The sequence below is a fragment of the Telmatherina bonti genome (genome assembly GCF_933228915.1).
Source record: "Telmatherina bonti genome assembly, chromosome: 16".
Classification (NCBI taxonomy): domain Eukaryota; kingdom Metazoa; phylum Chordata; class Actinopteri; order Atheriniformes; family Telmatherinidae; genus Telmatherina; species Telmatherina bonti.
Window position 1 is genome coordinate 24,051,830 of NC_136614.1, and position 72,089 is coordinate 24,123,918.

General features: G+C 37.7%; 4 protein-coding genes and 1 pseudogene across 5 annotated transcripts; 3 read left to right on the forward strand and 2 right to left on the reverse strand.

The window, feature by feature from the left end:
* The first annotated feature begins 14,004 nt into the window (after positions 1-14,004).
* On the forward strand, positions 14,005-20,047 carry mrps18a (mitochondrial ribosomal protein S18A). Its single transcript, XM_079255926.1, has 6 exons — positions 14,005-14,162; positions 14,727-14,758; positions 15,550-15,654; positions 15,890-16,013; positions 19,391-19,463; positions 19,565-20,047. The coding sequence occupies exons 1-6, from the start codon at positions 14,015-14,017 to the stop codon at positions 19,707-19,709; spliced, it is 627 nt and encodes a 208-aa protein (XP_079112052.1). The 5' UTR covers positions 14,005-14,014; the 3' UTR covers positions 19,710-20,047.
* Positions 20,048-20,203: 156 nt separating this feature from the next.
* On the reverse strand, positions 20,204-23,725 carry rsph9 (radial spoke head component 9; the record flags this gene model as incomplete). Its single annotated transcript, XM_079255126.1, has 5 exons — positions 20,204-20,364; positions 21,901-22,047; positions 22,276-22,405; positions 23,259-23,421; positions 23,499-23,725. The coding sequence occupies 5 exons, from the start codon at positions 23,723-23,725 to the stop codon at positions 20,204-20,206; spliced, it is 828 nt and encodes a 275-aa protein (XP_079111252.1).
* A 10,002-nt stretch (positions 23,726-33,727) lies between these two features.
* On the reverse strand, positions 33,728-48,579 carry tmem63a (transmembrane protein 63A). The gene is made up of 23 exons (XM_079256037.1): positions 48,396-48,579; positions 46,135-46,324; positions 45,800-45,879; positions 45,565-45,643; positions 45,243-45,280; positions 44,976-45,118; positions 44,660-44,711; positions 44,421-44,529; positions 44,049-44,119; positions 43,832-43,912; positions 42,248-42,365; positions 41,906-42,039; positions 41,405-41,548; positions 40,577-40,730; positions 40,384-40,490; positions 40,207-40,293; positions 39,785-39,850; positions 39,237-39,399; positions 38,757-38,862; positions 38,444-38,611; positions 36,102-36,217; positions 35,970-36,020; positions 33,728-35,495 (listed from the first exon to the last, which is right to left on the reverse strand). Exons 2-23 carry the CDS (start codon positions 46,297-46,299, stop codon positions 35,355-35,357), a joined length of 2,373 nt encoding a protein of 790 aa, XP_079112163.1. The 5' UTR covers positions 46,300-46,324; positions 48,396-48,579; the 3' UTR covers positions 33,728-35,354.
* On the forward strand, positions 48,371-53,689 carry LOC306767203 (G-protein coupled receptor family C group 6 member A-like; annotated as a pseudogene). Its single transcript has 4 exons — positions 48,371-48,375; positions 51,430-51,587; positions 52,509-52,614; positions 52,917-53,689. The product of its transcript is annotated as a G-protein coupled receptor family C group 6 member A-like (transcript).
* A 2,300-nt stretch (positions 53,690-55,989) lies between these two features.
* On the forward strand, positions 55,990-56,802 carry LOC306767204 (G-protein coupled receptor family C group 6 member A-like; the record flags this gene model as incomplete). The annotated part of the gene is made up of 1 exon (XM_079255127.1): positions 55,990-56,802. One exon carries the CDS (start codon positions 55,990-55,992, stop codon positions 56,800-56,802), a length of 813 nt encoding a protein of 270 aa, XP_079111253.1.
* Positions 56,803-72,089: the final 15,287 nt, after the last annotated feature.

Consider the following 72,089-nt stretch of genomic DNA (forward strand, 5'->3'; position numbering starts at 1 on the left):
ACACAGGCTACAATCTGTTTGCTCTACAGCAACTCTTAAGGGAGAAGTATCCAATACAACTTCAAAATGCAAAACAATTGTGATTTGTGATTAGGTGTGTTACAGCAGAGAAGCTTAGATGCTTCATAGGCCATAGGGCATTGTCTGCAAAAAAGCAGAGATGTGATGATGTTTTTACTTAACCAGCCCCTATTTGCTCCATTGTGACAAGAAACAAAGCATATAGTATCCATGTAAAATGTAAATTTAATCAAACAAATGTCAGATTATTTAAACTAACTTGTTTTATATTTCCTAATGAAGCAAGGAAATAAACCTATTAATGGAGAGGTTGATATGTTTAGAGATCAATAATGTATTTCTATGTAAGAACACAATCTTGCTGTTTCTGTAACCAATATGATGATCTATAGCTTTCATTCCACAGTTCTTCCTATAATAAAATATTCCAACAAGCTAACTAAAACATTCATATTGTCTGTTTGTTTCTGTCTTTTAATACACTTTATAATTCCATCCATTAATGTACGGCCTTTACAAGTAACATGCCTCATATGCCTGTTCAGAAAAGAAAAGAGGGATAGTTGGATGGCACAGTCCCCTTTTAACAGAGCTTACAACCTGCAGGTAAGCCTTTGTGAGATGAAAGATCAAGATCAAACATACAGTCTGTGAGTGACACAATGACAGTTCTCATTTCCTGGTTTCCCATGATCATCGACACCATTTCACAGATTGCCAAGGTTAGAATCAAACTTTGTGATTTCCTGGTGATCTTTAGGTGTAACCTCACGGCTAACCTGAAATACAATCCTTTCACCATGGAACCATCTTTTTAATTGCCATTTTATCCTTAAAAAACAGATGCAACCACTGGAAGATGTGGGTATGTGTCTGAAAGAACAAAAACCACAGTTACTGAACTAGTTACTGAATCATACTGAACACTTTCACTGAAAATAAATTTCCTTAATGTCAAAGGAGAACATTTTTCAATAATCACAGCAAACATAAAAAGTATGTATATGGTATCATCCAGACCATAAGTATTTTTGCAGTTAAATACATCAATTGTTCTGTTCTTCCGCCCATTTCACCTAAAATGAGAACAGATGCTGCATTAAATGGTCAAGTCTCATATTTCATTTTAGTGTACAGTATGTGCTCAAATTCCACTTAAACAGTAGACTTAAACCGCATGGTAATAACTATATAAACTATTTAGAGGGTAAAACTGCTAAATCCAAGATGTAATTAAATGCTTGCTGACAGCCAAATGCCATTTCAGTGACAGAAAAGGGTTTGAGATTTGACACTTCATTCTTGCTGTATGTCTTAATAATTGCAATGTGCATCCCTTTAAATGAAAGCACATTATGAATTAAGTTATTATTTTCATCAGTTTATTTAGATTGAATCAAGTTGGCCTTTTGTGCTTTTGACAAAAAAAAAAAAAAATCTTTTGGTGTACAATTCTTCACTTTACTGCTCTTATTCAGCCTTGTTCTCTTCAGAAGAAACTTTACTATTCATTTTCTCTCTTTTTTTATACACTTACACAATAAATATTTTATTATAGGAGAGTAAAAAGATCCCCCTGAAAACCCTGGTAGACTGTCTCCCATCTCACCAACAGCTGTGGGGTCAAAACCATAAAAGACAACATGAAACACATGGGTAGGGTGAGGGTCCAACATCTTTGATGCTTTTGTGGGGTTTTTTTCCCTTTTCTATGAGCATATGGGGAGCCTCTGACGACAGGGTGTACATCGGACATAAAGAGACTCAGATCAGCTGAGAGGACTTTGTGTTTTCTCTTCTGGTACTTTACTGTGTTTCACTGTTCTCTTGCTGTTCACACTCATCTTTAGTCTTTTCATTCTCTCCACCATCACAGCCCATGACGGTCCCTTGTGAGCTTGCTGTGCTTTGGATCATTGTGCTTACCACAACAAAGAGGAAAACATCCCACATTCATAGATGGGCTCCTGCCAGTTGGACAGGTTTTCTCAAACAAGCCTTTCAGTGGGGAGAAGGAAATCAGCTCCTTTTAATCTCGGAAGTAGCAAAGTAGGATGAAACAAAATGTGTGATCCACTAACATCTAATTTAATTGACATATTTTAAATTGTATTGTTTTTCTAAACTCTCTGATGTCAGTGCTCCATATCTGTTTTCAGATTTGAATTAGATTTCTAAAGATTTCAAGTTCTCATGTGGTGTAAGGGGATAACTCAAGCTTGTTTTGTTTTTCTCTTAGTTCTTTCCTCGGACAGTATTCCATTGTCTTATTTTCTGTTATGGGAATGTGTATGGTTTCTTTAAAGTCTGACAGATGTTTGAGATTGAGCACATTTTTTATCTGAACCAAATATGAAAACCTGAAAACAGAATCTACTCATTTCTGTGTTTTGACTCTTGATCTTTTTGTTGCTGTCATGGGATAATTACTCGTAAAAGAACCGCTGCCAAGGCATTCATGCCAGGAGCAGGAGCAGATTTGACACCTTTCCTATGTCTCATAAGGATTAACATTTAATCAAGAAGGTATCGAAGAATCAAAATGACTGTTTGAGGATCTGGCAAGGTTGACTTTGTCTACAGTGCCATTTACCCCAGAAATATACAACACTAATAACAAATGTATAGCATATGGTTTAATCACCAGGTCTTTTTCATAAATCTGAACCATCTGGTTGGCAGTTTATAAACCCTTCACTTCCGAATACACAACTCATCTACAACACTTGTGAGCGTTATGGTTGAATGAAAGAGTGTGTTAAACTGGACTTAGCAACAAATAATTCCCTAATGATCAACGCTAAGAAGCAGTCCAAGGTAAACAAGTTGTGCTTCCAGTTTATAGCCAAATGTTGTGTAACAAGGGTTTGCTGTATGCAATAGTAGAAAGGTGATAGTTCCAGGGTAATATTGACATTACAGGGCAGAGATTTACTTTGAAATTATGTTAACAATTTTACTTTAATTTGTATAAATTTCACAAAAATAGAACTATTCTGTTAATTATGGTAAAACCTGAAATTTCACTCTGTTGCCCACTGAACAGGGAGCTCATGATGTTTTAAACTCCATTCCAATGCACTGTTTTCAGTGTCTGAAATTAATTTAGGATAATGTGTGTTAATTCAATTCAGCTGAATTCAGTTCAATTCAGTTCAATTCAATTCACTTCAACTTTATTTGTATGGCACCACTTCACAACAATGCCATCACAGGACACTTTAATGACACATCAGTTCAAGTTAATTCATAATATAGCCTATCTGAGAGAAGCCTACAGATTACATTGAATCTTGACTTTGATTCAATCCCCCATCTTGAGCATGCATGAGGCGACAGCCAGAAGGAAAAACACCCTTTTACCAGGAAGAAAAACCTCCAACAGAACCTGGCTCAGGGTGGGCAGCCATCTGCCTCAACTGGTTTGGGTGGAGAGGACAGGAAAGAGAGATCAATGTGTACTGCAGTTTTAATCCAGGAAGACTTGCAGAAAAGGGAAAAATATGTTAATGATGTCAATACTGTCATATTGTCACGGGGATGAAAAGAAGAGGGGAAATATAAAGGAAGTGCTCAGTGCATCATGGGACGTCCCCATGGCTCCATGACTAATGGATGGATAGACCACAGCTGTAAGATTTGAAAGAAAGGTCTATATCTTGATCCTAAAGGTGGACCTTAAATTTCTTGTATTTTGATTGTACTAAATAGAACAGAATAGTGCCAGATAAGTTTGCTTTGACAATTTTGCAATGTCATATTAGTATAGCCTCTGTATTATTCTTGGCCACCATTTTCCAACATATTGGGAAGGGTAATGTAACCATCAATTTATCCTATTTATCTTCTAACTAAAGTTTCTTTAGGGAGGGGCATCTTTATCCCTTAATACGCCCCATAGTTCTCCATGAGAGATCTGAAAGTGTCCCCAGGACAAAAGGGTCTTCTCTCTGTTAGATAAAGCAGGAGGCAAAGAGGTATCACAATCAGATCCAAACCACCTCAAGATGAAGTCCGTTGAGCTCAATTTTAGCCTCTAAAATATCTAATAATGTATTATTTACTTGCATATCTGCATTAATTTCTACTTTTATACATTGACTACGTAAGTTGTTCTGTCCCACTATATATATTTTACAGTTCATAGATACAGAGAAACACATGAAAAGTACTTTGTAGAACCGAGAATTTTATTTTGAAGGCGTTATATTAATCTCAACTCTTTTCAATTTCAGTTCTTAGTTTCATGTCAACAGATGGGCCACACTTAATCATATTTCATGTCAGTAAATTTTAATGATCCAGTTTGTCACAGACAATGTGAAAAAGAATTTCTGGAAACCAAGGCAGTAAAAACCTTTTTTTTTTCTTCCTTCATCTCCCATTCATAGTCTCATAATTCATCTGATGTCTTGGTGTAATACTGTAAAAAAGTACTTAAAGCAGCTTGGCAACTATAGCAGTAACACATTTTTTATTAGTAAAAATTCATTCATAGGAGCCCCACCCATGTTTTATCTTTAGAGGAGACAAACTGCTTTTAAAAAGTTTTTTTAAAAAAACTGCAAAATGAACTAAATTAAACATACATAAACAGATTATTTCAACAGTGTCAAAGGTTTTGCCAGTGCAGTGACATCTACTTATTATGGCTAATTTTAGTTAATAGTGGTAAAATAAAGACGCTTATCTGATAAAAGTGAACTTCAATGACTCTTTTCATCATATGTTGTTGTTATTTAACACTTTGGCACTGAACTGATAAATTTATTAATCTTTATCACAAGACTTAAACAAGTCAAACACTTTGCCCTTACAGGCGATACTTATCAAACTGTTTCATGAACAAGACTCTTTGCTCGTGTTGCCAAGAGCCAAATAATCACACAAAGTCTCCAGTTTTATCACATTTCAAGGGAAATTGTCATATGTTTGAAAGTCAGACTGCAAAGTGCCAAAAATCTGAAAGTGGGATAGCAGTGCATGCTTCAAGGTCTGTGATGTGGTTCAGAAAGTTTGCAAAGTGATGATGTCTTCATGCCAGATAACTATAATAAAGAATTTGAGCTAATGAGGGAAAATTCAGTGTGCGGTTCCACTTGCTGCATGAAGTTTTATAGTCAGTGTTGCAAGTAATCTGATTATATGAAGCAAAACTGAAGCGCATAAAATGTGACCATTTATCATGCAGCTGAGGTGAAAAAAAATGTACATGTAGTTCTCTTTTAAATATGATTGTTTACCATGAATGGATTGAATTAAGCACATGAGTGTGCTTCCACTTCATGACAAAGTAGCTCTTGGAAAAAAAAAGCAGCTCTTCCTCCCTGACTGTTCCTGCTCTTGTGTTTGCCAGTGCTGGAATTTTACTGGAGAGTTTGCCTTGTGCTTGACTGCCCAGTCCTTATACATATGAGTGAATGGGAGATGGAAAGACTTCAGATTTGCTTCTTTTCAGCGTCCAGTCTTTTGTTGCATCATGCCTCTTTGTTTGACTGAATGTCTCCTCATTAAACCTGATGCATAAAGACTGGAGAAACTCTTGACTGATTGCAGTTCACTCTATGACTTTTTCTCACTAGGGCAAGATGAACTGAGCACACACACACGCACACATACACACACAGACACAATGAAAGTAAGGTTTTTACATCCTCATTCAGTGGACAAGATGTATCGGACATGGTGTTAAAAACACAACAAAGGAGGCAATAGTTAAAAAAAAAGAGAAGTCAGTCTCAAGTTGTTTTCATGAATGAGCTCCAGCTGGGAAATAAAGAGAGCAGAGGAGACAGGTCATGTTCTCCATCAGGGAACCCACATAACATGTCTCAGACTCAGAGGTGCAAGATGGACTTCTTAGGCTCAAGGAAAAACTATTAAGTGCCTCATTTATAACAGAAAGTATACAGTATGTCCTTTAATCTTACATGTTATATGTACTTCAACTACAGGATTTATAATAAAATTGGAGCCTATTTGGTCGACAGTTTATAAAAAAAAAAATTTAAAAAAGGGTTCCTGCATTTTTGATAGCAGCCGCTGGTTCGTTGTTTAATCTTCAAGGTCTCACTGACTGACTGTTAACAGCAGGGCAACAGCAGAGAGAAGGTGGAGAAGCTGACGTAAGAAGATCAACCTTCACCTGACAATCACCAGTGCCCTCTGCTGGGCTCCACCTGTCTATAATACACCCTTCTTTCTGTTTTGTTTTGTTTTGTTTTGTTTTGTTTTCAAATAGGGGCTTGCACAGATAGAAGGAAACGAAAAGGCTGCGGTGACCTTGTGCTACGATGAGCTGCTTCACAAGTCAAGTGTGTCTTGCATAAAGAAAAATAATACCAGTAAACCAGTAAACACAGCATTATTTCAATAAAATATCAGCTTTAAAAAATGCTACAAATCCTCTTGTGTGTTGTGGTTTGTATTAGTGAGTGAACTAGCTCACTTTTTGTTGAAACACACTGCTATGTTTGGTTGTGTGATGCAGATATGTCCACTGATAAGCAAGATGACATGAAAACTGCCTGATTTCACAACAGAGTTTGACCTGAATTTCTCCCCCATACAAAAGATTGGCACAAGGTGAGCTGAGTGAAGCTGAGATAAGTGAGAGTGATGAAATATGCAATGGTGCAATATGTAAAAGCTTTTGCTGACCACACTTTGCAGAGTAGTGATCTGCAAAGTCTGACATTGAAATTGTCAGCAATGTGCAGGTAGATTTGTGAGCAACATATGTAGCCAGACGCAAGAAAGGTCGGCAGATACCCAAACAAGAGAGTATTCAGAGAAAAACATGTGAGCATGACTCACCAGCAAAAAGTTTAATAGGAGGAGCAATACAGCTAAAACCTTTTTTTCAGTTTACGGATCAATACCTCAATTTTCATTGAAGCAAAACATCTTGGAAATCTGTGTTTTGGTTGTGCATGTAGCGTGAATATTCTGGTTCCCTCCCGCAGTACTCATCTGCTCCGTCTCCAAAACCAGCTGGTCGTCCTGTGGTGGCTTATTCCTGACTGGCATTTCTGACACATCGATGATGATTTACATGTGATTAAAACATCTTTCAAGCGTTTTTGTTTTTAACAAAGCTGATAGGACGAGGCAGGAAGGATAGTTGAAAGTACTGGAAGATTGAATTCTTGGCAATCCCTTCTCTGTCCAGGGTTTCATCAACAATTTTTGATCCAAAGACTGATGTTGTCCACAGAAAAAAAGCTTCACTTTTGCGGGAGGAGGCGGAGGAGGAGGAGGAGGTGGTGGGGGTGGTATGGACAAACAAGAATCTCACCATGTCTGACAGAACAGATAAGAGATGTTGCTGTAGTAATTACTGGGGCTATACTGACTGTATAGCCAGAAATAATTCAGTGTGAGCTGACACTGAATAATTCCAAGTAAACTGATGATAAAATTTGTAATTCCTAAAAAGAAAGAAAAGAAAGAAAGAAACGACACTCTGACAACAGTAGTTACTCTCTAGGCCACATGGAAACTTCCTACTTCTTGTAAAAACAACTGCAGTTAACGGTGAAGATTCTCTGTGTGAGAATGCCGTCACAGGTGTCATGGAAACATGCACAAGCAGGACGTTTGGAGGCATGGTGGGAAACTGGTACAGGCTCTGCTGCACAAATCGGCACAGCATGAGATGGCCCTGTATCCCATTAAAACATCCTTCAGAGCCAGTACGAATCATCAGTTTACGCTGTGTGCACATGCATGTGTTCTTGTTCCCACATGATTTTTGGTTTAACATCATTCTTTCTTTCTTTTGTTCTTTCTTTCTTTCTTACTTTCTAAGATACTGAGTTAGACGAAAAATCTAGTCAGCTGTCTCTCAAGTCTCTTTTTTCCCCGCCTGCTTTCACTGACCTTCATGACACCGGCCACTGGGGGTGACCCTTTCAAAAAGTTGGACAAATACAACCCTCCCAGTGGAGACTGCACAGGAGGTGCGGCTCAGGTCCAAACTAAACTAAAATACAAAGAGATAGTGGAAAATGTTTAAAAAGTGTCACTCAAGAGCCAAAGAGCTGTTGTAAGAAAGACAGTGGAACCTGCATTATAGCTAAAAAAGACTGCATTACTGGACAGCATGTACATGAGAAAGACAGATGTAAGAGATCATGTGCAGGTGTGTGTATGTGCGTGTGTGTACTTCTGGGCAGGCTGAATATGTATGTGAGAGAAGGGATAGAAGCCAGCCCGCTCAGCGTGCCAAGAGGAGGAAAACTGGGGATAAGAGCCTCTTCAAAGAGCAGTGAATTTGTTTAAGAAGTTGGTGCTCTTTAGCACGTACACCCAAATAACAACGTCAAAGGTAGTGTGTGACAGGGCTGAGAAACAAAAGAGGTGGGGAGGATTTGTTGATACTTGGACAGATAAAGATTCGTGTCACTTGCATGAAAGCTTTACCCAACATTAGAGTGGAGTGTCCATCCGCACCTTGATCCTCACTTCCCGGTCCCTGAATTTCTGTTTCCACTTGTCTGCTTTGACGGCTTTCTTTATTCTCATCTCATTTTACAGCAACTCGGGCCTTTAACTACACTCATTCCCTCTAAATAGGCTAATTGTGTTCAGTTGACTTCCTTGGATGCAACAGGCCTTACAAGTTAATCACCCAAGAAAGCCTCTTAGTGACAGCTATGCCTTAATTGCATACCAGACTGTGCCCATCAATTTGAATGCAGCAAATCCACAGATTCCATCTGCATGGGAATCGTATTCCTGCTTTGTGGTTCTCATTAACAGCAACCTGAGACTACAAAGAGCTGCATGAAACATTCTAAAGCAATACAACAAAGAGTCATATTTTGCGATTCAAGTATTTTGATCAACCAACTGCTACTGTTCAGATCCCACGGTTTTGCTATTCTGACCCTTTTTCTGGTCCTCCTTTGTTTAGACTCTTCAGCAGAAGCTATCACCAGGGGCCCTCCCGCACTCACCAAAACATTAAAAGCAAAACAAACGGACCAGTATGACAATAAAAAGGGAATGCCGCGGGGTGGTTTGGATTTGTTTTTGTGTGATGTGACCATGCCCACTCATCTTCACTCCACTCTCATCTCATCTGCTCATTCCATGCTGGGTTGTAGCAGTTTATCCAGGAAAGCAGGGGTGAAGACGCTAACCTTTTCCACACAGCAATAACTTCCCACCATGACATCGAACCAACATTGCTTCAGGGTCCCTCAGTGCTCACTGTGAAAATGTCAGACATGCTCTTTTCATCTGAGGGAAATCCTATCTGATTTACTCTACCCCCTCTTCCTCAGCAGAGGCGCCTGTTTGTACAAGGCCATGTTTCATTTGAATATCAAAGCATGTGAGGAGGTGGCCAGACACTTTAAATGACATTTTTTTGGGCTTCTCTCAAGGAATGTGACTGCTTAAGTGTCTTAGACAGAGGGATCTGATCACTGCTACAAAGCAGTCTTTGTGGTGGTGGGGTGAGCATATTCTCTATTTACCTACTCTCTGTTCTATGGAAAAAAAAATGAACACAGATGTCTATTTGCATCCCAGAATTAGAAGATTTGAGCTTCACAACTTAACTACCACTTAAAAATTGCTCACATTTTTGCCTGTGTAACCAAGGAACTGTGACAATAAAAATGCTTTTGACTTTGCTTGTCCTCAAACTTGCCTCTCCTGTTGGAGAAACACACCAAAACTCACTTAAATATCCGACTGAAATTATACCTATTTTAAACATTAAAATAAGAGTAAAGTTTTTTGTTGTGACTTGTCAAAAATCACCAAGTCTCTCCTTGAAGTCTTAAAAAAACACACTGAATGTATTTGTGCTCTCATAAAACATTTACAAGGTTGATTTTTTTTATGTTTTGTTGGCGCTCTGCTGTGTTACTTGGCACAGCCACAGCAACTGCACCTGCAGACAATGTGTAAAGCAAAAGGAAGCAATTCTAAAAGCTAGCCTGTTAACATTTACTGGCCCAGATAACTTTTACTTAGATATGGCCAAAGTAAAAATGGTGCTTCTGAATTTTTAATGGCACAGAGCCTGGTTGCACACAAAGGCTTGATATTCATAAATCAAGCCATTTCTGTTTCTTATATTTCTTTTAGAACATATAGTGATCTTTTCCCTCTGAATTGTTTGACACAATGAGTGTGTATGTGCACTCCTTCAAAGCATGAAAGAGTCTGTGACAATTGACTCATTCTGTTTCCAACAGATTAGATGGACTTTCTGTTTTTGTTTATTGATTTGTCACACTCAGAGTTAGAAAACAGCATTGAGACCTGAGGAAACATTTGATAGACGTGAGCCTTCAGTGACATGTAGTGCTTTTTCTAAATAGGGGCAAAATTTTGAGCATAGAGCCAGATGTCTTGTTAGCATTCCTGCTGATCAAAGCTGGACCTGATAAAGTCTAAAGTATTTATTGAGAAATCCTTCCCAGGTCTAACAATGGAAGTAATGAAAACAAAAATCAGATAGTTGTGAGCGTGTGTAGTTTATTTGTCCTAAATCAAAATGTGTATGACAGTCCAATGAACAAAATAAGCTCAAGCTTTTAGTCTTCTGAGTAAGAATAAGGGTAAGTTAAACTGGCCAAGAGAACAGCTTGACTTGTTTTGTGTCACATTCGCTCCCAGTAAAAGTTACTTTTGTTTCCTGTTTGTCACACAGATGTATAATATTGTCAAAAAATATGTTTTCAAACTTCTAAACTTCAAAGTCCTGTGTTAAACACTAACAACTGTGTTTGTCACACCAGGGAAAACTGTTAAACAATTCAGCAAAACAATTAATGACTGAAAAATGAACACATAAAGCATTATCTGTATGATCTACTTATACTGAATTTGTTTTTGCCAAATCTTACAAAATGTGAAATCACAAATACACCATAACTGCAAAAGAGATTATCTACATGAAGTGAGTCATGTACAGTGATTACAACGGGCACAAGGCAACAACGAACCATTACTCTCACTGTCAGGAATACATTGCTGGCAGCACTTGATGTTAAAGGGGAATTTGAGATTCCTGGCCGGGCTGAAGGAAAATTGTGAAATAGTCATGTGAGCAGTATATATTTTTGGGATGGAAAAGGACTCAATGTTCATGTGTACAGCACATATTTTTGTGTTTGGTGACAGGGATAAAGATGCTGCCCTCAGTCATTCAGGAATAAGATGTTTTCATGCAACACATTATTACAGAATCAGTTTAAATGCAATCCATAGTTTATATCAATTTCTACAGCTTGCCATGACTTTCCATGGTAACACAATAAGACTGCCACCGCCTCCTCACAATCTTCATAAACCTTTTGAAAAATGAAAATATTATGACATAAACTGCTTAAGTTAATGGCTGATATTGGTGATAGTTCTTTTGTTCAATAATTTCAGCACTTGCAATTTTAGAGGAAACACACACAAAGCTGCTGAGGGATGGAACCCACCGTGCATGGCTGATCAAAGTACGAACAGTCCTGTTACTGAAAGATCCTCAGAAGGGAACAGTCTCATTCATGTATCAGCCAATAACCTGTCTCTCCACAACATGGAAGGTCCTGTCTGGCATCATAATGGCTAAGATAGCTCCAACTCTCAATAAATTATCAGTGCTTTTTGGTTTGGCTCTTCAGTTTGGTTCTTCACATTCCTCAAATATATAAATGAAGAGTCCTAGCTATTATGCTTCTGTTACTACCTGATACGACTTGAATTTTAATTACATCTCCACACGGTCAGCAAATTATTTTCAATAAATTCCACAAAAGTGGTAAAAGAAGACCCCAAAATTGTCGAACTTCAGCCCTGTCAACACTTTCATGAGTCTTTTTAATTCCTTTTTTCTAAACATAGCAAAGATTTTTATGTAAATAAAGGTTTGCTCATTTTATTGAACCTATCCCATCCTGAAGCCCTGGTACTTGCAAGAAACTTGAGGCTCACCAGTTTTTAACTTAAGCATTTTAATTAAGGATGTATATTCGGTAGAAAACAATGTGCTTTTTGTCAACCTTTTAGAACATGATAGACTTTCTGATGTTTGCAGTACAATTTGCAGTGACTAGGTCCCTGTTTTACACATTATGGATTAACTTCATTAAGGCTAGGCAATTATAATAGAACCTGTCCAAAGAAAGAAAACGTGGTTCTGTCAGAAATTATACAAACAGATGAATTAATGCAAAAAAAAAAAAAATGCTAACACATTAATGCTTTAGCACCTTTTGCTTGCTGATTTTGAAGACCCACTTAAAGAAAAATTATAGTAAAATTTTTCCTTTGCCCATTTGTCGTAAGACAGATTTATTCCTGCACTCCAGATTAACAAACATTTTCCAGGACTTCTGCAAGAGGATCTGCTGTTGCAGCTCAGTATTGAATGTCTTAAAGCACTTTTTGCATAAACATACTATAGTTAAAACTCTGAGATAAATGATAAAATAAAGCAAACAAAACATCACAACTGGACAATGGCATAATGTTCTTATGATAACGGTATCAAACATCAGACACTTCATCTCCCTCTTCATCTGTGCACGAAGAGTCTACCTGCATCTTAAACTCTCTGCTAGAGAGTCTTGGCATGTTCTCATAATGGTCCTGTAGGTGCCTCTCATCCTTTCATCTGCTGAGCATAATATGAATAGAAGCATGAACAGGGAGCCTATCTCTGAGCATCTAAAGAAAAGCAACATAAGGATGGGTATACAAAGACACATGTTGCAGGTTACTGTGCAGACTGCTGGAATATTTCTCCCTGTAAAACTTCCTGGCAGACAAATACATTCTGCTCCACTCTGAGTTTCCCTTAGAGTTAAAAAAAAATGTTTCTACGTGTGTGATAATTGTTACTTATGTTGTGAGTTGATATTTTATTACCCTCTGTGTTTTCTGATTGATTGCATTAACTGGATCTAGATCTCAGTTCATATTTTTATTATAGCCAAAAAAATTTTTATGAAGACTAATAAATCTATTAATTATTTTTATTGGACTTGAAGATGACTCCCTTTGCCACAAAACATTTTACTCAAGATCCACAAGTTTTATTACAGGCAATTCACTGTCACCATCAATATCTGGATCAGGGAAACCAAACAGCCGATTTAAGGGGAAAAAATAATTGCAGATGTTTAATCTTTAGGACCTTTTAAGAACTTTCAAGTTTTAATTTGGCTCTATGTTTTACTAATATTGTTAGGCAGTGTCTTCTTTAGAAGAATCTTTGTAACAGTTTAACCCTTTCATGCATAGTGGTCCTATGGTGGACACCTATTTACCAGCTTTTTTTTGCGTGTTTATGAATGAGGATGGTATTTTTGTAAATAAGTCACTTCAATGGATTTTAGTGAGTCATCCAATATGTTTCCACTAACTACATGATTTCCACTCAAATACATGATTTAATTGAACATAATATGATTACACAAGTTTTCCTTTGCGATGAATAGGAAAAGAAAATGACACAGCTATATTTTATTAAATGTTTACTTAATACAATTATGATTATATATCATTTCATAAATATTTTATAGAATACATGAGTATAAATCATAAATTATGATAAGTTTTTATTTTCCCTAATAAACAATTATGCAGATTATCTGTTGCTGAGGGTCTGTTGTTTATAAGTAACATGACCAGAATAATACTTAAAAAAGCGTAAAACAGTTTTCAATACCAGCAGGACATACATAGGCTACAGGGTGTTAACTGAATTAAACAGCAATATCATGAGTAGTTTCTAGTACTTAATCATACAATAAATAAGACAATAATCGCATGATGTTAAAAGGAAAAGGAATGAGCCACAACTACTTTCGACAGTTTAGAATTGTAACTTATGCTTATAAATTTAATATATTTATCATCACATTGTTATTTATACTAAGATCGTTATAGATCTATGCAGAGCCGATAACGCTCCTGCCTATTCTCGCGAGATTACAAAGTAGGAAATGACAAAAGGGAAGGTCAAGAATTAAACATGGCTGCTCGCAGTGTTATGAGGTCCGTGTGGACCTCATTTGCAGGTTTAAAACTGGGTTTTACAAGCTTCAACCTGAGTCCAATTTATAGTCTTAATATTCCCCAACTGTCTGCTTTCACTGTCCAGAGCCGAGGGATTCGTCAAGGTGAGACTTACTAATAAATGTTATGATTTTAGCCAGACAACCGTGTTAGCATGCCGCTAACATATAAGCGTAATATGCAGTTTATACATGCTGCTTGTCATGTTTATCTTTGCTTATTATTGTCTGTTTCTTGCTGGAATGCGAACTTGCTACCCTGAATCAAATCAGCGGTGTATAAAACGAATTAATGAATCTACCGCTGATAAGAGGCAAGAAACAATTTCATTAATAGGCGTTACTACACCATTTTAACCATAAGGTTTCGATATTATATTGCTTCCTTATAAGCCACACAAACTGCGTTAATATGTTAATCTATTTTTTATTTTATAAATGGAGAACAAATCTTAAATAAATTAGTGGTGTAGTACACGTGTTGGTATTGTGGATAAACTGACCGGGTTGACGAGGGGTTCATTGTTGATAGATTTACTCCACATATTCCTGATTTTAAAGATATTTAATGTGATAATAGGTCAACACTTGCTTGCAGAATATTGTAAAGGTAAGTAATAACTTTAGTGCACCCCCTTTAATTAATGCCTGTTTCCATGTGATTCACAGTGGTGGAGAAACAAGATGGCAAGACAACAATTGTAAGTAAAACTAAGCCTGATAAACTCCCCACTATGTTTTATTTTTGTTTGTCTTGGTTGTAAGGTAAGCAGGTGTATCATGTCTTTGCACAGTTGAAGTGTTTTTGTTTTTTGTTTTTTTTAAATGTGTTTGATTAAAACATGTTTCTTTTTGTGTGGATGACACTATAATCCATATTAGCACATACTGACCTCAGTAATCAGCAGCTCGGTTTTGCAGTTGAGTGGGGGGGACATTTCTAAATATTCCATAAACTTGACAATGAATATATTGAGTATGTTACAATTACTTGATTTCACAATTAAATATGGCATTAAATGCCACAATTAAGTAATTGTAAAAGAATTTTCAATATACTCATTTTCCATATAAGATCACCCCTGACCCATAATGGGATCAAAAACTGTCAGAAACTTCAAATAAGGAAGATAAAGTAGTTTATGGTGGGTTCTGTTCACTGCTGATGTTCAACATCAGCTTCTCTCACAAACATGATGGCAAATGTGGATTTTTAATTTGACACGAGTAATAACGTGCGTTAAAAAGATGTATGCGTAATTCCATAAATTAATCTCCCTGCATTAATGTGTAATTCTGAAAGCCCGTATTAAAACTTTAAAAGCTGTAAGGAGCAGTTATTATACATTTTAATCAATAGTAAAATAACAAATGGAAAATATTCATGATATTGATAAAAGCTGGATTGTTTCTTTGACAATAATTGTATTTTTAAAAAAAATCTGCAATTGTGACATCCCTAATACTGACTGTACTGTGTATACTCTTGTAGATTGAAGGACAAATCCTAGATGTTCCTAATGCTCCACAGCCTCCGAATCCCACAGCCAAGTGTCCCATCTACAGATGGAATCTTCAGCACAAATACAACTACACGGTAAATTCAATAAAACCCTTTAAACTTGTAAAAAAAAAAAAAAAAAAAAAAAAAAATTTATATATATATATATATATATATATATATATATATATATATATATATATATATATATATATATATATACAATTACAGTCTGAATATGTCACAGCCCTATAATGTCCAGATTATCAGAAATATTTTGTGTGTTTCTATAAAAGTGTTGGATTTTTCTTTTGTGTGTTTCCCCACCCAGGATGTGTTGTTACTCAGTCAGTTCATCCGATCTGATGGTGGGATGTTGCCCAGGAGAATCACTGGTCTTTGTTTAGAAGAGCATCACAAAATTGCCATCTGTGTGCAGATGGCTCACAGAGCAGGTTTGTGTTCACCTGAAATACTAGTTGACTAGTTTACAGATATCCTGTTGAATTTTTGTTCTGTTGGTACCTAAAATGGCAGAGGTTTTTAATTTGCCTATAAATAGCATTTTTCCTGTATGAATGTTATAGTTGGGATGCCTCTTGAACATTTCCTTGGTGAGGTAGGGAAGACACAGGACACGCTGGAAGGATTTTATCCCTCGGTTAGGGTTGAAACGCCTCGGGATACCTGATGATGGTAGACATGGGTCTACATTTACCGATAAGTGTTTCTTATATGAAACTGTGAAATTAGTTTTGTTTTTCATATTAGTTTGACATCGATGCATCAATTTAGACTGGCAGAATATAAAATGCAAATCCCGTTATCAAAAATTGATAAGGACATAGTTTCAAACTTTTGCAAAATCTGTTTGAGTCTTTTTAGTCAGAAATTTGGCATTTGTTTGAACTAGTTTAGGCTGCAGAACAACATGTATGTGTTCCATTTGTGTTGGTGACTGAAAGATTTTTAATTTCCTCGCCACAGTGTTGCCCTGACAAGGGCAAGTAATATTACATTTCACAATATTTCTCAAATCAGTCAGTAACTCTCAGCAACACTGCAGTCCCATCAGGAAACCCTTTATTCAGAGAGTCTTGTTGACTTCTGATCCCTTCACTTGGAGAGATGTTCCCTGATATCAAAACTTTGACAGAAGTGGTGCTTGTTATTCAAGTCTTCAGTGTGGTGGCAGAGCACGGATTCAGCCTCCAGAACAACATCAAAACTGCCACGAGAAGCCATCTGTCCAAGGCAAAAGCCTCTGCAGCAATCCCACTTGAGACATTTGATCACGCACATGTGAACACGCAATTCAGGTCCATACAGACCAGGAGAAGTGTGAGACTGCGTTCAAGCCAGAGTAGGTGAACTGTTACGTGCAGTCGTTCATAACTACTGGCGCCACAGTTGGTGGTTTTGGTCACTGCCAAGAAAAAGTTATCTTTTTTTATATAATGTATGGTGTAGATTTTCTGTTCACCTTGTTCAGATTGAATTATAACAATAATTAAAATTAAATTATATTGATTTTTTCGTTATCATTAAAAAAAAAAATCAAAACGATGGGAGAAAAAATAGATTATGACAGGATTTCTGTGACCCTGTCAGTCAAAACAACTGACAAAAAAATGTCTAGTGCAGCCTCTGCTGTGGTGTCAGGTTATACTGGTTGGCAACTTGGATACTTAGATTTTAATGTCAGATTGACAACTGAAATTTACAGTTTTGTTGTTAGGAATAGAATCCAGTGTTTCGTCGACCATGAGAGCATTTCATTTGTCTCCTGCTCTCTGTATGCTCAGTGTTCAGCCCACCATTAGTGGACAAACCCTTCAGCTTAGTTTATATGATCATTCCTTGTTGTTCTTTCTATACTGTGTAATGGCTGTAGAGTTGCAGTGATCAGTGAGTGGAGGGTTTTCAGCAGAGTTGCTAAGATATTTGTTAAAATACCTCATTACTAAAGCCTTTTGCTTGATGTACATTAATCCAAGTGAAATATCTTTTTAAGTTTTCTTCATGGCTAAATGGAAACTTGAAAGTGTTTTATGATGCAAGTTATTTACCCTCCACTCTTATGGAATATTTGTACAGAACAATCCTGCAACAAAAACACAGCCAATAAAATATTGTGTAACAAGAACAAACTAACGATGTTGGTCTTATAGGTGTGTCGCTTGTTATTTAGTAATAAAACAACCACATTTGTCACATGCATGTGACACATGTGTGCATGACACTAATAACTTCTGTCACATGCATGTGACGGGTGTCTTATCAGTTAAGACGAGTGTATAGGTTAGCCACGTGACGAAATAATTAGACTGTTGTCACTGTTAGACAACTAAATCCCCTGCAAAATGTGAAGGTTTTTAAACTATTTGAGGGATGCATTCTGTCTAGATTATAATTAGGATTAACATTGTCAGGTAAACTATTTGAGATTATCAAATCAAACTTTATTTGTATAGCACTTTTCTTACAAAAGCCTATCAAAGTGCTAAAAATAAAAGTTTCACACTTAAGAAAAAAAAACCAAAACACACGCACGTTACCCACACAAGCACACAACCCAACCCTTCCCCTGAACATTTATGCCAAAATAACGATTAATAACGTCAATATTCTGTCTATATATCTGGCTTTACACTGCTGCGAAGAAACATCTGGGGAATCCGTCCATGTCAGGAGCCGCCCCAGAATGACCAACAGAGATTAGCTTCTGTATTAAGTCAATGTGTATTCCATGTATTTATGAAACACCAAAACCATCATTTTTACAAACACACTAAAATATGAAGGTAAAAACTGGCAGCCTGCTTACTATTCTTATAGGCCTCACATGTTACCTCTCATTGATATGCAATATATTTCATTCCTTCTTATGTTCTAGACCAGCTGCATTCATTGCAACCTCTAAGCATTATTCACATGCATAAACTTTGAATAAATGCTTTTCAAAACAAATGATAAGTTATCATGTTCAAAGGAACATGTTTAAAATTAATTAAAGCTTTTAGGACATTACAACTCCTAAGGGGTGAATTAGCTCTGTGAGTGTCAAAAACTACCCTTCATTTCTTTCATTTGATGTTCAAGTATTCAGTCTTTTTTTCTAATATTTATATGTTAAGCAATGGTTCTCAAAGCCTTTTGAATGTGTTAAAAATATCATTGGAAAATTGCCTGCTTTTTCTGCTAAATTTCACTGTAAACCTGACAATTTTCAGGGGAAATGTGTTGCTTGTGGAAAATACACTGAGCAACACTGACCTATGAATCATTCATACATGCCAGAAGTGCACCCAACCTAATGGATTAACCAGTGGAACATGAACACACTGGGAGAAAAAACACTTTTGTAATGTTTAAGCACTTTGTTAGTAGCATACTGTCGCAAAGACCAAGACATTTTGTTGTATTTATGAAAAATACCAGAGCTAACACATTTTAACAGGAAGTAAGAAGAAAAAGTATTTATTTTTGTGCCATGAAGGTGATTCTTAATTAAATGTAAGCTAAAAGGAACTTGGCATACCTCTGCATTGTGTGTAGAGGAAACTGGACAAGCATAGGAATTCTAAAGAAAAAACAACAGTTTTATTTTATTTTTTTTATTTTTGGTTTACACAGACTTTGAAGTGTCAGCTGTCAGACTGTGCAATGCCTTAAAAGCATTCAATAATGCTAACTGTAACGATGTAGTCATTTACATTGTCAATTTTAAACTGACACCAATCATTTATTTATTTTTGCAGTTGATTTGGATTAAATTTACTGTTTATTTGTAACACACAATCTAATTTTTATTCAATCTTCTGCGCTCAAGGTCTACTCCCTGATCACAAACCTAAACTTCCAGAAGATCATGTCCCAAAGAGACCAAAGCCAAAGCTTAACAGGTGATGCATAAAGTTGTTTCCATATTTCTCATCAGTACATTCATCCATGATTGATATACTTGTGAGTTGCTTATTATTTTACATCTCTATGTGTTGTACAGGTACCTGACTCGCTGGTCCATTGACTCTGTGAAACCCATCTATAAAAGGGGACTGAAATGGTGTAAGAAACGCATGGATGTTGGCCACCCAGCACTTAAGGACAATGTGCGTTATGGTACGAAGCCCCTGTACATTAAACACTAAAGGAAAGAAAGCCTGACAAATCAGAACAATGGCTGGACAAAGAGTGGGCCCATGTGGAAAAATCCATTTGTGTGGAGTTTACCTGGACTTAAAGCCTCCACCATCTGTATTTATTCAAACTTGTTTATTGAGCTGCATCAGACATTTAATGAATCATGCTCAGCCCCACCCAGGATCATCTATTCTGTCTGTATTAAAAAGGCCCTTGAAGTGAAAACACTGACAACTTAATGTTAGCAACAACTGGGGCGGTGTTACATTTTCAATGTATGTGGTATGTTGACTGTGTAAACTGAAGGCAACACAGATGTTCAAATAAAATTTCTGTTTATTCTGGCTCTCAACATGTGTTTACTCTGTAAGAAAAGCCTTTGTGAGATAACTTAGAGAAGAAGCAGCTTTTAGTAACATTCTATTGACTATTATAGTATCAAAATTTAAAAGACTAACTCAGAATCCTGAGTATTATGCAACTTCAGAAACATATGTATATTTCACACCATGAAAAGAACGTTTAGATTCTTCATCCCATCACCAATGTAGACGTATCCATGGTGCGGGGTCATTGGCACATGGTAGAAAGTCAGCCCAATCCACAGGAGGCTGCGCAGCACACACACTTTCCCTGCACATTCAAACTGAAGACTCCACGAGCCTAAACACAAACACAGATTACGTGTAAACAGTTGATGCAGGAAGCGGCTACATCCTGTTCTCTGCACTGGAGTCGAGTCTGCAATGATCTTTGGAAATGTTAAACTATTCACATGCTAGAAATTGCCAAGGGATACACTAATAAATCATCCATTTGCGCTTTTGATGTCCACCGTCTTAACTCATTTCTCAACATGTTTGGGTGTGACCGTAGATGTCAGGATCATGGGAATTAAGCAAGAACTGGATTGACTACTATGAAAACATTTGATTACACAAAAGGAAGGCAATTCGGATAGATAAGACAGCTGTTCCAACGCTTTTTTTGGTCTTGTCTCAGAATATGATGCAACTAAAAGTAAATCTGCCATTTGACGTTTGTTACGTAAGATGTAAAGTCTGCTGCGAGAAGACAAACAGAGATGTAAATCAGAAGCTGGAAACCGTTAACAGGGTTGTTATGGAACAGAGGGGGTGCTCAGTTTGGGGTCTCAGGACACCTGTCTTGATGGAGATGCATTTGCTTTGTCCCCAGTGTCTCATGTCAAACTTTTATAGTTTTCTAGGAGAGCGTGCAATTTGCGTCAGTGAAGGCCGCAGTGAGTGCAGCACTAAAACAGCTGCGTTCTGTCTGCCAAAGTGACGACACTGCTGAGATCTGCACCAAGTTAAAGAACACACAAGCATCTACACAAGGCCTAAATTGCACATCTGCAGCGTGTTTGCATGTGGGTGCTAAACATTTCTTTCTACGTCAGACACGCACATACTTTTACACCCAAGACCTCACTGTCTGTGTTCACTCTGGTCTGGACTACATCCAGTTACTAACCTCAGAGACTTGTAGACATGACTGTGCATAACTATATTCATATGACTGGCTTTACAGTATTCATGACTTATGTTTGTTAGCTGGTTTTTATTTTTCCATTACATGTAATGCTGTCAGCGTCTTGACTCTGCCACCAGACTTTGAACTTCATACAGTGATTCCACTGACTTAATACATTAACTGTGTAAGTAAATGTACTATCACAGAGAAGAATGACCCATTTCAAGAAAGGAAGTCCCTTCCGGCTCACAAATCTTACTCACTCCCCTCGCATTCAGGACTAGATATCTTAAATCCAACAGAAATCGTCTAAACACTCGATGAGGTATGACAAAGAGAAATTGTTCCAACATTTTCCCAGAAGACCATTCCTATCTCCCGACAGAGATTCACATCAGACATTTTGAAGGTTTAGTTTTTATCAGTTTAGCTTTCTTGTGCAATTTGATGTCAAACTTGCCTCGACATTCAGTCAGTTAAGTCACCACAGTATTATTGCCCTATGTTTTACTGTATTGTGGCAGATCAAACACATTAAATTGAAAGAATTTAACATGTTAGTGCAGTCAGATAAAAGTGATATGTTTAGAACTGGTTGGATGAACTCATGTCAGAGGGTAAAAGACTTCCAGTATGTGTTATAAAATGTTATAAGTTTAGGTCCACATGATGAAAAAACCGTTGGTGTTCGCTCTGTAGCTTCACCTTTAGGGATGTCATCACTTAGGACATCCATGAAGTCAATAGCTGGGCTCCATTCACCCATCTCCTGACTGAATTTCTTGTTTGCATTCTTGGGTTTGCTGAAATGCATGAAATTGTCAAGTTTCCTTGCTTCCATGTCAGAGAGACCTAAAACAAAGATCATAAAATCAGTTCTGACCTGAAATGGAATCTTTTACTCAGGATCTGTATGTTAAACAAAGATGGTTATGAAATATGACTAAAATTATGCTTCAAATCCTTCCACTTGAGATAAGAGTGATTCAGAAGTGGCTCATAGTACCTTTGAGACATGCAAAGGCAAATCTCAACACAATGAGTCACAGGAATGTGCACCTCAGTCTATAGGAAATTTACCACCAAAGCTGCGATTTATCTGAACCATGCCACATGGACTCTTAATGTAGGCGCCACGAGGTACCACAGACACTTCTTCTTCAATGTGGTGAAGTGTCACTGCAAGCCTCTTCTCCTCATTTACTTTGATCTGTAACCAAGAGCAGTCTGTTAATAAGGTAGAAATTATTGACCGCACAATTAACAATTTTATTTTGCCAGACAAAAATAATGGAAAATTTGATTAGAATTTATTAGATTCTCAGGAATAAACCATGTTGCAGATATAGAGACCCAACACATGACTTTATATACTTTTACAGCAGGCCATATTTATCTTTGGAGTACAACAGATAGATAGATATACACTACTCACAAAAATGTTAGGGATTTTTAGCTTGTTGAACGATTCCTGGATTAACCTAAAATCTAAAATAACCTTTACAGTTAAACTTAATTTGACTTTCACGATCATTTTGAATGCACATGTACAACTCTTCAGTGTTTAAGTATTTATTAGACAACATGCTGTTCTCTAACAAGGTGATTAGACACAAAGAATTCAAAAAGTAATGTCTGAACCATGAATCAAACATGACATGTTCTGATTCAATCATATCTAAATCTACATTTCCATCATCCCGTTTACATTGAGACATTTAGACATCATCGGACCAAGACCACAACTAACACATGACAGGTTAATGATGCTTTGACATTTTTATGTTGTGGTATACCCAACACTGTAGTTAGTTTCTGTTTTTTGTTTGTTTGTTTTTTTGTTTAAAAACAAAAGTGGTCTGAAATTATGGAATTACCTTTGCATAATTCTACTAAAGGCAAGAACATACATTCATGATATAATATCAGTATAGCGTGAACTTTTTATATTGTCTGTGTAATCTTCCTACAGAATTGTTTAATGCTTTCTCTGATGCAGCACCATGAAACACGAAAAAAAGAGTGACTTTGATGAGGAAACACTTTGTGAAATGCTCATTTACCACGTCTACCGCTACAGCTTCAGCCTTTTCTCCATGGAGGCTCATCTTATTGCTGTAAACAAATGAAGGGTCTCCAATGAAGCGACCATTTTCGGCTTTGGACACTTCATCGATCATAGAGTCTGTGACAGGAGGGAGCAGGAACCAGTCCATGCAGTTGAAGCTGGAGACGATGCAGCACAGGACATATGAGGACAAGTATATTGCAGGCCAAAATGGAATCAAACAAGTGTTGTTTACCTGTACAGATACTTCTTATCTTCCATCTCATCTTCTCCTCTCCCCTGAGCAATAAAATAGTCCCCTTTTAATCCAAGTATTTTACCCCAAAACAAGACTCGTTGGAACTTGAAGTTTCTTTTCAGGATCACCAGAGACGTCTGTAGAGCGGCTCTTTGTTCAGCAGTTAAAACGTGTCCACTACCAGCGACCAGTTCCACAGAAGAGTACAGTGAACTGCAGTCCATTTTATTACAAATAAGCTAGGTACCTTTTTAATCTATGTAAACGATATCGAGGGGTTTTTAAACTGAATGTTAATTAACACAACAACTAACCAAGGCGGACGTACCCGGGCTCTTCTTCGCCTTGTGTGGTTGCTAATGACAACAAACGTTGTTGCCATAGCTGCCAGGGTTTTATTAATTTATTCATTTTTTTATGATTAGAATAATTGTTTTGACCGTGTTACCAATAAATATCGTACTAAGAAATTATAAAATAGATTTGTTGACGACCTATTTTGGCCGTTTTGTGTTTATAAAATGCTCCAGATCGTGTGCGGATAACTTCATTTTCCACTTACGCAAGTCTGTGCGTCCCAGACGCAGTGAGAGTGGACCGTATAACCACAAGTATGCAGTTACGTTTGTCAAGCAGAGGAAATCCGATGACTGCGTTGAAGTAAAATATTACTCAGCCAAAATCCTTTCACAGTTTATTTGCTTTGCTAAAACTTGGCACCAAACATGTTTCCCTTTGAGCCAAAAGGCTGTGAATGTCAAATCTATTTAAAGAACATATTAACACGCAAAGAGGCGGATAAACACCAGAGATAATTTTTTTTAATGATCTTCTTCTGGGTTGTACATGATGCTCCAGATTGTTCTTGGATTTTTTTCCTGTAGTATTTTATTCCTGCTCTTTAATCTTGCAGCCGGTTATTCATCTCAAGAAAATCTTTTCTAAACAGGCATTTCAACGTTTTATTAAGGAAAGGTAGGCTACTGATGTCATCAATAATGTATGACTCACATGACTCCTTGTCATTAATTGATTACAAAAAACCTTTCCACAAAAAAAGGAAAAAAAAGTACTTCTACAAACATGCTGATGCTTTTTCAAAAATGTATGCATCATATATTACTTTCTTTTTATATGTATCTAGTTCTATTCTAGATCTAGATACAATAACTAGATCTATAAAGATATTATTAATTAATGTTATCAGATTTATATAGTATAGATATTCTCTAAATATCTGTGTAAATACAATCAGTAATTACAACATATGTATATGTTTTAAATTATATGATGTATCTTTTTGTTTTTACAGTAAGTAACTGTGTTTTGGATGACTCACTAATATCCACTGAAGTGGTTAATTTGCAATATGAACAATCCTGTCCCATATACATATACTAGAAAATAGCCTTTACAAAGGTATCCACTGTAGTGGACATTATGCATAAAAGTGTTATTATACAGATGAACAAATGGCATGAGGTTCTTGAAAAGAAGATGAGATGATACAGAGCTGTTGTTTATGTCATTTGTGAAAACAGACATTATTCAATGATAATGAGTGCTTATCTGTATTGTAAAAGCAAGGAAATTGACTCCATTGCCATGATAATGTAGCGTATACATCTGCATCGAAAAAGCTAAATAAAAAGCCTGAAATAGAGCAGTGTGCAGGATTTAAAGGAATCAACTTGCTTAAATGCAACAGGTGACATGAGTGACAATAACTGTTTGACAGTGGAATGTTCTCTTGGAAATCTTTAGGTTCTGACATTCATGTGTTACATTGACATGTACCAACCCCCCAAAACATTGTTGTAGATGAAGCACAGCCCCCCTTCATGGCAATGTACGTCACTCTCAGACAGAATCGACCTCCGGCAGCAGGACAAAGCCCCTGGCCACACAGCAGAAACTGAATAGGAGCAACTCAAGGAACATGACAAAGAACCCAAACTCCAAAGTCTACAGATCCCAATCTGATCTAGCATCTGTGGAGCTAGAAAAAAAAAAAAAAATCCTGATCCATGGAGGCCCCACGCTACAGCTCACAGGACCCAAAGAATGGACTGAAAATTTTACAGGTTCCAGACATCACAGAACACCCGCTTCTGGGCCAGTATCCATTCCCAGACAGGTCAGAGCTGTGAAGGTGGAGCAAAGGAGTAATATACAAAATCAGGCAGGTGGTTTTAATGTAGTGGTTCACCAGTTCAGAAAATGAAAAATTGTTCCTTTACTGCAGTTGCTATCATTTTGCCAGAGTTGCTACATTATTTATTTTGTTCTCTGTTAGTTTTAGTGTTTTGTTCACCATACATATTGAGAACCTTGTCAAAATGAGTCATCTCAAGAAGATTTGCATTAAATACAATGTGTCTGCAAAAGCAAAACGGACAAGTTTTATCCAGATATGCCTTTTTAAAGACTGGCAAAATCTGGCATAGTTTGTGGAATACATTTGCAATTCACTTTTTATTTATAAGGTTGAAATTGGTATTTCACCTGTTAAAAAGGAAATGGATTGTAGGTTCTTTTGTGGCCTCAGACACCCGTTTTCTCTCACCAATGAAGCTTATACAGAGGACTGCTTAGAGTAAAGGAAAGGCCAAGGGCAGTTTTGTATCTGGCAGTTTTTAACCAAGTGACGGGAAGATAAAATTGGGTAAGCCCAAGAAACATCTGGCAGGATGCATGTGTAGATCCCCCTGACATGGCTGCATGACACATGGGAATATGAATGAACAGTGTTCAGAAATCGACTTAGGGTGAGTTTCCTGTGTAATAACAATTGCCATGAGTGGATGTCTGTGTATTGAACTGTTCACTTTTAAAATATAGCTTGTGATTATATTTATGACCACATGGATACAACATCTGTTTTGTTGTTGAAATGGCCCCTAAATCTTTCCTTCAGAGAAGAAGTGTTGTGTGTCACTGTGTGCTGTTTTATTTTTATAATAAATATTCTAGTATATTTGTTTTCATTGTATTTTAGTTAAATCTTCTGAAAAGTGATGCAGCAAAGATCATTCTGAAAGTAAAATTTCTCAATTTGAACTTCTGAATAAATGTGACTTGTTCATTTTTTATTAACTTTGGCCTAAAACTAGGATTTCTGTGGTCAGATGACAGTGATGAATATGACCAAACTTTGGAAATTTCCACATTGCGAAAAAATGCATCAAAGGGATACTTTGTCACTCTTGTGATGCATTTTCCATAGTTTGAGAAGGAAAATTTGTTACTCCCTTTTACTGGTCATCTTTTTAGGAAATTTACAGTATTCAATCCTTTTTTTTTTTTTTTTTTTTTTTTGAGCAGAGCTGTCTCACACTTATTTCATTACAGATTGGATTTCTCATTGGTCAGCTACAGCAAATATACAGCTCGACTCCCATAGCACTGAAATCAATTGCTCTTCCAAGCAGTTTATGGAAATGTTTACAAAACACTGAATGAACATTGGCTGTTGGGTTCATCCTGGCTGGGCTCCTGTAGCCTCAGCCAGAAGAAGCAGCATGAAGCTGGCTTAGGTTACATCTAGAAAACATGATTGGCCACTGTCCAACAAATGATTTTGGACATGCTGCTTGTATTGGACTAATCCTATGCATGATGATCCTATTATACCTTGCCTGACAGAAGAGCCTTCCATTCTTAATTTGTGCCATATGGCTTCCACACCCATGAAATCCAAGTATGAGAGGGTTTCTGAGTTGGGGACGTCAACAATATACAAGAAAATAAAACAGAGACTGCAAAAAGGGCGTTTTCATATCTCTCCCTTTTTTTAAAATTTTTACACTGTCACCAGTGACATTGGAGTGTGCAGATTTTTTTCATTCTTACTAATGACGCCTTTAAAATATTCAAGAAATTGCCATTTATTTACTATTTATTTTATTTATTTATTTAAAAAAGCATACAGAAGCTTTTAAATCTTATTTTAAATCTTATAGTAAAAACATTTTGAACTATTTGACCAACGCTTAAAATGTTATGGTTCGGGATGTAAAAGAACCACAAAAGGAGAAATTTCTTATAGTTTTACACACAATGTAGCACAGCCATTGGTCTGCTTGATGCTTGCCAGGCAAATGTATGTTTACCTGTCTACTGTTGGAAGCAGAAACAGTATATGACAACTACAGTTGGGATTGTTGCAAATCAGTCATTTATATGGTTATTTCTGCTTATCAGTGTATTTGAATTAATCTTATCCACCTTTGCAACAGATTTTAGCAGCCAGAAACAGCTGCTGCTGTTGAGGGACAGCATTGAAGGAAGAACAGTGAGGAACCGTTTACATGATTATGGGAGTCAAACACACAATCCATACATTGGATCTTTGCTCACATTTCACCACAGATTAAACTACATGCAGCTGTGCTGTACTCTTTGATGTCAAATTCCTGTGTTCTTCACTGATGTCTTGTTCAGATCCTGAGATAAAGAAATTAGAGTAATTAGACTGATAGTGTGGTCTGATATCACTGCTCATCTGGACTCTGATCTTCAATTAAAGCAGTGGAAATCTTAAAGCATAGAACTGCCAGAGTGAAATAGTTGTTTGTTCAACCCATAATCCAGCGCATCACACAAGTTGTGATGTTCCACGCACCCACAGACTGAAGAAAGAATATAGGGATGCCACTGTCCACTGCATAATATAAAGCCAATGCTGAAATGTGAAGAATGCGGTTAATAGGCACTTGTTCAGAAACATTTTTGGCTCCAATCTGCATCCCATTCAAGATGCATTACTTCCCTAATGAAATCCTAAAGTCAGTAAACATTTCCCACAAGTCATTATGGTGTCATTAGTTAAATTCACTCCTTATGGTTAGTGTGTTGGTGGTCCTTCTGAAAAGTATTGCATGATTCAATAGATATTTGCCCAGAAGGATATTTATCTTTGTCCATCCAGATTTTAAATATCACTATCCAGTTTAAGTGTCTTGTTGAAATATGGTCTTTTCCTGCACTAAGAGAAGTAGGTTGATCACTGTCAAATGTTGAATTCAAATCTTTAAAGTAGCAGCTCACAATCAAGTGGTTGTCACTATGACATTCTGTTTGAAGTGAATTGTTCCAGTATGGGCCGTGTAATGAACTGGTGACCTGTCAGGGATGTACCCTGCCTCTCGTGCAATGATTGCTGGGATAGGTGCCAGCTTCCTGTGACCCTTGATTGGACTAAGGGGTTCAGAAAATGGGTGGATAGTTCCAGTATGAGAACCCACAACAAATCATCTCGTTCTCTCCTTGGCCAGAAGTCCAAACCTTAATCCTTTTAATGACATTTTGATATTGTTAAGCAGGTGTGTAACTAAATTATCCAAATTTTCAAAAATACTTAATCAGTGCTCAGATTTTTTTCCAAATCAAAATCAGTTCAGCATCTCTACACTGATTACAAGGTAAATCTGGGAACGAAATAAAAATTCTTCTCACATTTACAAGTCTTAAAGATAAAACTCTACTCTATCTTTAAATTTTTTCAATATTTTCCCAACAGAGCACTTTATTCTCACACTGCTGGGCTGCTTGTGTTTCATAGTTTCTAAAAGTAGAGCGGGAAAGGAGCCTTCAGCTATCGGGACCGTCTCGTGGAAACAGATGCCAGTTTAGTATTGAGAGGCAGTCATTCCCTCTGCCATTAAGATTAAAACTTAAAACTTCCCTTTTTGTTTATAGCTGCTGCTGGCTCAGGTCATTCATACATATGTTTCATAGCTTTGGGCCTATACTGCTAGGGGACCTCCTCTGATCCACTGAGGAACTCTCCTTACATTTCTCTCTTCACTTTATATATATGTGGTTATTTTCATCATAAATAAGTTCATTGCCCCTGCAGGTCTCTCTGTCCTGGTAAGATTATGTGTATATTATTGTGTTTTCCTTTCACTTCTCAACAGTTTGAAGGATTTGGCCATCACTTTTCTGTTTGGTTCTGCAGGAGGTCACGTAATGATGCACAGGAGTTCTTCTTCCACAGGAATCAACCTTGTTTTCCTTTATTTTACAAGTCAGTTCAAATACAAATACATTCAATCAAAGTACATTTTGAAAAAAGTTGTCTATAGTTTATAAACAGGGCCCCAGACACCTAACAATGACCATAAATCACAAAAAGAATTCCCAGTTTATACCAATACCACCCAACTTAGATCCCAAGACTTAATTAAATTTCCCAGAAGCCCCTTATGCAAGTTCTGGACGGGGAACTTTACTCAAATTTAAGTTTCAAAGCAATCAGTTACTCTTTTGCTATTTAAACCATTTATAAATTGGCAAAATATGTATACAGTTATGAAGAGCTGAACTGAACTGATTTATAATGGACCAAATTAATAAGATGTATTATTATGGATTATGAAAGAATTCAAATTAATAGTATTTTATTGCAACTAAAGTGCCTTTAAATTATTTTACAGCATGCTGTGCATTGGTGCAGTTGAAATAAATTAAATGGAATCATACAAAGTTAATCTTTTGAAAGTTACCTTATTGAAACAGAAATTGTTTTTTTACTCTAGTGCTATAGTACATTAGTACTGGTAATTTTAGTGCATTGACCATTCATTGCACAGTGTACAATGGCAGAGAAGATTTGAAAAGTTTTTCATCCAACTCGTGTACTAAACTCTGCTGCTCATCCCATAAATGCATATTCCTCAGAAATGTGGCACAATTTGAAACACCAATAAAGAAGCTTCCCAACAGTATAACACTTATTACTGAGTACTGTTACTACAAAGACATACTCAACCAAACACAAATGCCCTTACTTTTTGTTGCTTACATAATAACTAGTAGGGTATCCATTTAATCTGTCCTCATAAGGAAAGGAACATGTATTGCATGTAATCAAGTGTTGAGGCTTGTAATTTGATGTAGTTTCAGTTTACAATTCATTAATCCAAAGCCAAATCCAAATACATTGGCTTGGCAACACATCAAAGCCAATACGGTATGAAAGATGAGTTAAAAAGTGTGGAACTTTAAGACCCCGATGCAGAAGAAAAGCAGTTACAAAACAGTCATTCATCTTTTAATTATTCCCAATGTCTATTCATCTCCATGCTTTTCTTTTCCCATGTCACGCGACATTTTCTGTGTTGGCTGTAATTGTCCAAACAAAGGCGCCTCGGTCCAGAGTCACATGCTTCATCAGCAGCGGTGATTTCAGCTGCCTGGCCCTCCCTTCTGGCTAATGTAGTCCACCAAATGAAAAGGGAGGGAGAGTGGGGTGACTTTTTTACAGAGTACCCCACACAGAAGAGAACACACAAGGACAGCCCCTCACCAACCCACCTACTCACCCACACAGACAAACACACTCTGAGCTTGTGGCTCAGGATGGCACCTCATTAGAGTTGGCAGTATGGGAGGAAGTTTTGGACTTCCAGACTGACACACACATATACACACTACTCCACTTCTTACCCCATTGGCCCTGGAAGGAAGTAAGACTTGGACTGAGGCGGTCTGTTTCTGTCCTTGTCCTGCTGCTCTGGGAAACTCACCTCCCAGGCGGCCAGCGTTGCCATGGCAGTAATCCTGACGGACAAAAGATAGGAGTGCCACGGAGCATGATACTACCGGAGGGCTGCTCATTGGTTGGCACAATCCCACGCGATGCAGTGATTGGTCACTGCTATGTTTATATACAAATTGGAGCAGATTGGTCAGAGGTCACATCCATCGATCTTAGTGGTGACAAGGAGGAAATCTGACCCCAAAACCCCAGAACCCTAAATGGGTTTAATCCTTATTTGATACACACATGCACACAAATAGTGGTCCCTTCTTAAGTTCACTGGCCTGGGAGTGCAGCATTAAGTGAATACTGAGGGAGAAAGAGTGAGGTGACTAAATAATAGTGTCTGTGCTATACAAAAGCACAGACAAAACAATACTATGAATGAATCTAGGGCACTGAGTTCAGTGGTTGTCACACCTACACAGAGGTTTTAGATTACCCCTGCATAAATATTTTTCTCTAAAGAAAGGTGTATTGTGCATGCTACTAATACCTTTCTGGATAAATCAGTGCCATTTCATTTGACCTCTGTGCCCACAAAATGTTCAAACCTAATGATTCAATCAAGTGCTAAATATTATGGGGGCTTTTTTAAAATAATTTTCTAGGTCACTATATTCTGGACTGCAGGTTGGGACTGCAGACGTGCCAGTTAAGCACATTGATTTTTACGACAAAACCCTGTTGTTTTAATATGAAGTTGTACTGCTTACATATTACTATATATACATATTACTGCTTACTGCTTTTTTAAAATGGTGCTGTCTGGATGGCAGCTTATGTTGGTCCAGAAGCTTCATACTCTACCTGTCAAAATTTTGGGCACACTTTCTCATTGGATATAATGGGGAAAGTGTGTCCAAACTTTTGACTAATAGTGTAGTTCACTGGTAAGGATACCTTCACAGATGAGCAAGTTATCCAGTATTGTGCACACTAATGCAACGCCTAGACATCAGACTGTAAAAATCTTGCATTTGAAAGGTTTTAATTGCAGTGTACATAATTTCACAAAATTTTAATTAAGCAAACCACATGGTTTTTTTTTTTCTTCATCTCATTCCTTCTAAAAAAAAAAAAACCCCTCAGGCTTACAGAGGACAGTGCTATTTCTGGATATTGTTTATAAATACCGTTCTTTGCATGATGGAGTGGCGTTTGCCGATGCAGATATGAACTAGGCTCAGAAACACTAGTTTTCAAAAACACTTTGGAAAGATGTAGTGATTTTAAGGCTGCATAATGTATGGTTAAGGGCAATCTATCAGTTTCTTTGAATTTTTTTGATGTCATGTATCATCCAAGAATTCTAAGCTATTTAATTATAAGCACTATTCTTCAAGTCTCAGACTTAGTGTACAGTAGCAGTAAAAGGTTTTGACACAGTGTCCCAATATATCCAGTGGGAAATTCAGCCCAAACTTTTGACTGGTAGTGTATGATATTGATGCTAATAATAATGATGATGATATGATGATAAAAATTAATAATACTACTACTACTACTACTACTAATAATAATAATAATAATAAAAACCTAACAAAACAACAACTGAGTTATTTACCAACTAAGCATGAGTGAGCAAATCAGACAATGTTGTTACAAACCTGTTTGACATATTTCCTTTCAGCAGCAGAGCGAGCAAGCAAGCATCATATGTATGGTATAAAGCAGTAACCCTGGCAACTGCAGCAATTAGAATTGTCCATTTTCTGAACAGTTAAAGAAAAAAATTATATTAGCTTTCTATTTCAAGATTTGATCATTTTCACACTTTTTTCAAGTTAACGTATGACTTTAATTATTTGCAAGTCATTGTATATGGCTATTATTTGCATTTTAATCAGCATTTTATAGTAAAATATTTGAATAGTTGAATCAATACTTATCTGGATTTAAATGAGTTTTTTTTTCCCCACAATGATATTTTCTTTATTCCCCCCTGTAATTTATATATTATATAGTTCCTTTTTAAGAAATCACCCAGGAAAAATACATTTATTAATGCCAAGTTTTAACAATTTAAAGGAGTTTTAAGGAATTGAATATTGCACTTATGTGTACAAATAAACAACATGTGTATGTCTCAACATTTCAGAGAATTATTTGTACATGAGATGCCACGAAACCAATCCCAGTTTGCATGTCATCGGATCAGACTTTCACACGCCCATACGCTGACGTTGGGGACCATGTGGGCTGAAGCTAAGCCAGTGAATTAGTGGTGTTTAACACTGGGTCAGAGTTTGAAGTGTGGTTTTGGAAAGACATACAGTGCAAGTCTAGCTGTTCTACACAGCTGCTTCCCAGGATCTTGCAGCTTTAACATCTATATTACTTCTGCTCCACAGAGGAAGTTTCTCCTGCAGGGACCATGCATTATATGCACAAAGCAGAGACAGTATATCAGGTGTCTGACATTAAACTCTCATCCTTAAAGCCACATGAGAATATCTGCAAGTTATTAGCAATACCGCATCCTGGCCCTGGACAGCTTTCTCATGTAATTTTCTTGAGCTGCCTGTTCAGATCCAGTTCCAGATTTCTTTTCTTAGGAGTCATGCAGCGTTTGTCTGATTATTAGATTTTAATCAAAAATAAGTTTTATTATGGAGTGCATGATCACTTTCAGTACACTGGAGATCATGTAACACTATGAACAGAGTCTTTATTGCTTCATCACATACACTTGATACAATTCTACTTGAAAGAGTAAACAAGTGAGACTTTTGGAATGTGAGATCTCTGAAAGACATCAGGGGTAAAGGACAGTCATTGACCTTTGTTCACTATATTTTACCATTAAGATTTGTATTGAGATAAAGGATTGTAATAGGTCTTTAACTTTTTTGTGACCACAAACTAAACATACAGTTGACTAAGAATGAAAGTTGTTTTTTTAAATCAGTTTTATGCTTGCATAATACTTGTATGTATACAGGTAAAGAAGACTGTATGGAAAGCCTCATCGTGAATGTGAAAACATTAAAGCTGCAAAGTGAATTGCATTCTTGAGCTAGTATGTCTCAAAGTAATGACAGACCTCTTTATCAGTTACTGTTCCTGAACTGGTTTTTGTTTTTCAAGAGCTTCTCCAAGCTTCCTTAAGAGCAACACTGAGCCTTGTCCAAACTTCTCCTTTCACCAAAGTTCCAAACCTTAATGTGATAGCGTAGCACTTCATTACCCAAATCTAACAACTGTGCTAATCTTTGTAGCACCCTAAAAGGCTTTTATTTAACAACAGTGGTGTTTCCCAGCTGAGGCAGGTACCGTGGTGAGAAAGGGGAAAAGGGCAGGAGAATGAGAGCAAGAAAAAGGAAAGGGAACAGAAAAGGAGACAATGGTGAAGGATCAGGTGAGGAGGTGGAGCTGCTGGACTTGTCACCCAGTAAACTAGTTCATGGCAATGTCAGAATAAGTTAGAAATCCTCAATGCAACATTGTGCATTTGACCTTTTTGTAACTGCTTTATGAATATTTTAGATGTTGCATGACCTCACTGTAGTACAACAGTGCCCCCTAATGGTAAGACAAGCTCATGAGGTGTTGAGTAGTTTTCTCATGTTTGCTTACAAAACATCAGCTTGGATTAATAACTCTTGTTCACAATCTACAAAGATTAAGCTCTTCCTATCAGAAGCAACCCATTTAAATTTAAACATGTAGTTCCCATAAAATAGATATTTTAAAAAAGGTGCAAAAAAATAATTGCATAAGATGCACAAAAATTGTGACCTGTTACAAATTCACATTCATTACAACAGCATCATTGTTCAACCTTATAAAACAGCAAATATAATGGCCATAAAAAGACACTTTTTGTGGCTATACCCCTGCCACAGTCATAAACTAACTTTATATGTATCAATTTTTTTTAAACAAAGAGAAAAAGTACACAAGTTGTTTCTATGGCAGATGGTATGGCAATAAAAGAAGCACTATGAGGAGGTCTACGGGACGAAACATCCCCATAGTCCAGCTCTTTGGTATCTGTGGTTTTGGTAAAAGATTTCCTTGTGAATTAGTCTTTATCAGAAAAGTCACAAAGAATTGTACTTTCTATACTGCACAGAAGCAAAGTAGTCATTCAAATATATATATAAAAAAAAAAAATGAAAATAAGATTTTTTTTTTCTTTTAGATCAACACTGTTTTCATTACAACCTTCAACTTTTATCCCATCTCAACCTTTATCCACTGGGATTCACTAGTACACTCTGTCTTCAGATGTGTGAAGGAAGCATATTTATACAATCAGGGGCCAAAGCTTCTTTGACTTCCAACTGCTGAAATACATTACGTCAAGCATCTGATGTGCTGGTCTCTGCTGCGCTAAAGCCATGCACTGGGCTATCCTCTGTAGAGCCGTAAAAGCGCTGATGTTTAGATCCCTGTGGGGTATGGGCAGGAGATTTGGTATTAAGCACTCTGGGAAGGTAAACCTGTAAAAACAAAGCAAGGAGAAGAAATATAGAATTGAAAATACATGCACTGTTATGTGAGTTTATAATATGCATTTTTTCTGTTTTACAAACAAATGTAAAAAATAAAAGACAGATAAAGATCCCGAAAATCTACATCAGATACTCCTCTTCCAATTCCAAGACTTAACGACTTAATAGTTACCAACAAGGGCTCCATTCTACTTTTCTATTTTAATGCTCTATTTTGTAATCTCCTAATTTGCTGTGTCACTTTAATGCAGTTGTCATTTATGTGCCAGCTGAGCAGAAACAACCAGCCATGATGGAAGTCATTAATCGTTAATGACTAACATCAGAAGCATGACCAACAAGGTCATGCAACTAATAAACACATAGAGGTTAACTTTCTGTCAGGCCTAACGCATATCTGAAACATGTTTGGTCTTTATTGATGCAGTGGAATTTGCCAAAGAACAGCCACAAGTACAGTACCCTTGTGTTTTCTTCCACTCCCTCCACTGTATCCTCGTCCTCTTCTTTGACCTGAAAATAATACAAACAACATGATCGTTCAGTGTGAAAGGCAACATGGATAAAACAGCATATTCATGAACAAATACTCACTGCATAGTTATGTGGACTGAGGTACTTAAAGTGGCCAAAGCAGGTGAAGCTGACACAGACGACTACTGTGATACACAGCACCACCAAGGTGAACAGAGACGTGGAAGTCCAAAACCCTGTAACAGAGCCCACATACAAAGATTTCAAACAATGGACTCAAGGTTTGTTGTTAAACATTGCAATTGCATTTAACTTTGATATTACATGAAATTAATTAACCCTTAAGAATTGTCCATTTTCTGTAATATGAGCTGAAGAAGACATTTTCAGATCTTTGCATGTCATATATAAACAGCATATGTGACTGTCAAGGGCACAAAATGTTAGGATGGGTGAAATATTTACACCATCACATGGTACAAACTCAAAATCAATGTGTAATCCAGATATGACAATATAATAACAGGCTCTAAAACTGCATTTGCTGCTCGAAGTAGTCTCTCTTTGTTTTTCTTTTAAACTCCTACAGTTTTACTTAGAGCAGCCGAAATCCTTTGAGCGTCCCTAAAGCGAAATAACTGCATGCATTTACACAGTTGTGAGACTGGCAGTAAATTATTAATCATGCAGAACTATAAATTATTGCTGACAGAGACACATAGGGCAGAAATTATGGTTAATCACCTGTGCTTTTCACCTCCTCCACACACACACACACACACACACACACACACACACACACACACACACACACACACACACACACACACACACATATATATATATATATATATATATATTTTTTTTTTTTTTTTTTTTTTTTTTTAAAGTGTAATTACACAAATAAATAACAAAAGTTGTCAGCAGGCAAAGTTCTGAGCTCCTTAACAACTTTTGGGGCTTTTTTTTTTTTTTTTTTTTTTGCAGGAATCAGGTCATGTTCTTTTAAAAAATTAAGGCCTGTGTTCTCCCTCTAGGTTGCTAAAACAAACAATTCAGCTCTGTGACTTGGCGTTCTGTGTCCCGAATTGGAACAGGAGAACGGATGGATGACAATGACTGGGATTGTTCACACATGAAGAGCCAGACTGAAGGCCAGCTACAGGCAAGGAGCAAAGGGAGTCATTTGCATATGTATAGATCTCCCTATACTAATTGAGGAAAAAGATGTAGACTTTGGGCTCTTGTACGCCAAACTGACGTCAATACCAAGTGGAAGCAAAAGGACCCCCCTTGTTGGATATCTTTGTGTCACCAGCTTCACCAGAGGCAGTTTTAAACAAGGAAAACCCGGAGAAGACGAAAAATAAATAAATAAATAAGTGTTGGCTGTATTTAATTTTTTTTAATCACTCACAATGAAGGTTTGTGAATAGTTCAGAGTTGTGGTTGGTGAGAACTGTTGGGAGTGATGTTGGTTATAGAAGAAAATAGAAAACAGATCAGAATGATCTCTCTGACTGACACACCTGAAACATATTAGGTATACAGAAGTTGCCAAAAAGTCATTTAAACAGGGACTGACTTTGCACAAAAGTCAGAATTGTTGGCTTGGTTTAAAAAGCCATAACATACATTTGTTATCTTTGGGCATTAATGAGATGTTAATAAAATGTAAATATATTATTTTAAAACAGGTTATGTTTTTGTTTGTTTAATCCAATTAAGATTTAAATGAACTATAAAAAGAAAACACCCAATCTGACTCCAATATTTCTTTTAGATATACTGCTAAAGTATATTTTGAGGGTCTACACACTTTATCCATGTATGTGAGTTATATCATATTAAATCGCATACCTTTGTCAATAAACAGCCAAATCTATTTTAGTCTCTTTCAAATTCAGTTATTTGTGTGTTTATAGAGAACATATAAAATGGAGAATAACAAATTCATACGTGTTCAGCGCTTCGTACTGTACAAACAGAATGAATAGTTTACAGATAGTTAGCAGATTTTGAACTCATCAATATTTAACTTTAAAGAATCATTATAGAGAACCAGTTGCAGAGAGGACTAGCAGCTGCCCCCAAGTTGAGTGAGCAGTCACTTGCTGTCGGGTCTGGGCTTGGCAGAGCGAGTGGCCACTAGCTACTGTCTGCTGGGACTCGGCCAAGTAGAGTAAAAAAAAGAGATAACAGCAAGCCGTTGAGACTTGGCCTTGGGCTGTGCAAGCAGATGTGAGCCTCTACTGCCTACTCTATCAGTCGGAGGATGGGAACTCCTCCACAGCTCGTTTTCATTTCATGGTGGAGATGTAGCCCACATTTGATAACCACATTCACAGATTTCCATTATGTTATTTCCAAGCCATTTAAAGACATTTTTTCACGGTAAAGACATGAAAATGTACAAACATAAGCTTCACTTTCTTTCATTTCAACACACATTTTTTTCTAACCTGCTCTGAGGACAGAGAAGAAGTAAAGCCATATCAAGCAGATGATTGGTGCAGCCAGAGCTTGATTAACAGCTGCCAGGTGAACCTGGCGGTCAAGGCGGGTTGGCAGGTAAGCAAAGTAGAGGTTGTGTCTGTCTACCAGGTGCTTGAGCAACATGTAAAGGAGACCTGATGGAGTCAAAGCACAAAGTAATTACTAATCATACTGTGGAAGTGACTGACAGAATATTAAAGTACAGACATAAGTAACAGAAAATGGAGTGAGGATTCCACAAAAAATGATAACATTTTGGCTTTGCAAACAACTACTCACCGAAAGGCACAATTATAGGGCAAATGATGCTGTATGCCATAATGACAGTAAACACACAGAGAGTCCAGCCATACATAGCTCCATATTCAAACTCATAGGCCTGGTTCTGTAAACAGAAATCATCTCACATAGCTGAGTTGTCAAGGCAAGGTTGATAAAACTACAGCTTAAATATTCTTCTGCGTATCTTACAATTTCAAAATATATGCTTAAAGGAAGAGAATTTTAGAGTATAAATCAAGTTTGTTGGAAGTGTTTGATATATATTTTTAATAAACACTGTTTGAATCATTTGTTTACACACCCATGACTTGGCCTTTACTGTAAACATTAAATCCCTGTATGATTTCATGGACACTTCTAAAAGATCAATTTATAATAATATTAATAATAATAATAATAATAAAACCTAACAAAACAACAATTGAGTTATTTACCATCTAAGCATGAGAGAGCAAATCAGATAATGTTCCTACAAACCTGTTTGACATATTTCCTTTCAGCAGCAGAGCGAGCAAGCATCATACGTATGGTATAAAGCAGTAACCCTGGCAACCGCAGCAACTCCATGCCAGAGCCCACCAGGCCGGCTGCGATCACATAGTTGACAAAAAATGCCCCTTGATCAGGTAAAAACACACACCTGATAAATGGAAAGTAAAGAGAGCTGAAATTAACTAAAAGGTAAAGAAACATTTGTTATGTTAGTGAAACAGCTGTAAATGAAATGGCACCACCTCAGAAGACATGGACAACTATTCTCTGAAAAAAACATTGGACACTAAAAAAAAACAACCCTCACGCCCCCCCCCCCCGCCAAAAGAAAAAATGTATGATGTATAGTCTTAGACGTTAATAAACTGACTATGTGTGGAAATGTTGTAATAATGTTTATTATCTGAATTAGGAGTCTTCATTTTTTAAAAGATAGATTTATAGCATTAAACTTACAAATCATAGGTCAGTGTATTGAATGCAAGTATACAGGGGGAAAAAAAGAAAAGGTCATCAAAACAAGCATTACTTACTCAAATCTTAGTTTCCCACCACTGAGAAATTCCTTATCAAACAGCCAACGGAAAAACACTGCAAGGCTAATGTGGAAAAAACAAACAAAAGAAAAAGTAGAAAAGTTACTACAGGATTCTCTTGAATCTAGCAATGTCAAGTTCATCTACTCTTTTAGGGGAAAAACTTCTCTTTTGAATGGCACATTTGGTATTCTGTTGTAAACACCTGGATACTAACAGGGACAGAAAAAAAGGCACACTTGACAGAGGTGGAGGCAACTGGGTAGTTTGTCACTAAGCTGAAAATGATCCGTGCCTCTTCACTCTTAAGTTCTGCAATTGCATACTTTATGCAACCAACAACTGATATTCCTATTTAAGTGTTCAAGAAAAGTCTAGGTAAGTCGTTGCTCCTCCAAAATGAAAGTCATGGAAATTACCTGGTGAGTCCAAGCGAGGGAAGAAGGAGTACCATGAAGAGAAGGAAGAAGTACAACTTGCGCATCATGCTCAGCTGCTCACTGGACCTAAAGCATGAAACCCATGGAAATAAAATTATTTAGCTCCACTGACAGAAACCATTCAGTGGACTTGGGATGACTTTGCGTGTGTCATACCTGCTCCAGTGTGCTTCCCCTAGTGTAGAATAGTACACTATCGTAGGCAGCAAGGCAGAGAAGGACCACAGCAGAAGAGTTGGGAAGAACTGACTGATGATGGGGCTCTAGGGACAAGAAAGAAAATTAATAAAGCTGCTTTACAATTAGAAACTTTTACGACTAACCTTATTTAATTATGAGTCAGACTCACATTAAGATAGTAGATGGGCTTAGTCACGTTGAATTTGTCTATGGTGTTTATAATGATGGTTGGAGTTGTCAGGAAGGTGAGCAGAATGAAAAGGAAGACGTTTATCATCATACAGCGAAAAATCCAGCAAAAACCTCGCACGGAGAGGTTTTCCCTATTGAATAAGAAAAAGAGGGAAGTCACACAAAAAAGAAAGATGATGCAAAGGCAGTGTTTTGTCGTGCTCATTTTTAAAGCATTCGTTTGTAGAAACTTCTGTAATTAATCCATTAGAATGAAATTCTCTGGCCTATCACAGGCTGTCACACAATGTTTCTGTGTCAAGCTCTTTAGATGAAAATGGTGACAGCCACAGGTGGCAATTCCTGGTCCAGAAAGTAAAAGTCCTGTCCGGCAGCTGTTCCGACCTGACATCAAACGAGCTGAATTTAATGAGGAGAGTTTATTTGCCAGGTAAACGATCCTGTTAGTGAAAACGCCTGTTCTAAATGTACAGGTAGATCCAAAAACATGGCAGGACTTTTACTTTCTGAACCAGGAATTGCCACCTCTGGTGACAGCAATATTCAGAATTATTCTATTATACTAATATAGCTCCTAAAAGGAAAGATTATTTTATTATCTATGACATTCTGCACATTTTTTTTTTTTTTAAATGTACTTTAATTGGAATCATTCACTTTTACAGAAATATTCTGTCAAACAGCATATGATTCCACTCACAATGAATTAATGATGATATTAAATTACTGCTTATTCGGGCATTACTGAAAGTCAGATGATCTGCAGGGAAGACAACCACATAAAGGTTGCTGTTTCAGATCTTACCAATACACACTTTTGGGATGTGGTGCAAAGCTGACCCGCCACTTGTTCACTTTCAGCATTTTGCTCTTAGATGATGGTTGGGGTTCCCTCCCACAACCACAGCTCGTCCTACCACACTCAAGTGCATTGAAGTCTTTCAGAATGCTGTGGTGTGTGAACAGCAGTGGTTAGAAATATACATTAACCAGCTGACTGATACAAACAGTCACAAAAAAGGCCTTTTCACAATAAAAATAAAAAGTCATGCTGTGACAATGAAATTGAGTAAAACATGTTGTGTTCATGCCAAAGGATAGTCTCTCCACAGGATACTTTTGCTTTTAGAAAACACTGACACATACATTATGCCTACTTGGTGCACCAATAATAAAGAACTTCATGAAAACTTTGCCCATAAAACCAAATGAATTATTATGTATTTGTTTGGATCAATGTAATGTTGACAAAGTCTGATCCTAATTTTTTAAAGGCAGTACACAATGATCAACAAAGACAACTCACTACTTGGCCATAGCCTCTGTCTGTAAGGTGACAAAAGCAATCCCCAGAGGGTGCTGTGGCACTTCTTCTGCCTCCTGTCTCACTTCTTCCAGTAGGCATTTTTCTTTTGCACTGTAATACTCTATGGCATCAACCTGCAAGAACACCAACAGAGAATAATCAGAAACAAGTGGCTCACTTTTTTTGTGCAGAGCCGCCGATTAAACTTTTTCAGTTTAAAGAAATATTTACCGCTTTGCAGCTTTACCAAATGCACATTCCATTCAAAATTTGTTTTGCAATTCATTTAAACTTACAACCTAAAGCTTTAAACTAACTGTTAAATCATCCAAACAGTCTCACCTTCTCACAGCTGGGGCAACAACAGATGTAGCCACAAAAATGGGGGTTGAAAAGCTCCCGTTTCCCTGATTTTTCTAGTACACGCTCGTAGTAGCGCAGGTTTTTTCCAGCTCGCATCCTAGGATGAAAAAAATGAATAAATAGAAAGACTCTCATAGGAGAAAAACTTCAACAAAATCAAACTATGTTCTGGCCATTTTTACATGTATAAAACATACATAGGCATTTAATGAGATCACAGTTTTACATTTCAAATGATGTGAAATGAATTGCACAAAATCTAAAACATTCAATTTTGTAACAAAAAAGTAAAAATTTTAGCATGGCAAGCCAGACTCTATCGCTGTTACCAGCGTAGAGTCTGGGGACAAACAAGCGCGGAGTAAACCAATCAGAAAAATGGCAGACATGACGTCAGTAAAGCGACAGCCTACAATATCCAGAAGTGTTTAGTAGAGCGAACGCAACATAAGAAAATAAACATGGCGCATAGAACAGAAAACATAAATAACCTGTGTCGTTTTTGCTGTAAAAATCTGAGGCTATATGGCGGGATTGGCAACTTGGTGTTGCTTTTTTAACCTAATCTTAGTGCAAAAAGAACCAAACTCCCACTACGTCCGTGCACCATCTTGAATGTTTTGAAGAATACATGGTGACGCAAGGCAAGAGGCAAGAGTCTCCTCAGATCAACCAATCAGAGTGGCTGGTTTGTTTAAGACCGATGCAAGTCTTCATGAAGGAGAGGGACTCCAGACTGAGTTGCTATGAACTGAATATATAGAGCAATCCAGTCTGGCTATCAAAATATGCCTCAAGATAAAGTTTGGGTCATATAACTAAAACAAGCTTTATCAGTAAAAAGAAATAAAAAAATCTACAGTATGTGAGGTTTGTGCATGTTTCTTTTTTTTGATGACACATAAACATTCATTACTGGAAACAACGACATATGCAGAAATTATGGCTTTATCTACGACGGAGTATTAGGGCCACAATGAGAAAAAAAACAATAGTGTCAGATTCTTATTTTTTCCTCTGCTTTACTAGAGAATAAAGTTGAAATGACAAGAATAAAGTCGAAATGACAAGAACAAAGTAGAAATATAGTTTCAAGATTTTAGTCAAAATGTCGAGAATAAAGTTGAAATGAGAATAAAAGTATATAAAAAAAAAAAAAGACCGAGTGACCGCATGCCGTGTAGGCTACGTGTGTGCATGCAACTTCTTGATGTAAAAGTGAGTAGGTAATACACTTGTGTCAGACACAAGGCATTGTGTTTTAAAGCTGTTCAAATTCATATTGAAAACTCGACTTTAATATTAGTATTTCGGCTTTGTTCTCGTCATTTCGACTTCATTCTCATAATTTCGACTTCATTCTTGAAACTATGTTTCACCTTAATTCTGGTCATTTCGACTTTATTCTCTAGTGAAGCAGAGGAAAAAAATAATAATCTGACACTATTTTTTCTCATTGTGGCCCTAATACTCTTTCTGGCCCTACTTACTTGGTTATGATAGCATGTTTGCCGACACAGAGGAAAACCATCACATTTGAAAGAGTAACTTTTGCTTACTCACCTTTCTTTATCAAGGTGCATAAGTTTGGCCACATCGTAGCCCAACGTCACAGCACACACTTGACAGGTAGGATACGCCTCTCTGTGGACAACCAGAACTACCAATGAGGCGTGGAGCAAGTTGTAACTACTGTATTCAAGCTAACACTGATCTGGACAAAAAAAAGTACATTTGAATAAACTGATAAAACTAATGTTTATTTGTTTTATTCGCTCACGTGAAGTGGGTCGTTACATCTTCCTCTGTTGCTGATTTGGGGACTGAACACACGAACAAGGTGTTTCTAGCCTACACAAATAAAGACAAAGGATTATCGTCAAGCACCAGTCCAGGTATGTAGCATGCAACAGGAAGTTATATAACTTTATTCTTCAGCCCATCGCTTCATAGAAAAATTAAATTAGATGCATTTGGACCACACTGTTATTTTAGTTTTTCTGAACATTATGGGGACTGGGGAGCCCTCTGAAAGACACCATACCCATTATGTAACAAGAGTCAGGGGACTAATATTCACAACTAAATTGGATAATCCTTTGTTGACATCGTTTAACAACAAATTTTTTAGACTGAACAGAGAAAGACTCACCGTTTCTCTGCGCATGCCTTTCATTTGTGAAGTATGAAATCGCAGCAACACAACTGTGAAGACAAGGTAGAGAACCGCAAACACTGTGTGCAGCCATAACAGATTGTTCCTAGCAGGAAAAAATGGCAGACACTGTGAAATACTGCATTTTGTGACAATCAAACTGCAATTCTGTAATATTAACTTGTGTTTTAATAAGCAGACATTTTAAGTATATCATGTAGTTCTGTAGTAGTTACCCAGTTTTAAGGTTCCCAATAGTCGTCCTTCCAAAACTTTGAGGATCATTTCCTGAAAGAAACACACGTCTTAGACTTGCGTGTTGTTTTGTATCTGAAACGCTGTGGGTTGTTTGAAACATGGTTTTTGTTCTGGTATTTTGTATTTCCTTTTTTTGTTTAGCTGTGTACTGCATTCCACTCTAATGGGTCTTTTAAAGACAAATATCACATCACTTCAAAAAACTTGCATAGTGCTGAGTGTATTCACTAGCAAATGCCATCTTTTGCTGTGCTTTCTTTTTATAGATGGAGTGTAGCCTGATGTAAAACCTACTCAGCAGGTCTCCAGTCATATTGACAGGGAGTATGATTGCGAGGGAGGTGACACTGATGACCACGAGCAGGATAATCAAATGGCGCTGGAAGGAAAGGTAGTGAACAGCATCCATGCCACATCTCTCCTTAATATTTTCTTCACTGAAAGACAAATGCATACCATGCTCATTAGCAAGACGCAGACCATAAACATTGGGATTCACATCTAGTATGTAATTTATATAAAAAAGAGGAGACAAAGGTGTTTAGCAAAAATAACACTCACTCCATTCTGACGATGTAAGGAAGCCATGAGCAGAACCCCTGAGTAGAGAAAGAAATCATTTATGATGCCAAAATTACACTAAAACTCTATGCGATTTCCTGAATACCTAAAGCATCAAAAAGACTTCATTCAATACTATTTAATATTAGTGAACAAAAATTCACCTCAGATCTTGCTAGTTTAAAATGTAGTTCCAAATGATGATGTGAGTTCATCAGTCCAAATTAATCTTTTTTTGTCTGTAAAAGTTATTTTTCTCTGCATCAAAATTACTTATTTTGAAGACGGAACTGACAGATTAGATTATTTTTCTTTACCATACCGATTCATATTCAAGGTCCTCTTGATTGGACACAATGGATGACATGCGTCCATACCAGCGATGAGTTGACTCATTGAATCTGATAAAAAAAAAAGGTTATTTCTTAAACATTTTATTACATTTACAGACTGTCATAATATCCATTATGCTTGCTTGCCATATAATGTATATATATGTAATTTAATATAGCAAGCCCTGACCCCAATCTCTCAGTCCTGAAGCAAACTGAACTGACCCTTCACTATCTGCAACCAGAGCGAGACGGCCATAATCCCACAACTTCTCTCTGATGATTGAGAAGAGGATCAGCAACGCCTGTTAGTGGCAAGAGCAGAGATTATTTAGTGCTTATATAATATATTTCTTCAAAGCAAGACAAACTTAATTTAGGCTATTATAATATTAAAGAGAATGATGTTAACACATTCAAAGCTTCTGAGAAAATATTTACTGTATATATTCTGCCAGTTAGAACAAGACAGGAAGAACCTCTGTTAACTCAGGTCACAAGATATTCAGCATTCTCTCACTTGATTTCAATTATATGAGAGGCAGACAGAGGAAACATACAATAAAGACACAGAAGTCAAGAAGCAAGACAAGTGGCACTCCTCCAAAGTTGAGGCCTGCGAGGACGGTGCTCTGGTTGGAGTTGAAGCAGCTGCTATTATCCAGAAACCCAAAAGGAGAGGTCCCATTTGAGATCACCAGGGTCTCCCACCATGGTAACGACATCACTGAAGTGGGACCGGCACTGTGTCTGCAGAGAATGACAGTGGTATATTTTTTTCAGAAGTGACCCCTTAAAATAGTGTTTGTTTTTTGTTGATTTGAATTTCTAAAATATATCCAAAGATAAAAACTTTGTTTCAACAAACTAATATATTCCAAACTTCCATCCATCCATCCTTTTTCTTAATTATTAAGTCCAATCAGGGTCACAGGGAAGCTGGAGCCTATTCCAGCAATCACTGGGCAAGATGCAGTGTACACCCTGGTTACCAGTCCATCACAGGGCCACACAGAGAGACAAACGACCATTCACGCTTACACGCACTCCTAGGGACAACTAACCTAACATGCATGTCTTTGGATGGTGGAAAGAAGCCGGGATACCCAAAAATAACCCATTCATACACAAGAAGAACATGCAAACTCCACACAGAAAGGCTACTGTTTGAACAAGCAAACTTCTTGCTGAGAGGCCACACTGCTAACCACTACAGCACTGTGCAACCCTTATTCCAAACATAAAAAAAGTATTTAACTTTGAAGATTTTTCTTTTGTGACTTTTAAGTTGAAGTCACAATCAACAACTGGACATAAGAAAGACAAGCACAGTATCTGAACACATTTGAAGATGTTTGAAACATGAATACAATCAAAATCAATTAAACTGAGTATTTAATTAACCCCAGCATGAAGACAACACATCCAATTTGGAATCACCTGAAATATATTTTCAAGATAGATATGCCTTAAAATGAATGTCAGTAGCTCTTTTCAATCAAGTTTAAACAAAAATGTATGCCTCTGTGTGTCATTCATTCTCAATACAACATTAATGTTTGGGACCTGAAAAGACAATCTGCTGTAAGTCATTCTCACTTGATATTTATTGCAGTGTGTGCGCGCACGCGTGTGTGCAATGACAAGATAATAATATGGTGACATAAACTATAAATTTGAGAAAGACCATTTCATTCAAATAAATTACTTGTGAACATTTCATATAGTTTCCTGTCAGCCCACCTCTCAGCTCTAAAAGAAGCAAGGCCAGATTATCCAATGGGCATTATGGGCACAGGCCCAGGGGCCCATGCAAACTTGGGGCCCTTTTTAGGCCCATGTAGGACTCACGTAGGGAATACACCAGCAGTTCGGACATTAAACAAAATGTACATAAAGGCCAGATAGTTACACCACAGTGTCTAGTGTATCACTATTTACACCACTGGTTGCGAGGTGTTAGAAATGTAATTTCACACTGTATCATTCAAAATTTTCCACAATGTTGCGCTGGGGAAGGGGGTCCCTGGAACACTCTGGGCCCAGGGGCCTGTGCACTTTTAATCCGGCACTGAAAAGAGGCCATGACATGGTTTAGTTTTAGGCTATAGGTGGCAAACCAGCATAAAAACTGCTTTCTGATGATGATTAAATGTAAAATGAACAGTTTATTTGTATCAAGAACACCAGAGACGATCTAAAATCCCAACCTGGCTGTAAACTTACAGCCATGTTTGGTTGAGAGGCCTCATGTGGCTTTTTCTGACAGATATAATGCGTAGAACCAGAATTGGGCTTGTGGGTTTTAGTGTTTGTTTGTTTTTTTAATGACCAAACCTTGACTAAGAAGCTTTTCACAAAGGAAGCGATATGAGACGGTGTGGTTTCTGTCATAAACGCCATGTTAATTCTGTTTGGTCACGGGAACCATCAATGAGTTCGCACCCAGTCTTTCCAGTTAAAGATATAGCACGTACTATGTCACGCGGAAGACCATAAAAGTTTAAGTGCGACGTAATGAGCAGTGCGCAAAAATGCAGAACAACTTTATGAGTCACAAAAGTCGCGACATTGCGGAGGGACAGTCACTCGTATTAACTAGCCTTCCTGCTGCCAAATGCCAACACGCAGGCTGTTTACTCAAACGGCTGTTGACCACTTTGGTGGTCTGACAAGCTGCTGTAGAAACACCCACCATGCTGAAAGTCCTTCAGACTGTAAGGCGAAATGCTGCGCTGCTTAATAAACAATTAAGAGAAAAGTCGGAGACGCTGTTCTAAAACTGTGTTCGCGCTAATGAGGTAAACAAAAGTATGCTTACCTCCACAATCCGCCTCAAATCACAAAGTTGATGTGTCTTGAGTTCCTTGTCAGCTCGGATTTGTCAGCTTCGGAATGCGTTTCCAGCATGCAAGACAGAACCACTGCCCCTTTTGCTTTGTTTAATTATATGTATTTTTATCTATAAGAAAACTTCCTCCTACTGCAAGTTACCTAACAGAAGTGGTCCCAACTATTTCCCTTCCCTGTCTCTGTTCCGCGTATGCGCAGACGCTGCAATTTAATAAACTTGTGTCGCGTGCTAAGGCTTCCTTCAGTCCACCAGCTTAACTTTCCGCTGTAGAAAGAGTCTGGTGAAACATTTAGGACGTTCAATCATAAAGACTGGGAATGAAAAATGTTTATTCTTGTAACGCATAAAAAGGCACGAAACAATCGTCATCACATGACCCCACAAAACCGAAAGTAACTTTCCTTTAATGGGCAACATACACAGGCCTAATAACACGAGAATTTGTGGGTCAGAAATTACCTGTGCCTTTAGTAAACTATCTGAAAACCTCTTATCAGGCTACCTTTGGTGCTTATTGATTGTGGCTGTGAACTCTTCAGTTTATCATGTTTCTGGGATGGATACTGCAAATGTGATTCTTGTGATTTCTAATATACTACTAGATTAAATAAAACCATTGGTTAATTACAGCAAAAGAAGGCCTTCAGACTTTAGAGTAGATTTTTCAACGCTGTGGGGAGATATTCAGATATGATCTTGGCAAAGGAGGAAATTGTGCAATTCAGTTGCTTCATTATTTATGATTATTTTCGGTGAGAAATATTATTCCACTTAAGCAACACCTCTAAGTATTAATTTATGCATTGTCATCAACTTTGTTTTGAATGGCTGATATAAATGCTATACTCATACACAGAAATGCTGTGCAGCTGCAGTCAAAATTGGAAATAATCAATTAAAATGGTTAATCACCAAAAAGACAGCACTTAAATAAATGTCTTACACTAATCCCACAGTGCGACGAAAACCCTGGGTAAATGTTCTTAATGCTTCATTCAAAAAAAAAAAAGTGGAAGTAAAAGTTTGAAAACATTAATAGTTAAAAATTAGCAATAGACATACAACTGTAATAGATAAAAGTAAAATACAATAATTATTTACCAACAAAAGACTGTTAGATTAGGTAACTGGGTTGTTATAGTTAAAATATACTATGCAGCATAATTCAGGATATTTAAAAGTCAAGTATAGGGATGATTATACTGGATTATACCTTTTAAAGGCTGTTACAAATAGCAGGTTAATTACAGCTGCTAATATTTTATAGTTAACAGTATCTTATTTCAGTTCAAATTGTGTTTCAGTGGCAAAAACTTTACAACACCCTGTTTAACAAATGTTATGATATTAATAATAATAAATATGTTAACTGCTTTGGAGCTAACAGCTGAACAGTTGGATAGTAATTTGAGATATTCCAATATTATTCTGTAATTGAGCACTTGTGTGTTGCTGCAACAAGAACAATGGAAATTTGAGCCATTCTAGACAATCAAATGCATACACTCCTTGGCCATCTCTCCAACAAGTCATATCTTACCTGGTTTAAACATAGCCTACAGAAATGCATGAAAGATAAGCCAGTTAAAAATTAAATCAGATCTTCCTTTCTTCCTGTAGCCCTTTCTTCCTGTAGCCCTACAAGGAAATTGTTTTTAACTAACTGCAGTTTCTTCTTGTCTGGTTTCAGCTAGATGATAAAGAAGTAAGCAGTGCATATCATTTCGGTAAAAATGTGTTTTTTTTCTACCACAAATTCAACAGGAGTCACATAAGTAACCTCGAACCCAACTTACCAGTTTGTTTTATTATTCGTTCAAATACAATGGGCAAAAAGAGATTATTATTATCATTATTATTATTATAATTATTATTGTTGTTGTTGTTGTTGTTGTTGTTGTTGTTGTTGTTGTTGTTATTATTATTATTATTATCATCAAAGAAAATGTTCAATTTGTTTTCAGAAATGATTGGTTAGAGATAAAGGCATACAGTAAATGAAAAATATGTTGATTATGAACCTATATTCCATGATGGGACCAAATTACTTACCTATTTTGCACACTGAATGAGAATAAATAACTGAAAAAGTACTTCATCAACAATGAAAAAGTGTTTTTCACATGCTATCTCTCATTGAAAATGAGTTCATCCTCATCAGCTCAGTAGGGTGTCTTTCAAATTCAATTTTCCTCGTAAACATAATAATTTGTTAAGATTAAAGATATATGTGTCATTTAGTGGTATAATGTAGGAAAAGATTTAGTTAGAGGTTAAGTTTTCATGTAAATATGCAAGGTTATAGATAATAGCTACGGTCATTTTCATATTTAGTTCCTAAGCAGCTAAAAGGGCTTAAAGACAATGAAAATGAAAATAAAAACAATGGCATAATACATGAACAATATATAAAAACATAAGACATGGACATGAGCATATTTCAGTTGGTTAACGGATCTTTATCTTTCTGTTGCCTTAGACTAGTAAAGATGAGTCTAATTATATCACCAGGAAGAGTCTGTATTTTTTTCCCCTTCACATTCCATGCGTACTACGCAAACTAACACCATGCCATGAAATAAGGAAGAGGATGAAAACTGGTAAGTAGTATATCAAGTTCAGGAAGTTTGACAGCTTTGTCTTTTATAAAAGCTGGAGAGACCGACAGAAGTGGCATTTAAGAGTTGCTTGTTTTTCAGGAACACTGTAGCGTACCAGAAAAAGAAGAAGATGAAACATTTCTTAAGTTATTGCATCTTTTTCTCAAGTTTATCGTACCACTTTTTCTATGTTGAAAGTCAAACAGAAGCCAGCGCCTCAGGTGACATCATTATTGGAGGACTGTTCCCAATACATGAAAGTGCTGAATTTCATCATGACAGTCGCAAAGATTCGACTTGTACCAGGTAATTTTTTTTTTTTTTTTTTATCCTGATAAAAGTTGGATAAATGTCATCATTAAAGAAGAGTTTATGTTATAACATATCGGTTATCCACACAGGATAAGTGCTGCTCGGCTGGCACAGTCCTTGATGATGGTGCATGCAGTGGATCAAAGGCATGAGTTGGGGAACCTCACACTGGGATATCGCATAGTGGACTCCTGTGGTGACGTTACCCCTGCTCTAAAAAACATCCAGTCCTTCATGAGGAAAAATGGTGAGTACTGTCAAGCCTGGATCTCACGTTTTTAATTTAGAAATATACCATCCCAGACACATATTTGTAATTGCATTATAAGTGTTTTAGGGATTTCTGCTCATTAGTTGTGGGATATAAAATAGCAGAAAAGGGGAAGCTGTGCACTGCATTGATCATTTGAAACATCCAAGGACATTTTCATTCAGACTTGCAATTATCTTTCCATTTATCATGTGTTCCATTCAACACATTTGAATGAATAAAAATGTCATCTTATTAAGTGTGATTAACATTTTCCAATTCATTAAAATAAGTTAAACAGTAGCAGTATATATGCATTATCAGTAGAAAACAAAGTTGTGTAATAAGTAAAATGTGATAAAATATGTACAGAATATATAAGACCCTTCTCAAATGTTTGAATTTTTCCTCTGGGATTATTGAAGTCTGTGGATTGATTCCAAGCTTCCCATTACAACATACCTAAGTGTCCTTGGGCAAGACAGAACCCCGTATTTCAGGGTTGGCTACATTTAACTCTAGCATACTTTGGTATACAAAGGAGTCCATGGTTAACTCAATGGCTAAAAGGTGCCCACATCTATTGGCTGTTTGAAAACAAACCCAAATCATCATCCGTCCACCACCATGCTTAACAGTTAGTATTGTGCTGATAAACTCTTTTTGATCCATTGATCCTTCTTTATCAATGCATTAAGAATAGTTTGTCACACACTCCTTCTACATTCATTTTTCTTTGTTGTTTATTTATTGGTTAATTAATTAATTAATTGATTAATTTAATTAGTTAGTTGGCAAGGCAGATGGTGTAGAAACATCAAATTGTATTTAAAAAATGTATTTAAAAATACTTAATACAAAGGCACCTGTATTTTGTAAAATTCTTGTTTGTTTGTTTTTCTGGGAATACAATTACAGATAATACACAAAGTCCTCCACCTGTGCTTGCTGTTTTATTGGGGACTATTACTCAGAGATATCCATAGCAGTTACAAGGCAGCTCAACCTGGAGAACATTCCTCAGGTATGAATGAACCAATCTTTCTGTGAAGCATTTAAAATTATTTGAACAAATAATGAATAAACACACATTATATAAAAACAGTTGGACTAGATATTTCCTTTAACTTGTGATAAGTTAGTTTACCCATCTGCAGTCTGTTTCATCATATTTACTGTATGCATGTAAAAAACGATATAGCTCTAACTCTTCCAAACATTATTTCTATCATTTATTCAAAAGATAAGTATTTGTATGCAGTAAGTATGCATGTTGCTGTTGAACATGTCTTTTGTCTAATGTTTTTTTTTCTAATATTTGCACAGATAAGCTATGGTTCAACTTCCGGTCTCCTGAGTGATAAGAACCGTTTCCCAAGTTTTATGAGAACCGTACCAGAGGATGATCACCAAGCACGTGCCATTGTTGAGATTCTGAAATATCACAATTGGTCTTGGATCGGTGTTATAACAACTGATGGTGAATATGGTCGCTATGCAGTTGAACGCCTTCACTACCATGCAACCAAGAACAACATCTGCTTTGCCTTCACGTCAATTCTGCCAGAGCATCTTGAAGATAAAAAAATTCATGAGAGTATCGACTCTACAGTTAAAAGCATTACTGAAAGTGAAAAAGTGAAAGTCATTGGGTCTTTTGCCAAATCCAGCCATATGATGTACATTTTTAATAAGCTTCTCAAGAATTCCAATGGCAGAGGGAAGGTTTGGGTGGCAAGTGATAACTGGTCACAAGACAACAATGTGCTCAATAAAACTTGTAAACTGGAAGATGTTGGAACAATCTTTGGGACCAACCTTAAATCTGGAAACACGTCAAAGTTTGTAAAGTTTCTTAGCAATCTTGATAACAGTTCCACCGAGAACAACTCGTTCTTAAAGGAATATTCAATGGTTAGACGAAGAAAGACAAGTTTGATATAATTCAGTCACTGATACGCGGAACATACCCATATGCCGTGTTCAGTATTGATTTGGCAGTGAAAGCAATTGCTCAGGCTGTTACAGACCTCTGCATCACCAGGACGTGTAACCTATTGACACCTTTGGATGTAAGTACATACAGACACATGCACTAACACTTGCACTTTAATACTATGTGTATAATACTGGAGTAAATGAGTAATTGTCATGAACGCTAAAATTTATCAGCTGACAACATTTATGGCTTTGTTTTTTTTTACTTAAAGCATCTGGTTACATCATTTGGTTTTACAATGGCTTACAATTAGTCTATTTATTTTCTTTCACTATTCATTTTTTGTATTTTTTTCATTGAATTAGGCAACTGCTTACAGTAAAACAACCAAAGGAGAGAACATTTAAAAAAAAAAAAAAAAAAAAGCTCAGGCCTGTTCATTACCAAGCTACAAACAGGCTACTGGTGCATTATGACTAGGATTTGAATCCTAGTTTGTTTTCATGTAAAGTCTGCTTCATTTTGGGGATGTGAATGTGCAGACTAATTAAAAACAAAGAGGGTACCTGCAGTCTGCCTTGAAACAGAGGTCTCACTCCAGCTCAGTTAAACCAAATTCAAGATGTGGACTAGATTGCAAAGGGCACTAAAGGTTCAATGAAAGGCACTGCAAATAAGTAGAACCAAAACATGTGTGCCTGAGGGATGATAGATGCTTGTGGCCAGGAGAAATGGTCAGATGTAGAAGAATGTTGAAACTGTTCTGTTAGAAATATGGTCAACTCAAGATTGCAAGCTCCCATGTTTTGCTCTTATATATTGGAACAGAAGTTGTCACGCATTATTAACCAATAGAGTCAGTTTTCTTCTTTGTTTTTTTTTGTTGATGCAGAGTTGGCTCTGGCAAGGAGGGGAATGCCTTATTTAAAATATCTGTTTTATTTGAGTAGTGCAGCATGAACGCAAACTCAGGCTGGAAGTATGTTGCAACCCCCAACTAAAAACCAGAACTGAGACCTCAGTTATGCCAGGTCTAGTGGACTATCCTGATGTGAATGCATCCCTAAATTAAAGGAAGGTGGCTGAGCCTGTTTGGGTTTTGTAGTTGTAGAAAAGACAAATTTTTGATGAGAACACAAAAAAAGCAATCTGAACTGGACTTCGCCACCAGCAACACAACATATCTTTCAGATTACCACCCCAGTGACAATCTCTTGTATCCCTGAAGTTGCTGGCTGATACTTTAAGGTTACTGGATGTGTAAATTAGCAGTTATTAGTCATTCCAGGTGTAATCACAACTTTTAACATTCTGCAATTTCAGTTCCGAAGTGCCTTACGGAAATCAAGTTTCCTCATGGATGGGAAAAGCTATTCATTCGATAAAAGGGGTGATATAGACACAGGTTATGATATCATCCTTTGGAAGCAGTCCTCACAATCTTTTCTGGACACAACGAACATTATAGGTTCTTATGACATCAAAAACCAGAGCCTGAGATGGAACTCAGACAAAATGCAAGACTACAACCCTCTCACTGTGAGTATTTTCCTACTAGTGAACAGTTTTCATCCTATTTTAAAGTTAAGTTGTCCTTACTTCACATCCACTAATTATTTAAGCTGCTCCAAACTATTGGTCAAATTATTCTTGTTCTTCAAAGAATGATTGGATAAATCAAATGTTACAGGAAAACAATCTCATCACACTTCAACTTTAACTCTGTTTTGGAGGGGAATCTTCTTAACAAAAAAAAAAAAAAAAAAAAAACACTGCAAAGAAAAGTCTGACACTAAGCTGCACTGACACTCAGGTGTAACGCGGGTGTCCTGCAATAAAGCTAAAACTACATTGCAAATTTCCACCATGTGCTGCTGTACTTTGCGCTAATTGTTGCCATGACATCCAGTTGTAGATTTTGACTGTTTGGAGCATTTCCTTAACATAGTGAATATAATAGTCTTAGTTAGTTTTTTTTTTTATTTTATTTTATTTTGAATTTATGATCCAAGGCCAGAGGTGTAATAGTTGTAAAAACAAGAAACCAACTTAAAGAAAATTAGTGAATTAATTGATATTGTAATTTACAGCAATAACTGACTTTACTTGCATGATAAGGGTGAAATCTCTTCACAGGAAGTAATTTCTATGTGCTCAAACAGCTGTAAACCAGGTGAAAGGAAGGTTTCAGCTGAAGGCCAGCCAGTTTGCTGCTATCAGTGTGAAAATTGTCCAAAGGACCAATTTTCCAACAAAACTGGTGTGTATTACAGCAAAGAACAGTCAGAATTCTTAAATACAAGTAAAAATCAAACAATTATAATAACATGCTGTTATTTGTCAACTCCACCTTTTAATGTGTATTTTCTCTCCATTTACAGATTCCCTTATGTGCTATCAGTGTGATGCTTTCACCCAATACTCCAAACACTCAATTGTACCAACAAAGAGGTTCTCTATATGGAGTGGGAGAATCCTTATCACATTGCAGTGGTGTCCTTTACAGCTTTAGGAGCTTTGCTTTCCCTTGTTGTTGGGATCATCTTCATCTCATGCTGGAAAACGCCTGTAGTGCGCTCATCTGTGGGCCCCATCTCCATCCTCCTCCTTTCATCTCTTTTTATCACATTTGGGAGTGTACTATTGTTTGGTGGAAAACCCAAAAAGTGGCAGTGCATGGCGCGACAGGTGCTGTTTGGTTTGAGTTTCACAATGTGCATCTCCTGCATTTTGGTGAAGTCATTCAAAATCCTCATGGCCTTTGAATTTGACCCTAAAACGCAAAGTATCCTGAAGAAGTTGTACAGGCCTTGTCTGATTATTGCAACATGCATGGCAGGTCAAGGGCTGATCTGCGCCGTGTGGCTTTTAGGCAACTCCCCAATGCATAAGTGGAATAACAAAGCATCAGAAAGTCAGCGTTTGATTTATTGTGATGAGAAATCAAAACCTTTATTTGGTGCCATGCTGGGCTATATTGGCCTTTTGGCTCTCATTTGCTTGGGACTGGCATACAAAGGAAGAAAGCTGCCTGAAAGTTATAATGATGCAAAGTTTATCACCTTTGCAATGTTGATTTTTTCCATTGCCTGGATCATCTTTGGCCCTGTTTATGTTAATGTCACAGGACAGTACCTTCCAGCAGTTGAAATGCTTGTCATCCTCCTCTCAGCCTATGGTATCCTGTTTTGTCTGTTCTTTACAAAATGCTACATTATTCTGTTCAAGCAGAAAGCAAACACAGAGAGTGCATTTCGCCAAGAAATCAGGTAGTACACTCTGGGTAACGACAACGAAGACTGCCCGATTGGGATCCATAACCCTGCTTTATCCTTAGAGTCACTGCCAAACACAGTGCCATCTGATCCATTGGCTGATAAGAGGTAATCTAACAACTCTCCTGTGACACCATATTATATCTTCTCCAGTGTCAAATCCACCACCCACCATGCTTCAGGCCAACCTCAAACTGGACTACCAGAAGAAGCAACTGCAGCGATATTAAAGTTTACCAGCATCAGCAGCAAACTATTCAGAGTAGTTTAAAATGTTGATGAGTAAACCACAAAATGACTTAACTAAGACTGCACTGCTTGCTATTTCCCCAAATTGTCATAATTATCAGTACCATTTTTTCATTAGTTTACTATTAAATGACTGGCTTATTGTTTCAGCTTTAAATGAGTTTAGGCCTACTGCCTTTCATTACCGACTTGATTATTTTGTTCTACTCTTTATTATTTTAAACTATTAAAACGACATACTGCTGTGTGTATCTACACAGTAGTTTGATAGTAAATCTAAATCTAAGTTGGAATGACAAAAAGCAACAGATTAAATAAAGACTGCTACCAGACGAAAGTAACATTTTTCAATATTCTCTGATTATGTTTAGCTATTATTTTAAATTTGATTGTGAAATTATCCAAATGTATTTCAACATATTTAATATAAAGGGGATTTTTTTTTCACTCCTACAGATTACAATATTGTGTATTTATTGCTGATTAAATGGTTTAAGAATTATTCCTTGGGAAAATATAGACTTGATCGCTCGTATGGGACAGAAAACCACTGAGTTACTGTCTAACAACACATTATCACTAAGGTCAGTACTTTAGTTACATGTTAGTCACATGTGACTGCCTGAGCACATTGCTTGAAAATGAATTAGATTCTCATATTCATTACAACAATGCTTAATATTTATTTCTCTGTTCATTGACTGATTGCTTCATTGAGTTATTGGCTTGAAATTCCAGAGAATTAAATGTCAGAAGGAGAGGCATGGTGGGTTATCACTGTAACATTTAAATGTGACTTGGGTATATTTTGCAGCAATCATTGACATTATCAATATGTATTGTTGATGATCAGAAACACCTTGACAACATTCTCAAGTACAATACTATGGTGCACTTTTTTTGTTACTATATTTTGAGGTGAAGGATATGCAAAGCTAACTTTCTTGTTTTGTATTCGGTGTAAAAACTGATTATCAGGCTCATTAAACTTATTATTTTCCGTTATCAGATGCTTTAATGATCTTGTGATGATTTAAAGAGTTGCTGGAAAGGTTTGATTATGGGTTTGCTACTGTAGCCATATCTTTAAAAAGTCTCATAATGTAATGTAATTTCTTTTTATCACTTTACCCGTCTTGGTGATTTTTTTTGTGCATTTGTTAATGTTGCTGTGTGATCAGGAGGAAAATAAAATAGCAATTATTTGTGTGTGCCTGATTTTGAATGTGTGTGATTAGCTTATGATAACAACAAATCAGGAGTTTAGGCAAATAGGCAAACTCTTAGTGGAAATTTCTTCTCCTGTAGCTCGGCAGACATTCCTCTCATTCATTTCACACAGCAACACATCCCTCATATCCAGAAACCAGAGCAGATCAGTGTTTCTTCTCTACTTTGAACCCACCGAAGAAGATGTATAATAAGATCTTTGTGACTTATCTAGTTTCATCCAGTCAGAGATTGGTCAGTGTGGAACATTGCTGGTATCTGAACAGTAATTTGCATATCATCAGACATAGCAGATCAAATCTGGATTGTTCCACATTTGAGACATCACATGAGATGCATTGACGTGGTTTGCAGGACGGCGCATTCCAAACCAATGTCACGGCCACGACCAGATGTGCCACTTGTCAAAATAACAAATCCAATGCAATTAGTCAGTAAATTTGCTGTTAGATTTTGTGGTTCCTCTGAGTAGGTCTCTTCCTCACTCTTTCACCTAGTTTCCATTAAGGGATTTTCTGTTTATCTGTTGTGCTGTTTGCGGCCCATTTCTTCTTTCTGTGTGTATTTATATGTTTCTTCTCTCTGAGTGAGTGTGTACATGCAGAGAGGTTAGGGTTGTCAGTGTATATACACAAACATCAGCCTGCTGCTGTGTGAGAGCGTGTGTGTGGTGGCTGTTCATGCCTCACTGTGGGACGCGTTGATTAGCGCTCACTGCCGCTCAGCTCCCAGCTGTCCTTGCGGCTGGCCGCTGATTGAAACCAATCAGGCTTGCGATGGCCCCATCGCAGTGACCCCTCACCCCTCCCACCCCCGGCCTAATCACCTGCTGATTGGCCCACGCAGGGCCCCCTCCCGTTGGCACGGAAGGTTAATTTGACCGGCGGATGAAGGCTCCAGGAGGGAATAGGAACGTGCGTTGGGTGATATTGCATGGATATAGCTCAGCTGTCAATCACAGCCACTTAAAAAAAAAAAAGAGCAGCTCTGGAAGCAGCGACAACAGAGAGGAAGAGAGAAATAGAAATAAGAGAGTGGTTTTGGCAAAGGACATTGTAGATACTGTTTAATACTGACTAATGGCTTCAAGTTTTTCTTTCTTTCTTTCTTTTTTTGTTTTGGTATGAAACATCCACATTTAAGGTCCTTCTTTTGCAAAATCCTTTTACAACGTTTTAAAAAATTTAGGTGGGAAAGTGAATAAAAAATAGGTTTTCTAATATTGTATAGTGACAATTTACTGGGATAATCTGAGAATCAGCAGTAAAATAAGTTAATAGCTGTAAATACATGAGAGTAGTTCAGTACAATGGAAATTGGTTTCAGTTACAGATTTTAGACAGAATCTGAACTATAGTTTGTCCTGGTGACCATCATTTCCCTCTTTCTTGCTGTACAGCGTAAACTGTAGTGGAGGTATTTCGCCAGAAGGTGGCAGTGTTGTATACATTGTGGAAAGTTATATTCTGTGTAGAAAAAGAAATCAATTAATGCTTCATTTCTTCATGTCTTCTATAATTCAGTGCGTACCCTACAACAACTAGCCATTATTCTTTTCTACAGGTACACATTTCATTGTGTGTACAGAGCATGTATTTTGTTCATCATAATGGTTTATTCCCAAATTTGAGTCTCAAGACCTAAAGAGTAAAAGGAAACTCAGTCAGCTGCTTGTTATTTTTCCAATAAAAATTTATCTAAATCTTAATCTAAAATCTAAGCCTCCTTATTTATTTGTATATTTAATTAAAATTTTATTTATTTGTTTAATGGTCAAACTAATATGAAAAAATGCTCCAAAGCCACACAACACATACTGTCAGTAGGTTTGAGAAAAGGAGGCAGTTTATAGCCTTGTTTATTGCTAAAGACATTATTCTATTTAATCAACAAAGTAAAAGTTGCAGGAAACCTGCATCACTTCCTTTCAGCAGAAACATCATATACTTTTCCCCACAGTGGTATAACTCCTAACTCTTAGCCTAATCAGTCCATGGATTTCTCCCTATCCTGTGTGAGTGTGTGCAGTTTGTTGCCGGTTCTTCTCCCTCTGAGTCTCTGGTGGGCAGAATAATATTGCCAGATTACCATATCATTACCATATCATTTCCATGTCATTATCATTCTGCTGCCTGATACCTCTGTGTGTGGATGTTTGTGTGTATGTGTGTGTGTGTGTGTGTGTGTGTGTGTGTGTGTGTGTGTGTGTGTGTGTGTGTGTGTGTGTGGGTGTGCATGAGTCTGAACTTTGCATCAGATCTTCAACACAACCTCCCATTGGAATACACACATCTTCCTGACACGCTCATTCTATTTTTCACTGTCACACACTCTATCTCTCAATCTCTCTATCCATGTAAGCAGATCATAATTCTCAATAATCATGCGTAATCCTTGTGTGTATGTGTTTGTGTTCATCTAAATGCCTGGACATTTTAGCAATAAATTTCTTTTGGCACATATAAGATTTGAAACTTTTAAAATAAGTACTTTGTATCATGCATTGACTGTTTGTCTTATGAAATGTTTTGATGAGACATCACTTTGGAAGCTCTCATGAAGTAATGGATAGACACTGGCCAAAGACAAATCAATACAAGTAATACTTTCTGCATTGATCAATTTTTTTCCAGCACAGTCTCATGATGAATCCTGGTATATTTAGGTACTGCATAACATTTTTTTAACTTATTTAAATGCACAAAAATGTTTTCTGTGACAACTGGCATGACTGGTAAAGTGATGCAGGAAGTTTCCAGCTTGGTCACTTTTTTACACTGTTTAAATGGGGGGCAGTGCTTGTTAGTAAGCAATAAGTGTGCATGTTTTTTGTTTTTTTTTACCGTTGTTGAACAGAGTTAAACTTACATCCCTTCAATATCAATGCCTGTTTTTAGCCCACTTTCATCTCTTCCTGTATCCAAATAAGGGCATTATTGTCTTATAAGTCTACTGTGTAATTTAAAGATGGAAAAAGGCCAAGATCAAAACCAAAATCATAAACCAACATTCTTGTTTGTGTGTTTCACAGGGCTACAGGGCAGAAAAAGTAGCCTATCTGCATGCTGACAGGTAAGACAGAGCAACTGCTGCATGTAGTGAAATTACTGTGACCTGATGGTCTGCGGTTCAAGTCCTGCTCTCCTACGCTGCTGCAGCGCCGAGGGGGACGCACGTGTTCTCTGAGGGCTGGTCCCAAGCCCGGAAAAAAGCAGAGGGTTGCGTTAAGCTTGTGCCATTTCCCCTGTGATTATTTGCTGTGGCGACCCCTTCAGAGGGACGAGCTGAAAGGGAACAACAACATACATACATCCATGAGATGTATGTATGATGTAGCCACAATTGTAATGTTATTCGCTGTCATGTAATGATCTTGCCAGCAGCTCCTCTGTAGTACAGCCGCTCCCCTTTTATAGCATTACGTTGTTCTACAATGTTCTTATAAATCCCACATTTTTATTTATGTATTTGTTTATTTAATGAATCTTTTGGAAGAGTTAGAATTTATTGAATTATCAATGCATTCACCTCAATGTTTAATATTAGCAATATAAGACACTTTTGATGTACATTTCCAGGGTTTTTATATTCACAATTTCTAATATGAGGTCATTTCCTCTTATAAAGATTTGCTGCTCTGATCTATGTTTTAATATGCTTTTCTTCATAGTAGCTGCAGTTCAGCTAACCTTAATCAATTCAGAAGCATGAAGGGTTTCGGTCCAACAGGTAAAAACATATGATGATATATAACATCATTTCCATATGTAGTTTGTTATGAACTAAGGAAAATGTAAAGATTATTTGAAAGCTGCCGACTGTGTCCATACTGTCTGTGCTGGATCACAAAAAAACAGCATTAATAATAATTTTGGATGAATTTCAACTTGACATATTTTGCTCACATTCAGAAATACTGCAATAATGAGGAGCAAAACAGCCTTTTTCTGGCCCCAATTTTCACCCCCATAAAGTCAGCCATTTTTGGGATCTGCAGATGCCAAAACAAGCCCATTTAGTGAGGGGAGCATGTTTGGGGTCACGCCCTTGTTTACATGGGGAGCCGGAGCTGATGGTTTTAAAATGGCGTCCAGATGGTGACAGAGGCTTGATTGCAGCAGAGGGGGCTTCTGTGTCCCGCCCACTCCTGCTGTCCAGCTACTTTAGCAAAAGCTGAGTCTCTATCTGCTCCCTCTACCTCTTCTCATCAAGCAACAGTATCTCCTGTTTAATCACTCCCTCCTCTGTCCAAAACTGCCCCCAGCCATTATTGCAAGTTTCCTGTGACTTCACCTGTCTGTATGCTATCTCTGCTTCTCGTTCATTGAATTTGTCATCTATTTCTCTAAGACACCACTGCCATTAACACACACACCTACCTGATAGTGATGTGAGGTGGCAGTGTGTGTACATTAAGTGTGTGATGGATTAGATGACCCACTGTTAAATTACAGTGTCACTACCTCCCCTTATCCCCCCCCCCCCCCCCCCCTCCCCCCCCCCCCCCCCCAGAGCTGTAGAAGGCTTTGCTGAGAAATAGAAAGGTAAGGAAAAAAAAACAAACAAACAAACAAACAAAAAAAAACTGGTATAAAGAGCCAAATAGTTTATGGGTGCAGCGTATCAAGATCTGTGTTTGAGCACTGTAGAAAGAAAAAGAAAAGACAGCAGATGAAAAGGAGGATAGAAAAGAAAGGGAAAGTGGAAACTGGTGAAGAACTGAAGCAGGAGTGTGTGTGTGTGTGTGTGTGGGAGGAGGGGGGGGGGGTGCAACAGTTGTTACAGATATTGTGATTGTGTTGGTGTGAAATATGATTAGTGTTCTCTCTCATTAGGAAGCTGATGATCCTCACGCCTCCCCCTCACACACATGCACAGCTGTGCTGGTCAAGCGAGCCTCTAAAAGCTGCACACATCGTGCATTGTGTGCAGCTTATGTGTGTTTGCAAACGGATACTTTGCACATTTTCACTTGTGAAATGGATTTGCCTGCATCCTGGCATGTGCACAGTGTGATTTCTTGCACTTTTTGTGCACATATGTTGACAATACCTTCTCTCCCCTGTCGTGGTGGCTGGTAAGTGATTCCACAGGCTGTTGGCAGAGCTCCAGCTCAGCTCAGAGACAGAGAAGTGAAGGAAGGGTTAGGAGAGGAGAAGAGAGGAAAGGAGGGACGAGCAAACAGAAGCAAAAGGGAGAAGAAGAGAGGGGGAAGCAGCGACTGTGTAATTAGTGGCAGGTTTTGCAGCCCTCTGCTTCTGTTTAATTAAAAAGCCAGAGAGAAAACAAGGAAGGAGAAGGAGTCTGTGAGAACGAAAGAGAGTTTTGCATAGTTATTCTGTTTTTGCCGGGAGCAGGTGCGAGACTGGCACTGGGACAGATGCCCAACAGCTCCGGGCTTTTCTTACTTTGGGCTTAGGGAAGAATAGTTTAAGGAAAAAAACTCAACCAAGAGTTTACTTCATCAAGAAAGTGAATTAAAAACTCCAGTTTTTTTTTTGGTTGTTGTCTTCCATATCGAAATGTGCACAATATGGCTTTTATGGGACGTGTAGTGATAATGACAAGGCTGATGTGTAATGGGGAAGGTGATGGCAGTGGAGGCTTTTTCTTTAATCCTGCCGTTGTGTATCAGGGTGATGATGAGTCAGCGATATTGGCAGCAGTCGAGGTGCTGATGAAGAGTTCTTTGCCTAACCCAGGGCTATGGATCCATATTGCTGAGCATGCTTTTTCTCTTCCACAACAAACTCTTTTTCTTTGTCTCTTTTTTTTTTCACATCCTCAACCTTTAAGCAAGTTTGCTACTGTCATTCGTCTTGGTGAGAATCTCTGTGCTGTTTTTTTTCTCTGTCCTTTTATCTTTCTCCCTTTAGTCCACTTCACACATGCCACCCACTGTCAAGATTCTTATGTCTCCACCTCAATGAAACTCAGTGGCAGAGGCTTGTGTTGGTTTCCTAGCCACATGCTGATGAGGAAATTGATTATTTATTTTGTTGTCTTCCTTTCTTTTTCTACATTTAAAGCTGCACAAGATGATTTTCTTTTTCCACTTGGGGACAGCACAAAGACCTCTAAACACAAAAAGTTTGTTTTGTTGAACATGGGTGGAGAGCTCAAGGCAGCATCTTGATGAAGCACATGCAAATAGACAAAACGGACGCAAATTACAAAAGCTTCTCAAATTAATAAGATGCACAGCAAATACACAGAATACATGAAAACACACCAGAGAGCTCAAAACACACTGCAAAATTAAGTTTAAAACTGGAACTTTGGGCACTGCAAGGATTCCTGACCATTGCAGGCACTGGTTTTTAACCACTCTTATTTGGTTCTGTTGAGTGGCTACTTGCCAAAAAGTAGGCGTGGCGTGGGTCCTGTCTGTGCGGACCTGGATGGCCCCCATGGTGATGGCCTGAGTGGTCGTGGTAGATGGTTGTGTAGATGCACCCTGAGAATATTGTTTCCTTATGTGGTGCACATCTGGTACAAATGTACCTGGCCTTTCATCTTCTTTTAAGTGTTATAGGGCTAATAGGGCATGGGTGAGGGTGGTTGTAGGTGGTTGAAAGGGGACTATGGGTGTATGTGTGTGTGTTTAATCTATTTTGACGTAAATTGTTTTATAATGTAAAGCACTTTGTATTGGGTTTTTAAGCACGAAAAGTGCTATACAAATAAAGTTTGATTTGATTTGAAAAATCAACATGGACAAGCCCAGGTGAGAGAATGCCATCACAGTCCTGACCTAATTGATGAGCCACCAGTCAACTTCTCCCAGTAACCTATTTCTGTAGCTGTTTCTACAACTGGTCAGAAGTATGAAATTACTCACATAAACAACCACAGTTTCCATATAAACCAAGTGTACTTCCTAGATGGTGCTCAAAGTGAAAACCTTTTGCAAAAGTAGCTTCGGGTAACAATGGAGAAATATGTAAGTGAACAGAGGACACTTATTTTTAAAAAGACACTTCCCCAAAGATAAAGCTCTCCCTTGCTCTGAAATAATTTTAGCCTATTTAGTTCTGAAAGGTGCAAAGCTTTTCTAAAGACACTTGAAACTGAGAATAAGGATGAATGAATTCAGATGGCATATTTCAGAAATATTTTCATACATTTGGCTGTTTGCTCCACACTTTGCAGCTTTTTCTTATTTTGGGGCTGTGTGATGGTCAGAGTTAGCTAGCAACTCGCTCCACTGTAACTAAAAAGCAGACTGTGAAAGCAGTTCTTTGCTTCATATCAAGTGTTTCCCAGGTAACCAAACACAGATCCTGTTATGGAGTGCTGTAAAAAATGTCCAAATGATAGATTTCCAAGTGAATGCATATTTTCCATGTCTGTATGTTGTTACAATGTTTAGCTGTGTTCATTTTAATTTGAGATTTTTGGTTTTTCTGTGTTTGCTTGAATTAATGTTTGTTTTTGTTCCTTGTATTGTCTTGTATTTCCTTTGTTTGTTCCCTTCCTCCCCGGTAGTCCTGCTTTACTTGTCCTGTACACCTGGATTCACTTAGCTAATTACTCCCTTCCCTGTGTTACTTATTAGCTTCCACAAATACTCCATGATTTAACTTTGTTCACTGCTTGTTTCTTGATATCTAATTGAATCTATGTGGGTTTGGTCTGCTCTGTTTACCTTCCTGATATTACATTTCAGTTTGAATGTTTGGAAATCCTACTTTGAAGTGCAATCGTTTTGTTTTTTTTGTTTTTTTAATGCAAATTAATAATGTGAGTTTCATTTTATTTCCCATTCACCTGCTTCTGAGTTTGCACTTGGTTCCTGCTTCATCTACACTTCAGTCTCATGACAATTTAGTATATTAAAGAATTTTTCTTGGGGCACCAACCAGAAATAAAGAGCTAAAAAATTATATATACAAGACATCTGTTAAAAATAAATGCAGGAATGAATCAATCAATGAACAAACTAACTAATGAATGAATGGATAACTTAATAAGTTAAGCAAAATGTGAAGAGAGATATACTGGTTATTTTTTCATGTTTTATTCTGTGTTTATTTACATCTTTGTAAATCCAAAATTTTCTTTAAACACATGAAAACATAAAAAAGAAAAATAACAGTATTTTATTTATTGTTTACATTAAAATAGAAAGCAATGCAGTCTTAATGTACAACTATCCACATTATGATCAATCTGCTGAGATCTATACATACCTGAAATCCTCCTTAAGTCATGAAGGTCATTTTTAATTTATTTGTCTGTTTGTTGTACTGTATGGTTGCCATAGAACTCCAAACACACGGAGTGGAGTTCAACCAGTCTTGAGTTGCTTGCAATGGACTATTATTGCATGTTAGCTACATTTCATTTACGAACAAAACATGAGCAGCTGCAAGCAACGCCTGTTATATGTTTGTCTTCACCTCCTTTCTCTTTTCTTTTCACCTATGTTAATGTTTCCTCAAAACTAAATATTATGTCATACAATCTTGTAAAATTTTTTTTTTTTGCGAAATGCCTTTGTAGTCTTTCTCCATGATGTGCTCTGCCCTTTCGTCATTCCTTCTGCTTTTACTCTTGCCTCTTTTGCTAAGTCTTCCTGTTTTGGGAAGCAAATGAGAGGGGAGAGGAATCAACATTCGGTCAGGTAGGAAAATAAAGATAGGAAGAAAATGGAAACAGGAAGAGAGGAAGGAGGTGAATAGATGTAGAGGAAAGGGGAGGGGAGTTCAGGAGTGAGGAGCAGCTGCCAAAGCCAGTCAGTTGGAGGAGAGTTAGGAGTAGGGAGATAAGGAGCCAGCCAAAGAGTGGGAGCTAGCAGGCACCCAAAAGAAAGACACTGATACCCTCTCTCTCTCTCTTTCTTATCCCACCATCACCTCCTCCCCCTCATCCCTTCCTCTCCCCACTCTCAGCCTTCTCTTCTTCTTTGTGCAGCATCTCAGTGGAGCTGCATTTGAGTGGCAGGCCGTCACAGATCAGCTAGCAGCTAAAGCAGAAGGCTGTGTGTGCATGTGTGTGTGTGTGTGTGTGTGTGTGTGTGTGTGTGTGTGTGTGTCAGCCAAGGCAGGGGGCTGCCAGCCCAGAGTGAACAGATCAGGGGAGAGTCTAAGTGGGTTTATCAGTGCTGCTGAGAGCCAACACACACACATACACACACACATGACATAAACTTCAACACAAAACTGTCGTGCATCAACAGAAGTAAAGAAACAAAGAAGCGGGGTGTATATGGCACACATGCTGTCAGATTAAGGCATATGCTCACGTGCACACAAACACACATATAAACTCTAACACACACACCCACAGAGTGAGAAAGGGATATTAGACCCAACCAAAGCAAACCTGTGAGCGTGAAAGCGCCTTACTGCCTGCCTGCCAGCAAGAGATGTGACTGGATTCTTAAGCAGCCAGCTAGAGAGTGAGGGCTACTAAATACACTCCCTCTCACACTTTCTCTCACTCACATACACACACACACATGCACATTACACACACACACACACGTAGAAGTGTGCTTATATATCTCACGGTTCAGACAGAGGCTGGTGCTTATTCCTAGTGCTGCGGAGCCCCATCATGCTTGTAGTAATATTAAAGAGCAGTTGTGACAGTGATTTCCAAGAGTGTTATCACTATATATTCACATTTATTGACTTCCTTTTGACTAATTCCAAGGGAATTGTATTTTTAATAGCAATGTTTTTATGGGATGACTTCAAAGGAAGACTTTGGGGAAGAGACTGTCAAAAGTTGGATGACAGGACATAATTCTACTTCAAATTTGCTTCGATCAATATTTTTAAATCTAGTGTGTTGAATGTTTTTATGAAGTGAGTACCCACAGTTATGATGCCAAATGAGAAAAGATTTATCATCATAATCTGTTGGTTTTCCCATTTTGCAGGATTTTTCCTACTTTAACTGAATGAATTTAGCTTTTTACTTCTGCCTTATGATGGTCTTCTTCAAATAATTGATAGAGATGGCTGTTCAGCCCGTTGCCTGTATAAAAAGAGTTATGACTGAATAATAACAATAGATTAGATTTAATAAGCACTTTTCAAGGCATCCAAAGTGCTTTACAGTGAATCCAAATATTCATTTACTCTGTGGGGGTCTGGGATTTCCTTTTTACTGTTGTCCACTAGAGGTCCTCCTGGAGCGCAGCCTGCAGGAGGGTGGAGTCTTCAGCAGGTGTGCAGCTGCACACCTGAATCTTGTCCAGATCTTCAGGGAAGGTTCAGATGAGTCCGCTGCCAGCCCTTCATCCTTGTGGTAATTTCAAGCCCTCTGATTTTGTGTATTTGATGACACTTTTGAACTTGCCTCTTGTTTCCTTCTTCAAAATAAAATCTATGATTCCTGGATCAGCTACCATATCAAATCATAGTCTATAAGGACCCTGGATTGTCATCTGACCAAGCCTAGATCAGGACTCTTTTTCCCCTCATTCATTGCTGTACCTTTTTTTTTTTTTTTTTTTTTAAAACTAATAAACACCTTAAAACCCTCCCAGGAGGCAAAAAAAAAACCAACAAAAAACAAACAAAAACCTTTTGTCTCCTGAGAGTGTGTGCTAGAGGGTCAGGTAACCCGGCAAAACCATGACAGTCCTCATTCATACTTGGTGATGGTAAGCTACATGTGTAGCCACAGCTGCCCTGGGGCACAGAGACAGAAACGCAGCTGCCAATTCATGCCACTGGCTTTTCCAACCACCAAAACATTCATACACCAGCGATACCGACACTGGAGGTAAGGAGGGGGATGTGTCCTGCCCAGGGACATGACGGCAGATTGGGGAACAGGATTCAAACCAAATTAATTTTTGAAGGTCAGTGTTTTACATGCAGGAGACAGCAGTTGGAGCGCACACCTCAATTCTTGAGGTCTAGTTTGAAGATAAACTAGAAACGATTAATGGTGGGCAAAAGTGATGACTTGCAGTCGTACAACTCCTGATAGATGAGCTGCAGCATCCATTGGCTGACATGCCACATGCAACAACACTCAACAATACAAATGTTCTTCAGTTGAAAAATGGTCAAATAAATTACTGTCTGAAGCAATGTGAAACGAAATATCCATTTCTTTTCTGTATTCGTTTTTCCAATGCAGGGTCGCAGGGGGCTGAAGCCTTTCCCAGCACCAAAAGGTAGGATACACCCTGGGTAGGTTGACAGTCCATCACAGGGTCAACATAAAGTTACAAACAAGCACTCATGCTCACACTCAATTCTATGGAGAATTTGAAGACATTGATTAGCAATAACATGCGTGTCTTTGGATGGTGGGACAAAGCCAGAGTACCTGGAGAAACCCTACACTTGCATTGACAGAATAAAAAAAAGTCACAGGGAGGCCTGATTCAAACTATTGTTAACTAGACTATCATTTGCTCTGACAGCTTTCTGATGCAGACAAAACATTGATTGCTCATAAACACTTAACCACAATAAAAACATTTGCAAAAAAAAACAAAATCTCTCTAAATGTGGGAAAGTTTAACCTGAAATCGTATTAACTTATTTTCCAGCATCACATATTTGACAGGTCTATTTGCTGCAAAAAGAAATATTCTAAGTCAGTTTTAAAGTCTGCACATTTTTTTTACCAACAACACAGCTCTGAACAGAAATCACAAATTATGTCTGATACAATGCCTAACTGTTACTACACAAACAGCAGGAGGTGTGGGCACTTTGATGGACAGACTAATTCATCCGCCATTTTTATTCAATTAATGGAGTTGATGTTGTACTTATTTGCTAAACGTGTGATGCATTTGACCACCAGGACAATAAAATAAAGATCTCATCAAACACTGGGCACAGCAGTTTTCACTGATGTGACAGTGCTAATACTGTACTTGCTCTATCATGCAAAAGCGATGCATACCTTCTCACAGACTCAAAGAGGGAGGAAGAGGAGAGATTGACAGGACAAGCCTTCATTCTCCCTCCTGTCCACAGAGGGGATGTTTGTTTTGAGGAAATGACACGTGCTTGCCGAGGAGGAAATTATCTGTTTGGCCCCATGCAAGATCCTCCCTGGCACCAAGACCACTGCACTCAGCTCTTTTCTCTCATCCAACACACCCTCACACGCACACGCACACATCATACACCCTCTCCCCCCTCTGTGCCTTTCTTCCCTTCATCTTCTCAGCTCTCCATCCATCGCTCGTCTGTCACGGCAGGAGTGCAGCCAATCCATCACGGGTCGGAGCTGGGCGAGCCGTTAGGGTGAGTGCGTGCGCGCGAATGACTGAATATGTGAGTCAGAGCAGTGTCTGTGTAAGCACCACTATATTGCACACACCCGACATGCGGTAGAGCTTTATGTTTGTATGCAACACTTTGTACACAGGGACTCACACACCTTTCCTCACTCTTTCACCTTTAATAAACAGTGTGAGCGTGTGAAGGTGTGTGTGTGTGGGTATGTGTGACACAGAGGAAGTGGATTGGTCCTGCCTTCCCTGTGCTTTGCTGACAGATTGCTGGACCGTAGCAGGCTGCAAAGACCCACATCATGCTGGGATAGAGACTTATGATGAAACATCAAATTATGTGGTGCAGGAGTGTGTCTGCGTGGGGGCCTCCCTGCACACACAAACATACTTGCATATGCGCGACAACACACCTAATCGAGCTGTTGCTGCATTCAACTAAAAGTCTCCCACTGAGTCATTATGATCTGGTGGTTGCAACAAGCCAGAATTACTGATGGCGTGTTGTTTTATTTACATAATACATCTCCTTTATACCGCTGATGTGGTCCCCGTAAAACCACTTTGGATTTATGAGGCCATTTTCACGCTTGTTACCGCAGGAAATATGAGTGTCTATCAGCATGTGTTAGTGAGGAAAAGAGTCAGAGTCCTATAGCTTGGCGCAGCACTAAAGCTTCACACATAGCCTACAGTACCCTCACACACACGGGTCACTGTTTTTCTGTTGCTGACAGTAAATTGTGGCTGTGTGCTCAAAGACAAATTCCGGCTCATAAAGCATACCAAAGCTTGAGCTTCACACAGTACTATTGGAAGTGTGTGTTGGTACTGTGTGAATGTGTGTGTGTGTGTGTGTGTGTGTGTGTGTGTGTGTGTGTGTGTGTGTTGCAGCATAGCCATAAAGTGGGTCTTCTGAAATGCAAAGGGGCACACTGGGATCAAGTTAAGCCCAGAAGGGAGCTCTTGGCTAGGCATCAGTATGCAACACTACAGCCTCCCTGCACTGCCTTTCATCTGTCAAGTGTGCATGAGCATGTGTGTTTTGGTAAGTATCAAGCACACGCTGTACCTGTTTGTCTGAGAGTATTTCATGCAAAAAGCATTAGTGTGTATTTTCATGTCTGCATACCTATAAATCTGCAGGTGAATTTTCTCTGAAAGCCTCGTTAAGTCTGAGTGCTGTATGGTCATAACCACGATGAAGGTTGAAAGAGTCAGACTGATGCTCTGTGTTTGGAACCGTGACAGTGTTTAGTGGTCAGATGAGAGCAGTCACGACCTCCACAGGCATAAATCCTGTTCAGTTTTTGTAAAGTCATCCCATTGCAAAATGATCCAGACAGGAGTGTAGTACAAGATCGACAGAAGAAAAATAAAAAATCTACAATAGCTGATGAAAAATCATAATTGTATGCTAGTCTCACACAACTCCTGCTGAAATGTTATATCTTAACCACACATGTAACTAAAATATTTGTGTTGTACTGATGTAACTGCAGTGTGATAAACTTTCTAAACAACTTGCTTATTGCAGCCTTTGACCTTTCAAAATATGAATTCCTCAAAACCAGTGGAGAAATGGAAAC

Excerpts from the sequence above, each read along its gene's own strand:
- mrps18a (XM_079255926.1), top strand. The coding sequence starts at position 14,015 with ATGGCTGCTCGCAGTGTTATGAGGTCCGTGTGGACCTCATTTGCAGGT. Across the intron at positions 15,655-15,889 it reads AGCACAAATACAACTACACG|GATGTGTTGTTACTCAGTCA; the intron begins GTAAATTCAATA and ends TTCCCCACCCAG. Across the intron at positions 19,464-19,564 it reads CCAAAGCCAAAGCTTAACAG|GTACCTGACTCGCTGGTCCA; the intron begins GTGATGCATAAA and ends TGTGTTGTACAG.
- tmem63a (XM_079256037.1), bottom strand. The coding sequence starts at position 46,299 with ATGTCGTTACCATGGTGGGAGACCCTGGTGATCTCAAATGGGACCTCT. Across the intron at positions 40,731-41,404 it reads CATCCCAAAAGTGTGTATTG|GGAAAACCTCTCCGTGCGAG; the intron begins GTAAGATCTGAA and ends CTTATTCAATAG. Across the intron at positions 40,491-40,576 it reads AGCCCATCTACTATCTTAAT|AGCCCCATCATCAGTCAGTT; the intron begins GTGAGTCTGACT and ends TCTTGTCCCTAG.